The sequence below is a fragment of the Silene latifolia genome, chromosome 1, assembly GCF_048544455.1.
Source record: "Silene latifolia isolate original U9 population chromosome 1, ASM4854445v1, whole genome shotgun sequence".
In the NCBI taxonomy this organism is placed as follows: Eukaryota; Viridiplantae; Streptophyta; class Magnoliopsida; order Caryophyllales; family Caryophyllaceae; genus Silene; species Silene latifolia.
Window position 1 is genome coordinate 39,043,924 of NC_133526.1, and position 72,089 is coordinate 39,116,012.

General features: G+C 40.2%; 3 protein-coding genes and 1 non-coding gene across 4 annotated transcripts in view; all 4 read left to right on the forward strand.

Moving 5' to 3' along the window:
* The first annotated feature begins 11,961 nt into the window (after positions 1 to 11,961).
* Positions 11,962 to 12,068, forward strand: LOC141620601 (small nucleolar RNA R71). Its single transcript, XR_012532002.1, has one exon. It is a non-coding gene; the product is annotated as a small nucleolar RNA R71 (small nucleolar RNA).
* Positions 12,069 to 19,304: 7,236 nt separating this feature from the next.
* On the forward strand, positions 19,305 to 23,010 carry LOC141644287 (protein FAR1-RELATED SEQUENCE 5-like). The gene is made up of 4 exons (XM_074453785.1): positions 19,305 to 19,467; positions 21,251 to 21,450; positions 21,539 to 22,177; positions 22,546 to 23,010. The coding sequence occupies exons 1-4, from the start codon at positions 19,305 to 19,307 to the stop codon at positions 23,008 to 23,010; spliced, it is 1,467 nt and encodes a 488-aa protein (XP_074309886.1).
* Positions 23,011 to 33,291: 10,281 nt separating this feature from the next.
* On the forward strand, positions 33,292 to 38,354 carry LOC141604066 (BRCA1-associated RING domain protein 1). The gene is made up of 13 exons (XM_074422944.1): positions 33,292 to 33,482; positions 33,584 to 33,637; positions 33,774 to 33,844; positions 34,376 to 34,462; positions 34,580 to 34,974; positions 35,286 to 35,546; positions 35,646 to 35,746; positions 36,142 to 36,331; positions 36,438 to 36,535; positions 36,900 to 37,026; positions 37,242 to 37,407; positions 37,489 to 37,607; positions 37,882 to 38,354. Exons 1-13 carry the CDS (start codon positions 33,382 to 33,384, stop codon positions 38,206 to 38,208), a joined length of 2,097 nt encoding a protein of 698 aa, XP_074279045.1. The 5' UTR covers positions 33,292 to 33,381; the 3' UTR covers positions 38,209 to 38,354.
* Positions 38,355 to 70,835: 32,481 nt separating this feature from the next.
* Positions 70,836 to 72,089, forward strand: part of LOC141604082 (photosystem II reaction center Psb28 protein) — a 2,508-nt gene continuing 1,254 nt past the window's right edge. Inside the window, exon 1 of the mRNA XM_074422945.1 lies at positions 70,836 to 71,062. Within this exon, the coding sequence (XP_074279046.1) occupies positions 70,993 to 71,062 (70 nt within the window). The 5' untranslated portion in view covers positions 70,836 to 70,992. The remainder of the gene's footprint in view (positions 71,063 to 72,089) is intronic.

Sequence of the window (72,089 nt, forward strand, 5' to 3'; positions counted from 1 at the left end):
TACAATGTAATTTGCAAGATCCGCAAACCAAGGGGTCTTGACGGTAACTTCCATGAGTCCATCATCCCGCAACCACTCATTGATGGGTCCACTCTTGTCTTGTATCCCATGATCTTCAACGGTCAATCTTGATAGGTGGTCGGCTACAACATTTTCCGACCCGGCCTTATCCTTGATCTCTAAATCAAACTCTTGGAGAAGTAGGACCCATCTCAAGAGTCGTGGCTTTGCATCTTTCTTCACCATTAATTGTCTCAAGGCGGTGTGATCGGAGTAAACCACCACCTTAGACCCAACAAGGTATTGTCGGAATTTCTCCACGGCATGAACAATTGCCAACATTTCCTTTTCGGTTGTAGCATATCCACATTGTGTTTGGTCAAGAGTCTTGCTTGTGTAATAAATCACATGATGCTTCTTATCCACAACTTGCCCAAGAACCGCACCAACCGCGAAGTCCGAAGCATCACACATTATCTCAAAAGGAAGGTTCCAATCCGAAGACCGGATTATTGGTGCCGTGACCAATGCTCTCTTCAACCTATTAAAAGCTTCAAGACAAGAATCATCAAACACAAAGGGGGAATCCTTAAGGAGTAATGAGGTTAGGGGCTTTGCTATTTTTGAAAAATCCTTGATAAAACGTCGATAAAACCCGGCATGGCCTAGAAAACTTCTCACTCCCTTAACATTGGAAGGGGGTGACAAGTTCTCTATGACCGCAACTTTGGCCCCATCGACCTCAATATCCCTACTTGAAACGATATGACCGAGGACAACCCCTTCCTCCACCATGAAATGGCACTTTTCCCAATTAAGGACGAGGTTATGCTCCTCACACCGTTTCAACACACAAGCCAAGTTCTCAAGACCAAGCTCAAACGAGTCTCCATGGACACTAAAGTCGTCCATGAAGACTTCCATGCTTTTTTCAAGGAAATCAGAAAATATTGCCATCATGCACCTTTGAAAGGTGCCGGGCGCATTACAAAGCCCGAATGGCATCCTACGGTAGGCATAGACCCCTATTGGACAAGTGAAGGTGGTTTTCTCTTGGTCATCCGGGTGGATGGGAATTTGGAAAAACCCGGAATAACCGTCTAAGAAGCAATAGTATGCATGGCCCGCGAGCCTTTCTAGCATTTGGTCAATGAAGGGAATTGGGAAGTGGTCTTTGAGGGTGGCGGCATTGAGCTTGCGGTAGTCAATACACATTCGCCACCCGGTCACGGGTCTAGTAGGTAGGGTGGTGCCATCCTCTTGTTCAACCATTTGCACCCCCCCTTTCTTTGGTACAACGTGTACCGGACTAACCCATTTACTATCGGTTATTTGGTATATAATACCGACTTCTAGAAGTTTCAACACTTCACCTTTTACCACTTCGGCCATCTTTGGGTTAATCCGCCTAAGACCGTCAACCTTGGGTTTACTCCCCTCCTCCAAAACTATTCTATGCATGCACAAACTCGGGCTTAAGCCCTTGATGTCGTCAATGCTATACCCAAGTGCTCCTCTATGAGTTTTCAAGATTTCCAAAAGCTTCTTTTCTTGGGACTCACTTAGGTTAGCATTAACGATCACCGGGTAAGCTTCTCCCTCATCAAGAAAAGAATACTTGAGGGAGGGAGGAAGAGTTTTGAGTTGTACCTTTGGAGGGAGAAATCCCTCCACCTTCTTCAAAAGTTCCTCATCAACTTCATGGTCTTCCTTCATAGCTTCATCATGTAAGGAGATTTGAAAAACCTCCTCCATTTCCATTTCCTCTCGGGATACTTCATGCACTACTTCATCAATTACCTCAATTGTGCTCAACCTTTCTACTCTTGGACCTTTCATCAAATTTGGGAGGTTAAACTCGACATTGTTGCCCTCAATTTGGAAGGTTAGCCGTCCATTCTTCACATCTATGAGAACTCCTCAGGTAGCCAAAAATGGCCTACCTAGGATAATGGGGGTGTGGCTATCCTCCGGAATATCGAGGACAACAAAATCGGTGGGAATCAAAAGCTTTCCAACTTTGACGGGTATGTCTTCAAGCACCCTCATAGGGCGCTTGACGGACCTATCCGCCAATTGGAGAGTCATTGAAGTGGGAGCAAGGTTTTGAATGCCGATTCTCTTGGCAACCTTTAAAGGAATGACACTTACACTTGCTCCCAAGTCACAAAGAGCTCTAGATATGGGCACACCACCAACTACACAAGGGATCGAAAAGCTCCCCGGGTCACCAAGTTTAGGAGGCATTTTATTAAGGATATGAGCACTACATGCCTCTTCCGTAGCCACTATTTCTTGGTCACCCAAGACTCTTTTCTTTGTCAAAATATCTTTCAAAATTTTTGAGTAGGTTGGCATGTTCATAATCACCTCCGTAAAGGGTAAGGTAACCTCAAGTTTCTCAAGCATGTCACAAAACTTGGCATACTTAAGGTTTTCCCTACTCTTTATGGCTCTTGAAGGGTAAGGGATTTTAAGAACAAGTTGAGAATTGGAAGATACCTTTGGAGGAGCCGAATTCTTTGTTACCTTTTTAGAGCGTTGTAAAGGTACTTCTTCAATAACTTCCTCCTCATAAGGGAGGTCTTCCACATATCCATCAACATCCTTGTCCACTTGAATTCCCTTTCTTGGCAAATCTTCACAAGCCTTCTTTCCTTTCTTGGCTTCACTAGCTTTACCCGATGCTTCAATGGGTGAGCTTTCCTCTTCACCATCCATTTCCAACTCATCTCCCTTGGGATCTTCTTCAACTTCATGCTCAAAGTCTTTGTAAGGGTCCTCAAGTTCGACACCGCTCCTCAACACCACCGCATGAGCATGGTGGCTATTTGAGGCATCCTTGGAGCTTTGTCCTTGGGCCAATAAACCACCGGGCGGGCGTTGAGGGTTAGCCATAGCATGAGAGGCCATCCGAGATTCCATTTCTCTCATATCCTTAAGAAAGGTAGCCCTCAAGTTTGCTTGTTCTTGTTGAGTTGCTTTAGCAAAATTAGTCATTTCTTGACTATGTTGAAGTTGCATGTTCTTGATCATCTTCAAAAGCTCAACTTGAGAGAGCTCACCTTGGGGTTCTTGATAAGGTTGGTTGGCTATGGGTAAAGGAAACCCATAGTCATACCGAGCATTGGAACCTTGGTTGTTGTTGCCTTGTCCCCCTTGAAAGTTAGCTCTAGGACCATTATTGTTGAAGTTTGATCCTTGACCTTGTTCTTGAAACCCTTGAGCATACCCTTGCCCAAATCCTTGATTTGCTTGATTCACTTGATTCCCTTGGTAAAACCCTTGGTTGCTTTGATTTCCACCAAAATCTTGGTATCCTTGTTGTTGGTTGCCATAATTTTGGGTTTGATTGTTGCTTGACCATTGGTTTTGATTTCCGGGATTGGTTCTTGGGTTTGGAAAAATTCCCCTTGGTTGAGCAAAACCGGGTGGATTGTTTTGGGCTTGTGATTGGAGATGTTGGGGGTTTTGAACATTGGTACTTTTATAGCTAAAGTTGGGATGGTTCTTTAACCCGGGGTGGTAGAAATTGGTATTAGGATTGTAGACGTTCGGGTTGTTGTAGGGTGGCCTTGGTGGTCTAGGATTGTTGTTAAAACTTTGAAAAGCGTTAACCTCTTGAGTATCCTCTTCATAGACTCCATTGTAATTGTTGGCACATAAGTCATAAGTATGACCACTTCCTCCACAAAGTTCGCAACTCGAACCTTGAACCACTTCTGATGCGGTCGTTTCTACACCAAAAATAAAATACCTAAGTACAACTAACAGAAGTCAGCGGTAAGTAGGGTCGATCTCCACAGGGAGGCGGTGTACTATCTATTTGTCGATCCTATCCGTCTAAATGTCACAATTGGGGGTTTGATTGATTTAACTATACTAATGATTGAGGCAAGAGAAATGAGTAAACAGTAAGAGGAAGAAGTATGCTAAGAGTCGGTCCACCGTGGCAGCTGTCAAATCTATTATATCAGGAATATTAAGGCGATTAGACTATTGATAGGAAGAGCTATGGTCGTCACCTTTCGGTCCTTAAACCGCCCTAGAGTGTAAACAGCTCAACTTTCGCCCTCACTGCAATACCCTATTGTAATTAAGCAAGCCTTCCCTTCCAATCTTTCGATCTAGGTCGGGGTCAACTAGAATTATGGTCTCCTGCATGCATACATTCGACCGGATAACAATTAAATTGCCTAATACAATTCTTATCGCAAGACTAATCTATTTAATACAATTAAAGCATCGCTACCACGGCTTCCCTAATCCTAACATACTAGGGGATTTAGCTATGCATGATAAAATAAACAAGAACAATAATAAAAGAAGAAATAAACATTAAAAAGTGAATAAGGGAAGAAGAATTACTGAAATTAAGCGATCCGGAAATAAGAGAACAAAGTAACAGTGTATAGAGAAAAGGGAGAAAAGCAACGTGATCCCCGGATTATTGGATGATTACAAATGACATCCCTAACTCCTATTTATAAGAAATTAGGAGTAGGATTAAACCTAATGACGGAAAATAGACTAAAAAGCCCAACCCGTGGCATAGTCCACTCGATCGAGTAAAGAAATCACTCGATCGAGCAAACTTGCCTCGAAACCATTTCGATCGACCAAGCATAGTGCTCGATCGAGTAAGGGCATATAGAGAACTGGTCGATCGACTATATAACAGTTCGATCGACTGATTATTGCACCTAAAACCACTCGATCGAGTAATAAATCACTCGATCAAGTGGTACTTGACTTCAGCAGCTTATAATTCTCGCTAGTTTGACTTTGGCTTGTCCTTTTAGTTCCCGAAACGCCTTCACGCATCCCAAGACAGCTATAATTCCCGCTCCAAATCTACTCTTTCTCCAAATGCATGCTAAACGGACGGTAATTGGCTTGATTTCCGCTACTTTCTGGTTCATTCCTGCAAATAAGACAAAATAACCCAAAGTAGCATATTCGGGGCATTTCGTAGCGTAAAACCACGATAAAAGCATAGAAATACGTGAATAAAATAGGCTAAAAAGACTATATAAAATGCACGTATCAAATCTCCCCAAACCAAACCTTTACTCGTCCTCGAGTAAACTCAAAACTATACGCTAATTGGCTTGATACGTGCAAAAACTATACGCTAATTGGCTTGATACGTGCAAAACTATACGCTAATTGGCTTACAAAGATATGGTAAAGTGAGGCACGTATCAAGCCAATTAGCGTATAGTTTTGCCTTTTTTTTTTTGAACATCCTCCTTTTTGCACGTATCAAGCCAATTAGCGTATAGTTTTGAGTTTACTCGGGGACGAGTAAAGGTTTGGTTTGGGGAGATTTGATACGTGCATTTTATATAGTCTTTTTAGCCTATTTTATGCACGTATTTCTATGCTTTTATCGTGGTTTTACGCTACGAAATGCCCCGAATATGCTACTTTGGGTTATTTTGTCTTATTTGCAGGAATGAACCAGAAAGTAGCGGAAATCAAGCCAATTACCGTCCGTTTAGCATGCATTTGGAGAAAGAGTAGATTTGGAGCGGGAATTATAGCTGTCTTGGGATGCGTGAAGGCGTTTCGGGAACTAAAAGGACAAGCCAAAGTCAAACTAGCGAGAATTATAAGCTGCTGAAGTCAAGTACCACTTGATCGAGTGATTTATTACTCGATCGAGTGGTTTTAGGTGCAATAATCAGTCGATCGAACTGTTATATAGTCGATCGACCAGTTCTCTATATGCCCTTACTCGATCGAGCACTATGCTTGGTCGATCGAGCTGGTTTCGAGGCAAGTTTGCTCGATCGAGTGATTTCTTTACTCGATCGAGTGGACTATGCCACGGGTTGGGCTTTTTAGTCTATTTTCCGTCATTAGGTTTAATCCTACTCCTAATTTCTTATAAATAGAAGTTAGGGATGTCATTTGTAATCATCCAATAATCCGGGGATCACGTTGCTTTTCTCCCTTTTCTCTATACACTGTTACTTTGTTCTCTTATTTCCGGATCGCTTAATTTCAGTAATTCTTCTTCCCTTATTCACTTTTTAATGTTTATTTCTTCTTTTATTATTGTTCTTGTTTATTTTATCATGCATAGCTAAATCCCCTAGTATGTTAGGATTAGGGAAGCCGTGGTAGCGATGCTTTAATTGTATTAAATAGATTAGTCTTGCGATAAGAATTGTATTAGGCAATTTAATTGTTATCCTATTTAATGTATGCATGCAGGAGACCATAATTCTAGTTGACCCCGACCTAGATCGAAAGATTGGAAGGGAAGGCTTGCTTAATTACAATAGGGTATTGCAAGTGAGGGCGAAAGTTAAGTCATTTACACTCTAGGGCGGTTTAAGGACCGAAAGGTGACGACCATAGCTCTTCCTATCAATAGTCTAATCGCCTTAATATTCCTAATATAATAGATTTGACAGCTGCCACGGTGGACCGACTCTTAGCATACTTCTTCCTCTTACTGTTTACTCATTTCTCTTGCCTCAATCATTAGTATAGTTAATTCAATCAAACCCCAGCATTGTGACATTTAGACAGATAAACGGACAAATAGATAGTACACCGCCTCCCTGTGGAGATCGACCCTACTTGCCGCTGACTTCGTTAGCAGTGATTTAGGTATTTTATTTTTGGTGTAGAAACGACCGCATCAAATTTTGGCGCCGTTGCCGGGGAGGCAATCTATTTATTTATTTGTTTAGTTTTATCTGTTTTTAGCTTCAAGGGATTTATCCCTTGAAGCCGTTTTAATCTTTTTCCTTGAGTGCTGTTTTGATAGGCCTTACAGGTACTACCTAGACAGTTCTAGGTGAAAGACAGTCAAAGGGAAGGCTTGAGTACCTTTGACCCATCACCGATGTTCCATTATATGGAACAGTAGGTGATCCGCTACGGGAGATGTGGTTCTGCTGAGCACAATGCAGCTGTAGTTGTGCCGCCACATCCACCCTATCAATGGCCGCCGCAACAAGATCCTCCTGATATACAAGAAGAAGAGATTGCGGAGCTGAAATCCTTTTTGCAGACACTTGCATCTCAATTGCAAGATCGTGACCGAGAGAGGCAAGATCATGATAGACGCACTTCTTCGCGACTTGAAAAGCTCGAAACTGACATTGCTCAGTTAGCAGCTGAGGTACAAGAAGAAGAGGTTGCAGAACTGAGGTCTTTAATGGAGATACTTGCATCTCAAGTGCAGAATTACGATCGAGTGAGGCAAGAGAGTGATAGACGTGCGGATGCTCAAATCCTTGAGCTCGAGTCTGTAGTTGCTCAGTTAGCAGCTGAGATGCAAGAAGAAGAGGTATACCTTGTTGAGAGCGGTTTCTCCCCTGAGAAAACCGTGTTGCCCAATGATGAGGATGACTTCTATGACTCAGACGACGAGTTCCTATCATATTTCACTGCCCCACGCGAAGATTTCAGCCCTATGCAGGAGAAATCACTCGATCGAGTGCCTAAAACTAGTCGATCGAGTGAAATCTCAGAAGGAAGCCCTCGAACGAGTAGTATTTTTACTCGATCGAGTGGAATGCAGGAGGATGATTCTCGATCGAGTGATGTTGTTACTCGATCGAGTGAGATGCGGGAGGAAGTTGGTCGATCGACTGAAATGGCCATTGGGAGCTTTGGTTCGTCATTTTGGTTTGATTTGGATGACGAGTCTGACGATGATGAAGGTTACGGTAAACCTCCCCTATTCACAGCCGAGTCGGATACACTTGAAGCTGCGATTTACGGGATGGATTCCACTGAGGAGGTTGATGAAGAAGCAGTTGAGACGGTAATTGCTCCTAGCACGGATGAGGTATTACATTCCCTTGTCAGTGATTCCGTCATTGAGAGCAACCAACCCGAGGTAGTAAATGGTAATTTTATTATTGTTTGTATACTGCCTCGTCTGATTCATGCTTTTCCTTTTTATGTTTTACCCCCTCCCATGTGGACGAATAAATTAGCAATTATTCACCATCCCTGTCGTCTCAGTTTTGTCAATCTGAAATGGAGCCCTACTTTATTGACAATCGCTCCCGCGCTCCTTTATTTTGTGGATAAATTTAGGAGCGTACATAGGAAATTTGTTAGACTTAAATGTTTACATATCTTTATTTCCTACTTTGCTATTCCACTATGATGCTACTTATGCTGTTGTGTAGCACATGCGCAGATGTATGATTTGATGCTGCGCGCTTTGAGCTGTTTTGATTGTGACTAATTAGAGAGGCTCGAAGAAAAAGAAGGTCGAGCTGGGACCTGACTGAAGCTAGCGCTACCCGGGAGGCAACCCGGCGATTTATTTCTGCATTTATATTTCCCTTAAGTTGTAATAAATGGTTTTATACCATAGACTATCTCAGTATGCTTGTCTTGTTAGTTTGCGGGCTGTTCTTATTGCGTTTTTGCAGGAAATACGATGAGAAGTACTCGATCGAGCACTTTCTGTACTCGATCGAGCACTTGTGCTGCCAAATCCTCTCGATCGAGTTAGTATCTACTCGATCGAGTACCTGCAAGGTAAGAAACCACTCGATCGACCTAGCTTCTTTTCGATCGAGCTGTTCTTAGACGCCCACTCACTCGATCGATCACTGTTGGACGGATATCGAGTGTAATTGACTTGGATTAGCTTCCTGAGACGGTTTTCCGGGCCCTTAGCAACCTCCCATTTCATGGTCGGTTTGGGGAGGTCCTCTTATTTCGCGCTATCTTGTAAGTTTTCCGCTTTTACTCTCTTTCTCCTTCAGTTTGCATTTCCTTTCCATGTTTTGGTACAATGGGGGCATTGTACGGTTTGGTTTGGGGAGGTTATGCATCCATATCTGTGTCTGCATCTTGTTTTTATTGCATTTCTGTTATCACGTTCAATTTCAGTATGCATTGTTGTTTATTTTCATAAAAATCAAAAATCTCATAAAAAAAAAAAAAAAAAAAAAAAATTGTTGAAAATTCAAAAAAATTTCACGTTTAATTTAGCATATAGGTTGAGTCGGAACGGTAGATTTCCATGATGATATTGCACTGCGATTGTCTTTTTGCTTAAGCCTTGCATTAAACTGTCATCTTTTAGCTTTGTCTTTTGCATAATCTACGAGTTAATGTTTAATTTAGCTGAACATATAGACTTGACCTGAAATTTTGGCAACCTACTTATAATTTCTAAGGAATTAGAGCCTTATAAACTGGTGACATTTATGACCAGTTTCATGTAGGATTGTGAGTAGTTACTCCTTGCATAACATGTTCATTAATTTGCACGTATATGAAATTCAATTGCTTTTTGCCTTCATACATTCGGGTTAGTGGTTGGTGTCACATGCAGGGAGGTGCTTACATTTCCCCTTTCTTTCATTTTTACCCATTTAACTCCACATTAGCCAAATTTGCCAATTGACCCTTTAGCTACATCCAAATTTAGCCTGCCTTGTCAAGCTAGTTTAGATTGTTGTTTTGCGGTTTATATTTCATTGTATCAAATTTTGGCGTCGTATTCTGTTGATTCGGAGTTGGTATTTATGAAGAAAAGGAGGATGTTCAAAAAAAAAAAAAAAAAAACGTGATGAAAAAAAAAAAGAAAAAAAAAAGAATCGAAAAAAAAAAAATGAAAAATGAAAAAAAAGGAATGAAAAAGAAGAAACCGAAAGAAATAGAAAAAGAAAAATTCGAAAAAAGATGTTGTTTGGTTGACGGTTTCTACTCCTATGCTTTATCATTATCATTTGAGGAGTATTATCAGTTTGGTTTGGTGAGATTTATGCCAAATGAAGGGCATGTGCTTAATTCATAATTGCTTAAGAATCGGATGTTGATATATGGCTTTGTTTAGGTACTAGCTTGATCACCTATACCTCCACACTCCCATAAATGTTTTGCCTTTTCTTACCCATTGCCTCACTTTACCATATCTTTGTAAGCCCTCGGCTGTGACAGGACCTTGTTTGGTTGGAATGTGTGTACGGTAGTCAGAATTGTCTATCATATTAGCTGCATGCATGTTTATGTGGGTCGTAGTTTAGGTGAGCGACTTTTTTTTCTTTCTCTCTTACATATATATGCTTACCCTTTGCTTCATGAGAGAAGAGTGACCCGTGAGAGTCCACTGTTAAAGGTCTTGCAAGGTCGACGGTTTAGCTTTATTTATAAACATCTTACAACTCGTTTGCATTTGACTGTTTAGTTATAAGTGTTAGTTTGCTTGCATTAAATTGGCTTAAGTGGGCATTTGTAGCTGGCTCTGAGTTATCTTTTTCCGTTCCTTTAGTTGCATTTTAGTTTACTCGGGGACGAGTAAAGGTTTGGTTTGGGGAGATTTGATACGTGCATTTTATATAGTCTTTTTAGCCTATTTTATGCACGTATTTCTATGCTTTTATCGTGGTTTTACGCTACGAAATGCCCCGAATATGCTACTTTGGGTTATTTTGTCTTATTTGCAGGAATGAACCAGAAAGTAGCGGAAATCAAGCCAATTACCGTCCGTTTAGCATGCATTTGGAGAAAGAGTAGATTTGGAGCGGGAATTATAGCTGTCTTGGGATGCGTGAAGGCGTTTCGGGAACTAAAAGGACAAGCCAAAGTCAAACTAGCGAGAATTATAAGCTGCTGAAGTCAAGTACCACTTGATCGAGTGATTTATTACTCGATCGAGTGGTTTTAGGTGCAATAATCAGTCGATCGAACTGTTATATAGTCGATCGACCAGTTCTCTATATGCCCTTACTCGATCGAGCACTATGCTTGGTCGATCGAGCTGGTTTCGAGGCAAGTTTGCTCGATCGAGTGATTTCTTTACTCGATCGAGTGGACTATGCCACGGGTTGGGCTTTTTAGTCTATTTTCCGTCATTAGGTTTAATCCTACTCCTAATTTCTTATAAATAGGAGTTAGGGATGTCATTTGTAATCATCCAATAATCCGGGATCACGTTGCTTTTCTCCCTTTTCTCTATACACTTTTTACTTTGTTCTCTTATTTCCGGATCGCTTAATTTCAGTAATTCTTCTTCCCTTATTCACTTTTTAATGTTTATTTCTTCTTTTATTATTGTTCTTGTTTATTTTATCATGCATAGCTAAATCCCCTAGTATGTTAGGATTAGGGAAGCCGTGGTAGCGATGCTTTAATTGTATTAAATAGATTAGTCTTGCGATAAGAATTGTATTAGGCAATTTAATTGTTATCCGGTCGAATGTATGCATGCAGGAGACCATAATTCTAGTTGACCCCGATCTAGATCGAAAGATTGGAAGGGAAGGCTTGCTTAATTACAATAGGGTATTGCAGTGAGGGCGAAAGTTAAGCTGTTTACACTCTAGGGCGGTTTAAGGACCGAAAGGTGACGACCATAGCTCTTCCTATCAATAGTCTAATCGCCTTAATATTCCTGATATAATAGATTTGACAGCTGCCACGGTGGACCGACTCTTAGCATACTTCTTCCTCTTACTGTTTACTCATTTCTCTTGCCTCAATCATTAGTATAGTTAATTCAATCAAACCCCAGCATTGTGACATTTAGACAGATAAACGGACAAATAGATAGTACACCGCCTCCCTGTGGAGATCGACCCTACTTGCCGCTGACTTCGTTAGCAGTGATTTAGGTATTTTATTTTTGGTGTAGAAACGACCGCATCAACTTCCTCCATGGGCGGCCCATGTGAGGTCGCGGCTTGGTTCACTTGATTTCTTTGAAACTTCTCAAATTGCTTTGTGAGCAAATCAAGCTTGGCATTTGTCTCGGAGTTGGAGTAGTTTTCCTTTGGGAACTTCCCATTTCTTCTCAACATGTTTCCTCTAGACCCATAGTTAGCTTCCGAATCCACCATTTTCTTAATCAAAGTCATCCCTTCTTCATCACTCAAATGATCAAACCCGCCTCCCGCGGAGGCATTTACCATTTCCTTAGTCCGTGGTAGCAAAGTTTGGAAGAATGTTTGAGTGATATACCATTCCGGTATTCCATGATGGGGGCAACTTGCTATCAAGTCTTGGTATCGGTCCCAAGCTTCACCCAAAGACTCCCCGTCTTCTTGTTGAAATGTGTGAATTTCGTTACGGAGCATGGCGGTCTTTGATGAGGGGTAGTACTTGGCCATGAATGCTTTAGCCAAGGCATCCCAAGTAGTGAAAGTATCCGGTGGGTGAATGTTCAACCATCGGTCCGCTTTGCCCGTCAACGAAAACGGGAACAACATCATTCTCAAGGTGTCTTCGGACACCCCATTCTTCTTCATCATTGAAACTTTCCTCTTAAACTTCCAGAGGTGAGCATGGGCATCTTCTTCAATATGCCCCCCGAACAAATCCTTCTCAACCAACCCGACTTGGGCGGGGTGCATTTCAAAGTTGTTTGGGGCCAAAGTGCCAAAATTGATGGGATTGCATGAATCATTATGGTTAGGCCGGTTATGATCTCTAAGAGCCATTTGTGGTGGTGGATTTGGTATTTGATGTGGTGGTGTTTGTGGTGGGCTATTATAATTAGGAAAATTATGAAAGGGGTTCTCTACTAAAGTCTCAATTGTGATATTTGGTTGAATCGTAGTTGTTGTATCAAAATTTTGTGGGATGTGTGAGTTGGGTTGGTCAATGTTTGCTTGTGTGGAATTATTCCTTACTCTATCAAGAGTCCTAGTCCTCAAGGTTCTAAAAAGCCTTTCGGGGTCGGAGTTGAATAGAAGAGCTTGGTGATTCCTTCTAGGCATACACTTGACAAATCGTAAGTCTCCTAGTGTTTTTACACACTAGGGAAAGGCAAAAATCACACACACTCTACAAACAATACTCAACTACTAGAGCAAAATAACAATCGAGATAAGACTAAAGCAAAGACTCCAAATAAAACTAAGCATAACCTAACGCCATCCCCGGCAACGGCGCCATTTGATAATAAGAGATTTGTCGTCTTTTACCTTTACCAAAACTATTTATGAAAACCCAATTAAATGTAGTATTTAGTCGGGGTCGAACACGAAGACGGCGGGGGTTTCTACTAGGTCCAACTTAGAGTCAAGTTTAATCAACAATAAAAGAAGGGGTTTTGGTTTTAACTACTAGAGCAATTAAACAAACAATCTAATGAAGATGAATACGATGATTAGGAAACTAGGGTCTTCGGGGTCACCTAAACGAATTAAGGGCGATGAGTCGATAAAACAATCTAAGGTGAGGGTTCGTCCTAGAGGCGGTTACCAACTTTCGTTGAGCAACAACTAATTCAAACATGCAACAAGACTACCCACAAATTTTCATTCAAAGGAAGAATTAAGCTATTAAGACAAAAAGACACAAGCTTTCACTCATACAATTCGTCAAACACCTTGTATGCATTGTTAAGAAAGACAAATTCCTACACCAAAGATTCAAAATTTATCAACTAATCATGCCCCCTAATCCTATTTAGGCTCCCCCTAAACCCTAGAAGGGTAACTACTCACTCATATTGGGGATAATCATGCTAATAAGAGAAGAAGAACAAATAACATAAAGAGAAGACATGATGATTATTATAACAATTATGAAAGACAAGAGAAATGTAAACAAATGATTAACAAGTAAATAAGAGAGGAAATATACCAACACAAGGAAAGGTGATTGCTTGATTGAATAATAAGAAGGAAAACCCTTCAAAATCCCCAATACAATCTTCAACAAACAAGTGTAAACAATTGACAATTACTTGAACTAACTAATTCTTACTAAATATTAATAATAATTATTGAAAGATTAGAACTTGATTAAGGAAGGATTACAATAAATATGGAATGTTTTTCAGATCTAGGGTTATGTGTCGAAAGGGTTTAAGGAGGGGGTATTTATAGGCTATCATTGGATTAAGGGAGGAAAAGAGAAAAAGCCCATTTGCGTGCTGCGTGTTCCTGTGCCGGCTGCCGGCCTCCTGTGCCGGCAGCGCGTTCTTCAAAAACTGAGGAAAATAGAGGTTGCGTAATTCCCTGCCGGTGGGCCGGCCTGCCGGCAGGGAATTCTTCTTCTTGAGATTTCCTTCCATTTCTTCATGCCAGCTACCCTCTGCCGGTTGCCCGGCTGCCGGCTGCCTGTGCCGGCAGCGCGTTCCTCAAACTTTTGGCCAAAAACTTCTTCAAAAATTTCCTAAGTGTTGGACTTGTGTTCCCTGCCGGTGGGCCGGCTGCCGGCCTGCCGGCAGAGAACACCTCTCAGCTGGTTTCCTCCTTTTTCTCCTCATAGCAATATCCCCTGCCGGCCTGCCGGCAGAGGATTGTCCTTAGCTCCTTCATCTCCCCTTTCTTCATGTAAAGGCATTAAAATGCCTTTCTTACCCCAGTTCCTCTATACTCGACTCGGTTCCTGCAAAAGGATACACAAAATAACAAGTACGGGGACTGGGCACAAAATGCAAGGAAAAGCACACGAAACCGGCTCGATATGAGTCGGAATGCATAAAAGAAAGAGGGAAATAAGGTGCAAATAAATCATATATCAGTGATCACCTGTTATTTAACCACTACCCAGTAATGATGTATGTCAAGAGCATAATTTGGGATTAGGAGACCATATATAAGAAGGCCACTAACATTGAGGGGAGGACAACAAACACAACCAAAACAATTGTTGTATTAACAAGGGTTTTTTTATAACTGTTATCACGAGTAATCCACTTTTTGAGAACTGCTATCAAGGTAAAAAAAAATTAAAACTGCTACCATATTCATTGGTTCGGTTAAAAGTCGGTACCAATTAACACCGAAAGCCAATTTTTGACTTGAAAAGACAAAACTACCTTTTCTTCAACCTTTCCCCTCTTTACCTAGTCATAAAACACAATTTAACCCTCATACTCTATCAAATTCACCTTCATCACTTAACTTTTCAAATTCATCATTCAAACTCTATCAAATTAACCTACTAATTTGAAGAATTTAACCTAATAAAATTCACCTTCATCACTTGACTTATTTACCTGGAAAAGCCCTTTGTCGGCATTTCGTACTCATTATAAGGTTTGTTGCCCATCCTTATTTACTCTTTATTCTTAATTTACCTTTAATTTAGTAGTACAAATTTCAGAATGTTCATTCATTTTCTGAGTTTATTGTTTATTAGATTACTTGATTGAATTGCTTATTAGATTTCATAAACCCTAATTTTCAAATTTTTAATTTATGCAGAAATTGTTCTCTTGTGTTCATGACTTCACCGGGGTCACTGGGATGTCACATCCACACTTTTCAGCCCTGTCACTACTAGGGGTGTTAACGAGCCGAGATGAGCCCGAGCTTGGCCTTGCTCGGCTTGTGCTCAAGAACCAAAACTCAAGCTCAAGCCGATCTCGAGCTTACCCGAGCTTGAAAAAAATGTGCTCGTTATAAAGTTTGCAAGCTTAACGCGAGCTCGAGCCAAACTCGAGCCCAAATCGAGCCTATATAAAACTGTTTATTTTTTATTTTTTTTCTTTCGATATTTTCAATAACAAGGCTCGAAAGTTATATGTAAAAATATTTGGCAAACCAGTGAGACATTTGATATGTGTGATAAAAAAATATAATCATGATAAAATATTTTTACAAAATATGAGCAATATCTTATGTAATCACACAAGTTCGAGCTGCTCGCGAGCTTTTCGAGCCGAGCCAGCCTTTACTCGGCTTAACTCGTTAAGCTCTCGAGCCGAGTCCGAGCCCGAGCCGAGCTTTGACCGAGCCGATCTCGAGTAGCTCGCGAGCTGTCTCGTCTTATTAACACCCCTTAGTCACTGCACCCAGAATAAGAAGCCCTCGACATTGCTCCAAGATTTAAACAAAAAAAACCATATTTCATATACACACACACACACACACACACACACACACACACACACACACACACACACACACACACACAGAGAGAGAGAGAGAGAGAGAGAGAGAGTTAATGAATAGATTCAATTGAACAGGGATTAATGTAGTAGAAGGAGAGAGAATAATTGAGTTGAATGGTAATGTTACCTGATAGAATAGAGAAAGAATAAATGAATAGATCCAATGAAATAAGAATTGGGGAAAAACAATGAAAAGATTAAAGAGGCATTAACGGAGTAGAAGGTAGTGTAATAAGGAAGAGGGAAATGTTATAATAGGAATGAGAAATATAACTTAAACTAAACATTTGAAATGAATGGCTGAAATTGATTCATTAGCCTCGTTTAATGAATTGGTACTGAATTTATAACGAACTAAAAATTATGGTAACATTTTTTAATCTTTTTTTTACCTTGGTAGCAGTTCTAAAAAAGTGGCTTACTTGTAATAGCACTTATCAAAAAATCATATTAACAATAACGTTGAGAGAGAAAGTTGAGAGAGAAACTCTTTCATTTTTTAAAAAAATTGGATGAGATTTTGGGAAAAATATTCCCCTTCATCTCCTCCCATAGTTCTTCATCTCTCTCCTTCAACCCATTTTCTTCATAATCATACTTCCTCATCTTGCCATGATTATGTAGAATGTTTTGTCTTTTTATACTCCTTTAATTGAAAATTTATCTTTTTTTTTTTTTAAAAAAATTTCTCAAACTAAACTTAAATTTACTCTCCATTTTAGCCTAGAACTCTAGAGGGGTTCTTTTTAGTCATATGTCTTAGTTAAAGAAGGTTTAAATCAAGAATTAAACAGCAATATTTCAAGAATTTATCTTCAAGTTGACTGATTGTGCATTTGCACCACATCATCGTTGATATATATTAGAGTGTAAGTATATGAAAATGTGTTTGGACCTTATATCCTTTTGGATCTCTGTTGAAATCTGTAACGATTTGTTTTTGAGATGAATATGGGGAGATGGCTTAACTGAGTGAGAGACCAGAGATATAGGGATAAGGGGTTGATGACTCGTGCAATGCACGATTTAAAATTGGCATGCTCACTTGCTTGTGAAAATGTGATTGTATTATTATTGATTCGGTGATGTATAATACAATTTTATTTGTAAAGCTTAAATTGAACTTAATTAAATATTGAAATTGAAGGTACTAATTGCTCATTTCCTTATTTTGTTCATGAAGAGTTGAAGGTACTAATTAGCTAATTGCTCCTCTATGGATCTCTTTGTTTCCAGTTAGATCTTTTTACGGTTACCCCGTTTGATTTTAAGAACACTATTTCTTGATTTTTTTATTTTTTTATTAATGTTTAATTCTTTTATTGGAATTTAAAGTGATATTCTTGCCTTATTCTATTGATGCCCTTTCATTTATGTTTGTTACCCGCTAATTTGAAAATCTTTGATTTTCTTTTACCCTTCTCATCAGCAAGGATGGTATAGGTTGATTTTCAATCAGTCTAATTTCTTTACCTTAAAAAAAATGATGTATAATAACTATATATGTTTAATGTTTATGTGTATAACTATTTAGTTATTTATTAGACGACCTTAGATCATAGCATATCTTAGTTAGCACGGTAAAACCTTTCATTTATGGAGGTAATTAGTTTGAAAAAATGCACTGTAATCCGTATTTTAAAAAGGAGTTGTTGATAAATTATTATTTTTAATGACTTTTAAAAGAAAGAGATGAATTAATCATTTCATTAACCAAAATACTTGTTTAAGGCGGTTTTACACAAATTTATCGAAAAACGAAATTCTTTATTAACTGTTTTTATCCATTAATAAGACTATGTTTGAATCTTCACAAATTGTTCTGTAAGACTACTCTTTAAATAAGATTAGGTCATTTATAAAAAAAAGCCGCCACTCACTATTGCGCCAATAATCATCTTCAACTTCAACCTAAACTAACGTGGTCGACGACCTCCAACAAGACCGCAAATGACGATTATAAGGTGCACATTTTCTCTCCTTATAAACGTTCATTTCAAGGTGATAAATATTGACGCGCTAAGTTTTCATACTAAAAATGGTAGTTATTAAACTAAAATCCATATTTTATAAAAGTATTGAACAATAAAAAGGTATTTTCAACCTAAAATTGTCGGTTTTCAAAATTAAACTCCCACAAGTTAAATAACAAAGTTGATGTAGAGTTATTTTAAACAATTTTTAATTTAAACATCAAAATTTTCAATATAAAAACATAAATATTCAAATTAAAACAGGTTTAGCATAATTGAATTTCATTCTTAAAATTTGGAAATTTCATAAACAAAATCCAAACCTATTTACTGAGTTATTGGACGACTTGGTGATAAATGGCTTCAATCTTGGTCGTCGAAGTGATTAATATCATTGTTGACAGAGTGAGTTGGAGATGGCGGTGGAGGACAACGTTGACTTGATAGATGTCGAGACGATGGGTTTCAGTAGCTTGCCTAAGAGGTTGAGACTTAGTAGAGAGATCCGTATTATTTTTATTTCCTTTTTGTTTTAATTGCTTAATATGGGATATTTTCTTCAATTGAGCCCGTCCTATGCTATAGGACCGTCTTATACGAGAATACCTGTTGAACCTTTTTACCAGATAGCGGGCTGAGCGAGCGAACTGAGCCTCTAAGCATATCAAATATCAAAACTAAGTCATATACATAATAATAATCTATTATTTCCATCAATAGAATTGTGATTGCGCAGTGGTGACCCCGAGTTTGAGCCTTGCCGTAATTAGTTTTATTTATTTGTTTGTTTTTTATGTCCTTTGATTGATATGATATCACTAGTAAATTTTTTAATTTGCATTTTCCTTTTCCTTTCTTTAGTATTCAACCCATGTTAATGAGTTTTCCTTTGAAAAATATATGTGAAGGCGTAAAGCATCTTAATAAATTGTCAGGGCCTACGTTTTCATTGTTGCACGACAGCATGGGGCCTCCGAATTATTCGAGATGCCCTGCATTTTACAATTGTGTTATTGTAAAATCGTCTTACATAAGACTTACTCTTTCACCAATATAATTGAAAAGGGTATAATAAATAATGCACAAATTCTTGTTTGTGACGGACGCTATCCGTCACAAATAAGAGACGGGGCGAATCGATACCACATTGTTGAAAATGGGCTGGGTAGTACATATGGGTGGGGCAACTTTATAATATATAAAATTAGTGTGGGGTTTGAGTGGGGAACATAAGGTACATTAGCATTTAATGCCAATTTGCATGAAATCCTCCACCACATCACCCTTTACGTCTAAGCTTTCTGAGAGAAATGACCTTCTTCCTCCTCCCATGCTTTCACTTTCCTCAACCCTAACACCCTAATCATCCATTCAAATTTTCATTTTTTCTCACATTGTTCATGCTTTTCTAAAGAAAATTCATAATTATCGTCAAATATTCATGCAAATTCTCACTTATAATCATCGCTTAAATTTTTTCTCACAACACCATGGCTATGGACGAGAACTCGGCAATGGACGATGATAATAATCAACAAATTGTTGATTTTGAGACCGCTCATCCTGCATCGGATTCTGGTAATGTTGAGACTGCTGATTGTGAATTATTTGATGGTAAAGATGATGATTTTGCGACGATGTTGATGAGCAAAGGTTTATTTTTTATTTTGTTTTGATTTTGGTGATGTTTTGAATGGACGATATGCAATAATCAACAAATTGTTTTATTTTTTTTGAAATTTCCTCGCATAAATATGCAATCTTTGTGTTCTTCATGATTTATTTGGACGATTTAGGTTAATTTTTCATATTTACTTGCATAAAGGATTGTATTTATTAAGTTTTTTTTTTCATCTGTGTGTTCATGAGATTTTAGGTCAATTTTTTATGTTTTTTTTAATGATATCTTTGACTATTTAGATCTGTGTGTTCATGAGGTGTTAGGTCAATTTTGTAGATGAATATTGGTAGCTGCATAAGGAAACAGCATGGGAGACAGAATATTAGCATATTTTTTCTTCATTTGATCGTTCAATTTCTTAAGCTTTTGTTCATTAGATACAGAATGAGCATTTTTTTTATGTGAAAGACAGGCTTTTGATGTTGTTGGAGTTGAAGATGAAGATTAACTGTGCATAAGCTAACATCAGCTATCCTGAAAGAAGCACAAAATTCGTTTTCAACAGATTATCATTTTACGATATAGTGTCACCATTTTAGGGTTCAGTGTTGCCCTTTTAAGCAAAACGCATTATTTTGTCAAAACGCATACTTTTGTTTTAGCTATTAATCTTTAAACTTAAAATAGTCACATTATGACTAAGGTTGGTTACATTTCGATCTATTGTTAAAATGTGATCCTGATATTATGATATGTAGATGTTTTAGTAAGAAACCTGACAGCAAGTAGTGTGTGTTTACAACTTATAATGGTGACATTCTGACTGAATATGGTTCCCTTCTGATGTACTTATAAAATGTGACCATTATAGTTCTGATTTGCAGTTGCATTAGTATGAAATGTGAGAACATTTTTAAACTTAAAATGGTGACACTATGACTAAAGTTGGTTACATTCCGAGTAATTGTTAAAATGTGCCCATGATAGTTATGGTATGTAGACGTTTTAGCTATAAATATTTAAACTTAAAATGGTGACAGTATGACTAAAGTTGTTTACATTCTGATATACTGTTAAAATATCACCATGATAGTCATGATATGTAGACGTTTTAGTAAGAAACGTGTCAGCAAGTTGTGTGTGTTAACAACTTATAATGGTTACATTCTGACTGAATATTGTTTCCTTCTGATGTACTATTAAATGTGACCATTATACTTGTGATATGTAGTTGTTTTAGTATGAAATTTGAGAGAATTTTTTAACTTAAAATGGTGACCTTTGACTAAAGTTGCTTACATTCTGATTTACTGGTAAAATGTGACCATGATAGTTATAATATGTAGACGTTTTAATAACAACGTGACAACATGACGTGTGTATTTACAATTTAAAATGGTGACATTCTCACTGAAAATGGTTATCTTCTGATGTTCTATTAAAATGTGACCATTATAGTCGTTATATGTTGTTAGTTTAGTATTAAATGTGACATCCTGTTTTGTGTTAAAAAACATAAAATGGTGACAGTATGACTAAAGTTGGTTACATTCTCATTTACTGTTACAGTGTGACCATGATAGTTTGATATGTAGACGTTTTAGTAAGAAAGGTGACAGCATGTTTTGTTTGTTTACAACTTAAAATAGTGACATTCTGACTTAATATGATAACCTTATTATGTACCATGAAAATGTGACCATTATAGTCGTTATATGTTGTTAGTTTAGTACTTAAAATAGTTACATTCTCAGTAAAGTTGTTTACCATTCAGTGTTCCCCTTGTTAACCAATGCTTAATATATCTTGTCATAGGTACGGATCTATCAGGTTGTTTACTTGGAATAAAAGCTAGAAAATGGGAGCACATCTTCAGCTTGTATAAGAAACATTCGCAACTCAAGGGATTTAGTATCAAGAAATCAACATCTCGTAGGGCTGACGTGAAAGACAGGCCGCTGATAGAGAGATACTTTAGATGCTCTTGTGAAGGTGTACATGCGAACGGGAATGAAGTCAGTAGTAGGAATGCAGCAATTAATTACTCGTTGTAAATGTGAAGCCTGTGTTAGGACAAAAGTAAATAATGATGGATTATGGGAGGTAGTGCAGCACGTGCTTGAACATAATCATCCTTTCACACCCGTCCAGTGGCAGCATCATCATAGGTTGAAGCGCAAAATCACAGAAGCGGAGGGTGAGTTAATAAAGGCAATGACTGAAGCGCATGTTCCTCCTTCAGTCCAATTCAGGGTTGCTGCGGCAGGGGCTGGTGGTGATGCGTTTGTCGGCCACACAAAGCGAGACCATATTAATTATGTTAACAGATTGAAGATGAAATCAATTGAAGGTGGTGATGCAGCCACTTTGATCAACCTCATGACTAGTAGGCAAGCGGAGGAGTCGGGGTTCTTTTTCCGTGTTCAGTTTGACGAAAAAGGCAGATTAAGTAACCTATTCTGGCGGGATGCGATGATGAGAGATGACTATTTGTTGTACGGAGATGTTAAAATATTTGATACAACCTATCGCACCAATAGGTACAATCTCATTTGTGGAGCCTTTGTTGGTATTAACAACCATTGGTCGAATGTCATGTTTGGTTGTGCTTTCCTGTCGAACGAAAGGGAAGAATCATTCGAGTGGTTGTTCAATGTTTTCAACGAATCCATGGGTGAGGATGTTCATCATGTCTCTATCTTCACTGACCAAGACCAAGCAATAGGAAATGCCATTGAAACGGTATGACGGTTTTTTTTACTAATATGGTTACACTGGGTCATATTGTCTTTTGTCACCATGTTTCACCGTAAATGTTACCATCTTGCTTAACACTAACATAAGTTAACATAGTAACATTGCGTCCTATTTTCTCATGTCACCACAATATGCCATAAATGTGACTATCTTTGTTTGTAGAAACATATCTTAATATGGTTACATTTTCCCATATTGTCTTTAGACCACTTTAGTATTGTTAAAATGGTCACATTTAGGGTTTACAGTGTTTATGTCACCATATATATTTTGTAGATCAGCATATGTGTCTAATTCTGTTAACGTTAAACTGGTGACAGGTTTATCCACAAACCAGACATCGTCTATGTTAGTGGCACATTCAACAAAACGCCATATCTCACTTCGGGAAACTAAAGGGTGATCGTCCGTTCCAGAACCTATTCAACAAATGTCTTCATGGTTGCTACAATGAGGCTGAATTTGAGGAGACTTGGCATAAAATGTTGACAGAATATGGGTTAGTCAACCATTCATGGTTTAAGAGATTGTACAAACATAGAGCGAAATGGAGCACTGCTTTCAACAATCAATTCTTTTCAGCCGGGATTTTATCGTCCCAAAGGAGTGAGAGCACAAACCATGCGATGGGCTTCCAAGCTTCTAAGACCACTTCCGTTACTGAATTCTTTGGGATATTTGAAAACACGGTGAAAAGATGGCGGGGTGAAGGAGAGCATAAAGAATTCAACGGCATAAGATCTACACCATCTTCTGTGTACCCTCTAGTGGATTTGTTACTACATGCATCTCAGGTTTACACATTGGAGCTGTTTTGAGTGTTTGAGAAAGAATTCGCGCTTGCCATGGGTACTCGTGCTGTCATCCTTCCGATTGATGACCCTGAGGTGTTGTTGTATCGTGTTTACCCTGCTGGCCACGAGGAGGACGACCATCACGTGACGTATGATTATAAGAACAACCTAACAGAATGTACGTACCGAAACTTCCAGGTTAAGGGTATGCTTTGCAGTCACATCATCCGTGTCCTCCACATGCATTCTGTTGTCGAGATACCGGACAGGTACATACTACGTAGATGAACCAAATTTTCAAAGACTATAGTGTGGGAGAGGTTCCTCCCAAGCGACATACGCAGAAGTGCCGTTCATGACGCCATCAATTGGCGTCGATCAATGTTGACGGCTATGAACTATCTCATCACCAAATGTCAGAGTGTTTCTAATGCAAGAGCTGTCGTGGATAAGCTGTTTATTAAAGCGAATGAGGAGGTCAAATTATTTCTTTCTAAGCTTAATATGGAGGAAGATGAACCAACCGTTGATGTGTCTGTGCCTCCTATTCTTGACCCCGTACGTTGTATGACAAAGGGTCGAAGTCAACGAAAAAAAAGGAACATGGGGACGAGGAAGAAGGCTAAGAAAGGGTCTGAAGTTGGGGCAGGGGAGAGTACTATGTACGTCGCTGTGCCGCGTCTAATATGATATACCATCTACGTGGGGCCAAAGAAGAAGGCTAAGAAAGCGACTGAACAAGGCAGTACCATGTACACACCTGTTCCGCGTCTGATTTGATCTACTTTGCCCCACATGACATAGCTCAAACATTTTCGGGAAATTTTTTGGGTACTATGAACTGTTTGTTAGACCAGTTTATTTTGTGTGAAGAGTCTACTCATATAAGCTGTAACATATATGAAATCAGATTGATATATCTGCGTTCATACATATTACCATATTATGATGCTAGAAACTGGTCACATTTATGGAACAAGGTGATGACATTATTAGTTATCTATTAATGTCACCATGTTTAGTCATAAACTAAGTATATTGACTTTAAGTTTCAGTGTAATGTTGTTTGTTTTCGCTATTTTGCGAGTTGTGGACATGTGTCTTTCTGTTGAAAATATGGGTTATTCCTCTTACCTGTTCATATATGTTTCCATATTAAGATGCTACTACGCGGTCACATTTGTAAATGAGAAGGTGACATTTTACTAACCTGAAAACTCTAATGTAATGCCCATTACACATAAATATAATTTCACATTTTAACAAACCTATATATCACCGCTATGATGCTCACTTTAAAAAATGTTACTACCTTAAGTCAGAATGTCACCATTTTTAAGTTGTCAACATACACCTACATATCATGCTTACATGGTCACATGTGAACAAACCATAAGAATGTAACCATCTTTAGGCAAATTGTGACCCTTCTTTTAGTTTTAAATACACATCACACAACATGCTCTCACATTTCAGACTAAATATTTGAGATATCACATTTTCACTATATATTTTTCATACTCAAATATTTATAGTCATTTTTTTTTGTTTCCTTTCCCACCTTTCAAAAGTGGCTTTTTGTTGATCTATGTTATGGCTATTTAGCGTTGGATGTTACCATTATTTAACATGGTGACTGAACTGTTAACATGGGAACATCAATGACTATAATTGCTGACATATGTCATTGTTTGAAATGTGACCATCCTATCGAGACATGTACCTATGTTTAACCGTTGAGAGTTGAACTTAACATGATAACAGCCGTTGTTTATAACTTGCTGACTTTTATGGTCAGCATCAAAATGTTACTACTTTACTACAACATTGTGACCATGTTTGTTCACATATGTCACAATGCGAAGGATAACTACAGTACTGGTAATACATACCCCAATAGTCTACACATATGTAGAACATAAGTGTTTAACAAAAGGACTATTTAACATTCCCTTCACTGCAGGGAAGGACCAAAAGTGGTGTCCCAAAATACTACAACATTATCAGTTAACGTAAGTTCTTTTAACGACCGCTGCAACTACTTCACTTCTTCTTACCGCCAGGCTTTTGATTAGGACGGTTCGGAGGACGGATGACATCCTTAGGGCAATTTGAAACGGGGCCTCCTGGTTGACGGTCTCTAGCCCAAGTGTATCTGAACTCGTATGAGTGGGCTGGTGTTCGTCCAATGTCATCTATCCCCAAGTCAAATGAGGGTGGGAGAACCACGTTCTCCGAAGCCGCGTCCACCTGGTCAAGCATGGCAATGAAGTCGGCATAGAAGACGGGGTCGCTATCCAATTTCTGCGTCAAGGTCTCTTCTTCTGCTTCACCCGCTTCTCCAACCACTGTGTCCTGCTGTTGCCGCACCTACTGAGACAGGGGAGAGGATCCGCCCTCATTTCTTCTGTCATTTGACGATGTAAGCGTGACACCAAATGCTGGTTCCTCTTTGACTGGTACCATTTAGTACACACGTCTATACATGGACAACTTTGGATTAGAAGGATATTTCACTAACCTGAAAACACTAATTTAATGCCCATTACATATACATATAATTTCACATTTTAACAGACCTACATATCACTGCTATGATGCTCACTTTCAAAAATGTTACTACCTTAATTTGTCAGAATGTCACCATTTTTAGTTGTCAACATACACCTACATATTGCGCTTACATGGTTACATGTGAACAGACCGTAAGAATGTAATCATCTTTAGTGAAATTGTGACCCTTGTTTTAGTTTTAAATACACATCACAAAACATGCTCTCACATTTCAGACTAACTAGTTGACATATCACAAAAGCCATGGTCACATTATAACATTCAATGACAATGTAACCATCTTAAGGCAGTTTGTCACCTTTTTAAGTGTCATACATAGACAACAGTTAAGTCATATTTCATTCTACAACACCTACAAATCACACTAAAGATGGTCACATTTTAACAGTCCATCAGATTGTTACCATTTTAAATGTCATACAGACGAAATAGTTAAGTCATATTTCATACTACAACACCTACATACATATTATTTCACATTTTAACAGACCTACATATCACACTTAGGATGCTTACATCTAAAAATGTTACTACGTTAAGCCAGAATGTCACCAGTTTAAGTTGTCAACAAAGCCCTACATTTCACAGCTTACATGGTTACATGTGAACAGACAATAAGAATGTAATTAACTTTAGTCTAAATGTGACTGTAATTTTGAAGGATAGACAAGTGCTGGTACTTACGTCGTTATATAGGCGCCTGAGATCCTCATCTGTAGGCAGGTCCTCTGGTAGTGGCAAAGTCACAGTCCTACATCCCTTATCAACTTCAATGGCACTGTCCTCGGTCGGACGACCTCCTTCCTCCACTGTTGCTCCCACTTCAGGATCATCCCTTTCAACCGTAACTTTGTAGAATGATTTCTCCAGATTAAGGGACACCGGATACGTCCTCAGATCCTACACCCCTTGTAATACCGCAAATATTTTCAACTTTATATTATATTAATCTTCCTTACTTTTTAATTTAAGAATATAATTCTTACCTCTTTAATTTTGCCGTATTATTTGTTTTATTTGAAGTCCAAGATGGACTAATAATTTTACTTATTCCTATTAAAACTCTCATGATATAACCTATTAGTATACTATGTTGGTATTTCTCTTTGTTTTTATTTGCTTCCTGCGCCGCTTTGCTTTCATCCTCACAAAAGACAAGAGTTTGCCTCTCATACAATTCTTATACATCAACCTGTTGTTATCCTCGTTCTTTCCTTTGATTTTTAGCCTAACTCATCATAACATAAAACTACCTTCGTTGATTTCATCTTCGTTTGTATTGGCTTCTCAAAACCAACGCTTTTCTCTTTGCGTTCTGTCATCATTAATCGCAATGGTCTCTGAACTATTATTTTGCAATTTCAAGGTAACACGATTCTACCGATCCTAATATATTTATTATTGTTCGAGGTTGTGTGAATTCCGTGCTAACTGTTATTAGTTTATTATTATTTTTCGTGTCTTGAATTTTATTTGGGTTGAATTACTAGTAATTGTTACTTTATTTTCATAGCTATTACTTTATTTCGATAAGTTAATCTTATTCTTAGTGAGATGGGTTCAATTCGAGGGGATATAAGAACTTAACTCGTATTAATGGAGATGAGATGGAATTATAGTTCGAAAGGTCTTAGTCGGATTATTAATAAATAGAGCTTAATATTAAATGGATTAGCCTTTCGTTATTGATTCTGCTGTGCATGGAGTATACCAGACCACTATGAATGGATGCAATGGTTTCTTTTATCAATAGTGCACAAGTTTATTGACATTATTATAAGGATATTCTTAATTTGGGAATTGTGGAACGGTGTATTGTTATATAGACAGTTCGAATTTTCGTATTGTGTTTAAGTTGTCGTTTCCTTTGACCTTGATTCATGGGTGAGTAGCTTGGAGTCTTGTACTCTAAGTGTTGATCACGGTTCATTATTGGACCTTTTGACGATATTGATATTGAAATTGAGATTGGTTATTAGTATTGAGTTATGAGATCGTTGTGCCATATTGTGTTTACGGTCCAACGTGACCATGGTTATTGAGTTATTTGAGTTTGAAATCGATAATGAGATGGAAATATTGTTTCGCGGTTTTATCCGCCAGTTCACTCACCCTTGTCATTGGCTTAGGTTCGACGATGAAAATATGATACTTGGTTACTTTGGAGTGCTATATTATGAGACAGAGTAATGAGCTGAGACTTGATTAATTATATAGGCGAGGAATGAGTACTTTTTCAAAGGAATTAGTTTGGAATTAGTTTGGGTTTGGTTATCGGGGAGTGTTTTTATTAATATTTATGTTTATTTTTATTTTACGTGTATGTGTTTCCACGCCATGACCAAAAACTATGCTGTTTATATTGAGGTATTATCTGTTACTCAGCTTTCTGGCTGACGTGTTTTCTCTCTTTTGGGCTACTCGTCATGGGGGTAGTCCTTTCTGTCTTCTGATTTTATTTTCAGGTGACTTCCGCTGCAGTTCAAAAGGATTTTATTTTAACTGAAGATTTTATTTAAAGTTTTGTAAAAGTTTGTTTACATTTTATTTTATATTTAAAAGAATTTGTAATTTGTAAGACAAACTTTGTATATTGATTATAATACCTCTCTATTTTGGCTCAGCACAATATATAATTATAAGTTTTTATTTAGCCGAAAATGAGGGGTGTTACACCCCTATACCAAAGCCCCTATGGACAGTGTAAGCTTTACATTCCTCTTTCACTCGCTGCTTCAGATCCTCATACGTCCAATGTCTTATCAATGGTAGTGTACACTTTGCAAGCTCACCCCTCCAAATCAGTCGATAAAAGTAGACTAATTGGAAGAACATTAGGCAGCCCCCAATGCTTTTTGAGTCATTCTCCTTCCATGATTCCACATAATGGTCGAAACGATCCAGGACGTAAGAGCACCAGTCCATTTTTGGAATGGACTCAACATCCTCCATAGCCCCCAACAACCTCGTGTTAACACGATTGTGAACAGTTGGGGCCAAGAACGACCCCAGTGCAAACAACACAAACATTTTCTTGAAATCTGATCCACCGTCTACCATCTGCAGCATCTCACCTCTAACCTTGTCCAATTGGATATCTTTCTTCGGCAAAGCACCGAATCTCTCTCTCCAAGAGTGCACTAGCTCTTTATTGCCTTTAACTAGTGGCACATCCTCCCCCCCCCCCCCCCACATGGTAACATAAACACATCGTAAACATCATGTTTACTGATTGAGAAATGGACCAACCTATTAAATAACATCAGCCTGGTATGCGTATCATAACACACCAACAACCAGTCAACCATCGTATGAATAAACTTAGAGGCCTTCAGTTCAAGAAGCCCCCCGAACCCTATATCTTCAACGGCCTTCCTCTGCCCTGTCGATAAATGCTCGATGACATAGTGTAGGGCAGCTGGTGATCCATGTCCCTCGACCCCCTTAAATTTCCTATATCCGGACACAATTAATTAGTCGTTAAAGAAAACAGTTTAAACATCGTTACATGAAGAGGAAGAGTTCATCAGTCTTAATAAAATGGTCACATAGTTTAAAAGGATGGTTAACATACGTTCCTTCCTTTCTCTGTCTTTTTCTTTTTACAACCACCCCCCCCGATAACTTTCTCTTTGAGCTTTGTCCAACCTCTATGTCCTTCGAATTTTCACCAATAGCTGCCATTTTCTGAGCCTCTGTTTGCACATGAAAATCTATAGTTTGTCAAACATTGTCCAACATACAAGGATTTCATAATAACTTATAATCAGACTGAGTCTATTATGTTCCCATCCTAAGATATTTATTCTACACTAAAGTGATCACATTTCAGAGTAAATACATACCACAACGATATGTTAGACTCTTAAGCTTTATTCATCACATGATATATGGTCCATCTACCACTCAAAGTGGTCACATTTTACATATAACAAATATGTGACCAAAGTTAAAACATAGCTGCTACCCTGCAAATGTTAGTTAAATTGGTCACATCACCCAAACAGGGTCACATATCTTAGTTAAATTGGTCACATTTTGCTCATAAAAATTTCACATATTATGTGGCCATCTTAAGCTATTGAGTTTACATTAAAGTGTTCACATATCATCTCAAATGCAACTAAGTCTACATGTTACCATAACAAACGGAACTAAGTGACCATTTTAAGAAACTAAATGTACGCTAAATTGGTCACATATCATCACAAATGCAACCAAATCTATTATGTTACCAAGTCTTTTATGTTAGCATGGTCACATGTCACCATGTTAACAAATTGAGTGTTCATTAAATTGGTGACAATATCATTGGTCTATTATGTTCACATCCTAAGATATTTATTCTACACTAAAGTGGTCACATTTCAAAGTAAATGCATACCACAAGGATATGTCAGACACTTAACCTTTATTCATCACATGATATATGGTACATCTACTACTCAAAGTGGTCACATTTTACATATTACAAATATGTGACCATAGTTAAAACATAGATGTTACCATGTAAATGATAGGTCACATCACCCAAATAGAACAACCTATCCATTAACAGGGTCACATTTTGCTCATAAAGATGTCACATTTCCATTAACAGGATCTTCAGTTTATTATGTGGCCATCTTAAGATATTGAGTTTACATTAAAGTGTTCACATATCATCTCAAATTCAACTAAGTCTACATGTTACCATAACCAATGCAACTAAGTGACCATTTTAGGAAACTAAATGTACAGTAAAGTGGTGACAATATCTTTATTCTATTATGTTACTGTTTCGTCCATATTTTACGCAAGGCTGGAAATATGAACATGGTAGAATAGTATGGGGGTTAACTAGTATTATCCTATTTTGATGTTATCATGATCGTATCTAGGCATGGTTGATTGTAATATAAGTGAAAACGAATGTAAATGTAATAAGCAATATTAGAAAACATGACACAATGATTTATACGTGGAAAACCCTTTAATGGGAAAAAACCACGGGCACCAAGCCAGAAGAGGATTTCACTATGTAATTGGGAGAATATAAGAGTGATGATGATAATGCTTGTAATGTAATCTCTAAGTGTTGTTCAGCTCGTAGTATGTATTCTTGTATAGGATGTGTTGTGTATGTTAGAGTATGCCCTTGTCTTTCCCAAATGATCTTCAAATGCTCCTTATATAGCCAAGCTGAATGGCTGCCAAATCTTTGTACTTAATGCTGAATATTCCTCCTTAATTGCTGTCTTTATTGCGTATTAATGCCTATTAATGCTCCTTCTTTATGACCAAATCTTCCTCTTAATGACCATATTTATGTTGTAGAAATCTTATATATAATTATCCTTGGCTTGGTCAAATGTTGACCTTACACTTGACTGTTGTCCTCTCCGGCCTGGTGCCTGTCTCCTGATAGCCTGACGCCCTGACACCCTGATGGCTTGACGTCCTGACACCCTGAAGATGACCCTGAAGATGATGTGGGAGTCTAGGCTCATCAACTGGTGCCAAACTCGGACTACCCTGACGGACCTACCCTGATCGTCAGGCCAGGGTAGAATTCTATCCTGTCAGTAGTGCGAAATTCCAGGCCCAGCAGTTACCATCCTAAAATAAAGATTATTCACTAAACTGGTCACATTTCATAGTAAATACATACCACAAGGGTATGTTAGACTCTTACGCTTTATTCATCACAAAATATATGGCCACATTTTAAAGATATGAAATATGTTATGTAAAATCAACCAAACAGAACCACTTTTCCATGCTAGGGTAACATTTATAAGTTAAATTGATCACATTTTGCAGATAACATTTTCACATATACATTAACAGGGTCACATTTCTCAAAATTTGCAAATGTCACTATGTCATAAATACATATGTTATAATGTTATCACAAATGCAAGTAAGTTTAATATGTTACCACCCACTACCCAAAGTGGTCACATTTTACAGATAACAAAAATGTCACCATGTGTTAAATATAGCTGTTACCCTGTTAATGTTAGTTCAAATCAGTTAAATTGGTCACTTTTTGCAGATAACAATTTCACATATACATTAACAGGGTCACATTTCTCCATAAATTGGTCACAATTTCCAAATGTCACTATGTCATTAATTGATATGTTATGATGTTATCACAAATGCAAGCAAGTTTACTAATTTACCATCTAATACTCAAATTTGTCATATTTTACAGATAACAAACATGACAGGGTCACATTTATCAGTTAAATTGGTCTCTTTATGCAGATAAAATGGTCACATATATAGCTTACCATCTGCCGTGCTCCTCTCTTCCTTGCTCATCTTCTTTGCACCAAGAGCTGCGGCCATTTTCACCACTTTATTCAGTACCTCTGTCAAACCACCATCACCACTGCCTTCCCTCTCCTCCTCACCACTGCTTCCCTCCTCACTACTGGCTTCCCTATCCTCCTTACCACTGTCTTCTGTATCCTCTGAGATGTCCTCTGACCCATCACTTTCTTGCCTTTCATCCGTTTCCACCGGCTCTCTAAATGAAACCCCTGATTTCACCTTCTCTTTTCCCTTCTGCATCGCCTGCTTTCCTCTGCCTTTCTTCTCATCTAATCAATGAAACGTCTAATTAATTCATTTTACCAACAAAAACAAATTCAATAACCCTAATCTCAACAAATCTGACAAAACAGCCTACCCTGATAATTTCTAAACAAAACCTGACTTCACCTGACATTATTGCATACTAAACAACACTAACAAAACCAGATTTGACCTTTTTTTGTCCCATTTTAATTACATTAATGATACCAACCTTTAGTAAATTAAAATCAACATGTTCAACAACTCCATTCATTAAATCTACTCATGCATGCACAGTTCATTAACAACATTTAACAATAAACACCATTTTTTTAGCTAATCTTATCTGACACAACATTCAACACCAAAAAACATTCAACAAATGCAATAATATCATACCTTCCATATTTTTCTTCGGGGGGTGTCCTCCTCGCCATTTGTTTCTTACCCATCGAATGTTCAACTATTGAAGAGATGAAGCTGATGACGGAGATTTCGAAGCTGAAAGACTGCTAAAATGGCGATTCAAATGGGAAAATGATTATTATTGTTGATGATACAATGAAAGTGATGAGAGAGAGTGATAAAAAATAGTGTTAACTGATGTGAGAGTGATGAGAGAAGGTGAGGTTGTATAATGACGCCTGACATGAGACGAAATATTGGGAGCTCCCCATTTCTTTATTATTTTTTTGTTTTGCTTTCCCAACATTCAATAAATTAAATAATAGTTACACATGCCCTACTAGTATCCACATTACTCAATATGGTATCGATTTGGCCCGTCTTCACTTTGTGACGGATATACTCCGTCACAAGAGACTAATTGTAAATAATGTTAGTTGCACATGTGTAAACTAATTTACCTCAGGAAAAATTGTCAAAAAAAATCTTTAAAAATGAGTAAATATCAAGTGCCCAATTATTTTCAAGTTCGGTGCGCTTCAAAAACATCTTCCCGGCAAAAAAATTGATATCCTTGAAATTATTGGCGCCAAACAAAAACACACCACCATACTTCAAATCCCATTTGCTCCACTACCTCTCCAAATGACCAAATTACCCCTATCGCCATTTAACCCCAAAACAACAACACTAGCAAACGGCTCTTTCCCAAGGGCACAAAAGTACTTTCACAATACACAATCTCACATTATAAAACTCTACTTAACCTACGCCTGTTACTGTCTCTCTCAGTCTCTCTCTAAACCTCTCTACATTACAATACTTTCTCTCTCTACAGTTTTGTCAACAACAATGGCGGAAAAACGGACCCAGACACAGACCCATGCCCGTTTACTAAACCCATGGGTCCTTCATCTTCAGAAACTTGGCCTTGAACTTAAATGCCCTCTTTGGTATCCTTTTTATTACTCCATAATTTATTTCCTTAATTTCTCGTTTCAATGTAAAGTTACGATCTTTCGAGTTTAATGTATTTTATTTTTCTTCTCTACAGCTTGAATTTGTACAATAAGCCCATGTTGTTACCTTGTAACCACATTTTCTGCAGGTATACATTTACGCTCTCCGTCTCTCGATTGTTTCTTTACCTTTGATTAAAATACCGTCACAAAGAATAAAGAAGTCAAAACAAATGAGAATACGATTTTACAGATCTAATGCGATTTTATGATTTTCCATTTCAGTCGTTGTGTACCTGAATCAAATTCATTTGGGTCGGAGTGTTCAATCTGCAAACAGCCGTATGTTGAACAAGGTATTTTCTTTTAGGGTTATTTATTTATTTATTCCATTATATTTACTGTAATTTATTAACTGTTTTAATTACTTTATGGTTGTTCCATGATTTTTGGAAAAATGGTTTATTTAAATTTTATGACACTAGTTTATACTTCATCCTATTTACTGATTTATATTGTTTTCATTTGACTTTGATTCTTAAAACATACAAGTATTCCGTAAAAGATAGCACCTTTTCTCCTTATCTGCAATGGTTATAGCTTGAGAACAATGTCACGGAATTAGTAATCAAATTAGAATAAAATTAGTCATTTTAATAGATCAAACATGACAAATTTCACAATACTAGACATTAGATTTAGAGACGGCAAGTATTTGTTTGTTTTGGAAATGGACTATCAATGTTAAAAGTCACGGCTTTTGAAGAATTAAAGGATTTGTATGATTATTGCGCTACGCAAATTGGTTTGATTGGAATTGAGTTGAACATTAGCTCTTTTTGTTTGGAATAATACGGGCTTAGTTAAATGCTGAATGTGAAATGCAGATTTGAGGGGAGCTCCTTATATTGGAAATTTGGTGAATATTTACACAAGCCTGGATGCTTCTTTCTCAATGCATATGCTTAACCCAGGTTCGATTCATTACCACCATTTTCATAATTTCGTAAATGTTTTCTATTATTTGAAATTGTAAATATGTATTTTTTTTTTGTAATAAAATTCATTTGTTTCGTAATTGATCACTTCAGATGTAAGAAGAGGCTTAGTACAATGCCCTATTCCTGCCCAAAGATGCTCCAAGGACCCAATTGATTCGACTTCTCTAGGGAATTTGGCTTGTGGAACCACTAGTGTTCCATTGAGGGTTAATGAGCAAGTCGTGGTACCGAATAGTACTCCAGTGATGACAATGCTAGAGAGGTGTACTAGCTTTGGAAATACTGGTTTGGGACCTGGGGTTTTGGAGCACAATTCTCCGACTAGTGTGACTTCATTTTCTCAAGGAAGAGCTTTGCAACAAAAGCAACATGTTGCTGTTGATGTAGATATGAACCGGGTGGAGTTGTCCCCAGATAGCCCTCCATCTTCTGGTGCCAGCAAGGGTGCTGAGATTGACAGCTGTGATCAAGAAAGGAACAATGATGTATGTTTATAACTTGGCATTCTTTGTTCTGTCTCTACTGTGTGGTAAATTTTTGTGCAGGGTTGTTTCGAAGGTATAAGCTTTGGCGTACATGATTGCATAAAATACGTAATGCTGTTTGCTGAAATCTTACTTGGCATATTTGGATTGATGGCGGTCTTAGACTGAGCATTGTAGTTGTATGTATATGTAATTTTATCTACAGCATAAGTGAAACTCTCGTAACAAATGGTAGATGTCAATTATCAATGTAGGAGAACCCTGCGTCAATTGAAATTACCGCGTCTGTTTCTTACATATTGTTCATATAGACCGCAGGAAAATGTCAATCTAAGAAATCTTTAAAAAGAGAAGTTGATGACTTAGGAACACCAGGAACAGGTGACCTTTCTGATTCATATTGCAAGAAGCAAAAGCAGACAAACTTGAGCCAAGTAGAACTATCTCAGAGTCCTTCCCCATCAACGGGTTTGAATCAGCAAACATCTGTATCAACCGGCTCTGCCACTGCTAAGACTGAATGTGCACCTAACTTCAAATGTGCATTCTGCCAGACAGGGAAGATTACACAGGTGCCGCTCATCTCTCTGAACGTTTTTCTTTCGAAACTTGTTTAAATTGTCATTTTGTGCACATTTGATGTAATCATTCCTCTATATTTTCACTTGCAGGGTAGCGGCCAACTGCATCATTTTGCTAATGGTAAACAAGTTTTCGGGAAAGAGGCAGGTCGTTCTAATGTCACACATCTGCATCAAAGCTGCATAGAATGGTTTGTGACCCTTTTAAGCTACGTAGTACTCCGTATATTGTTATTATTACATCTTGTAAACATTTTTATAAGCAGTTAAAGCTGGTTTATACTCCATATGTGACTAATATGACGTTGTATAGCAAAGGATGTATTTTAAGCCCTTGCCAAAAATGTGCCAGTGCCAGAGTTACTGCCGTTGTAGCCGCACCCTGATACAAAGTTTTATGGTCCTATAAAACTGTCTCCTTTACATATGAAACACACATAAGGATGTTTTTATAAAGAATTAAAGAATACTGTTTTTAAGTTGGCTTGAATCAGATTTAGTATGCTTCTTCATTCAGAAATTCAGTTAAATCGATTCAAATAGCCTTCTGTTGATTAAGCATATGGTCATGGTATATGAACTGCAGGACTCCGCAAATCTATTACGAGAATGACACTACCATAAGGAACGTAGATAAAGAGCTAGCAAGGGCCGAAAAGCTCAAGTGCACCAGTTGTGGCCTTAAGGGAGCTGCACTTGGTTGTTTTGCAAAATCTTGTCGTAGAACGTATCATGCTCCATGTGCATATGAGATTCCAGAGTGTAGATGGGATGATGTAAGTTACTTAATGATAACTTTAATATCTGCAACAGAAATAATTAAAAATTTTTGTTCTAGAAATAAAGTTGGAGCAAGTTACTTAAACAACTTTGATTTTGCAGGAGGATTTCCTGATGCTTTGTCCTGTTCATTCTTCAATAAAGTTTCCAAGTGAGAAATCCAAAAAGTCTGCAGCCAAAAAGGCCTCAACAGTTAAAATGTACTCCCATCTATCTCACATATTCTTTTGTGTTACATTTTTACATTCAAGGCTGACACCTTATGTCCCTCAAGACTTCTGTATTTGTTTCCATAATAACCGTTCCAAAAACAAAGGTAGATGTAAGAATGTTAAGTTATTGTAGATAGCATTTGAGCTCAAATCTACATATGGAATAAGCCGAGTGCATCTGGATTTAGTTTTGTGATCGCCATATCGGCCCTTATGAGTGGACACTTCTTTTTTATTTCAAACTATCATTTATCTTATCATCTGAAATGCTTTCTGGACGCTCCTAAGGCATTTTTGTTACACTGTGACCTAGCAAGGACCTTATCTAACCATTCTGACACTGATTTTCCAGCCATGATGAGCTGAAAAACAAGGATTTAAGTTCATCAACTCTCCCAGCTGTTGAATTTAGTTCTTGGATGTTGTCTTCTACTCAAAATTGGGTTCTTTGTGCATCATCTCTCTCAGCTGATGAAAAGGTTTGTTTCTCCAAACTTGTATTCTCTACCCGTCTATGCATTATGTTTCATATGATTTTTCGTTGCACAGTAACAGTACAATTAGAATTATATTTCGCAGTTTTGCAGTTAGTATTCCTGTTTCTTTTTAAGGGCAACAAAATTACACGGTTCCCCAACATTTTTTTTTGGAGATTTTGCATAATAATTTGAATGTTGAAACTTGTTACAAGCAGACAATGCTGGTCAAGTTTGCAAACTTGTGCGGCGCAACTGTGACAAGGAACTGGACTCCAGAGGTCACTCATGTGATTGCAGGAACAGATGCAAATGGGGCCTGCAGTAGGACATTGAAAGTTCTTATGGCCATTCTTAAGGGAAGATGGATACTTAAAACCGACTGTAAGCTCCTATTTTCCCTATTCAACTAATAATCTGATTTGCCCTTGATTTTCCTAACTGTGCATGGTTTGCGTCTGCTAGGGATTCGAGCATGCATGGAACTAAAACGTCCAGTTGAAGAAGAGCCTTATGAGATTAATCTTGATAACCACGGCTGTTGTGATGGCCCCAGAACTGGCAGACTGAGAGCTTTGAATAATGTGAGTTCTCTTCTCACGGACACTTTTGTCATTGTGCCAACAAATGATAATGTTACCACAATGCCACAATGACTCTTGCCTACTACGGAGTACGGAGTATGTTACTCAAAGTCCAGTACATATACAAGTTGACTTTGTCCGACAATATAGAGATGTTTGAGATATAAGAGGCTTAAAGTCAGTAGGGTTGAATATGCTGCTTTACTCCTTTAACAGAATACGCCACCCCTGAACCTGATTTAATGCTATCTGTTTCCATAATATATCATTGCAGGTACAAAATCTTTTAAATGGCATGAAATTTTATTTCAGTGGTGACTTTTTAGCTAAATACCAATGGGATCTCCAAGATCTGATTATAGCTGGTGGAGGAGCCATCCTTGAAAACAAAGAACAACTACTACATTGTAGCAGTAACGGACTTGGAACCACAGTAGTTGTTTACAATGCCGATGCAGTGACAGGTACCGGAGATGTCTCTACTGTCTTAGAGCGACAGCTAGAAGCTGAGATGGTGGCTGCTGAAAGCGATTGCCATGTAGTACCACATACTTGGCTTTTGGGCTCCATTGCCTCAAATAAGCTGCACCCTTTTGTCTGACAATTGAACTTGGACATGTATCTGAAATGTATCATATAAGTTAGCGTCATTTATCGTTTTGAGCGTTTAGACGAATGACTTGAATAGAGGGACTGAGGAAGTCTTTGCCACAGTTAATAGATACTGGATCTTTGATGGTGAGCAACAATACCATTTACTCGTATTTTTGTAACACCCCCTCATACCAAGGTACCTTATCAAAGACTATCCTAGTATGAAAGGCTGTTACCATCTCGGTTGCCCGAGGTTAGTATATCAAAAGCAACAATCCAAAACAACTTTAATAAAGTATAAAGAGTAACGATTACATAATCTCAGACCAACTCAAAATAAAAGCGTAAGGAACTCAATACAACTGAAATCAAAGACAGCTAAACTCGTAACAGCGGAAGCTAGACTTGAAGTGATGACTCCCCATGACTGTCCCATAGTTAAACATCTGCATTAACTGTCATAATCTGCTCACCATTCCCGAATGGATCACCGTAGGTTTTACAAAACAACACGGGATCAGTACTACTCAATCAATATAAGACAACAGACAATGCATCCAGCTGATCATCCTCCACTCCCGGTCTCCCGATCTCATACAGTAACCGACTACACACCGAAGTGTGTAGCCCTGCCAGATTACCCATCGCAATAGGTAATTCTCGCCGCCAGTGGGTGACCGCACCCGTCCCCACCTAGTCCAGCTCATCAACGAGCGACTAACAATCCCTGTCCCTTAATGTGCACATCCCCTCCCGTGACGGGTTCCACGGAGGGCGAACTAGGGTGTGAAGCCACTCCCGCAAGTGACTCCACCACAATCACACACACAGCATCACCGCTGTCACAACACCACAACCGTCACAACACAACCACATCACCACCGCCATCACAACACCCATACTCCGATGATCAGCAGATAACAACAATTACAACACAAGCACGCCTTAAATCAATTAACGAATCGAGTAGGGAAACCCTACCTTTTCGCAATCCGCTTACGCTGCAATCAACCATACAAATGCATAACAAATATCACATCGTCACCTACACCAACAATCACATAATAGAATCATTAACTGCAAAACCCCCCATTTCCCCCCAATTCATAATCAAGAACAAACCCTAAAATATAAATCAGTGGATATGAAGATGGGGACTTACCGACGATGAATCAAAAGGAATGAATGCAATTGCTATGATCACCCACACACAAGGAGAGATTCAGAGATGATTAGGGCGTCGTAGAATGTTTTTAGGTTTGTAAAGCGTAATTAGGAACTGTCTAGCGTAATATATATAATGCCCTAATCATTTCCAAATCAAACCGCAGAAAAACAATCGACAGACTGGATACTCGGTCGAGTATAGAGTATACTCGGCCGAGTACCCTCTAGTCGGTCGAGTATTCCACATACTCGGCCGAGTATTCCTAGGCAGTAGCCAAACAGGGACCACGACACACTTTACTCGACCGAGTAGGCCATACTCGGTCGAGTACCAGCCTATAAAATCCGTAGTATTACAGTCTTCCCCCCTTAAAAAGAATTTCGTCCCCGAAGTTCCAACCCAACCTATAAAACATGGACACCTAACACTAACTCCACCAACCACGCTTACTAGATAACATATCCTCTCGATATTGACTCCATAATATTATCGAATAACCACAATACAATGTTGCCAACCTTGTCTCACTTCCGTAACACTCACTAGCAACTCAATACCAGGACAATCCACAAAATAAGATCAACCATCAAAACGGAATGTTACATTCTACCATCCTTAAAACGAACTTCGTCCTCGAAGTTTACTCACACACATAAACATCCTCACACAAACCGTTACTCTCACTCATAAACATTATACTACTACGAGCACTGCCATTACCTGTAATAAAATCGGCAATCACACAAATCCATCCTTATTCTGCACCAACACTCAAACTTCCAATTGCAACCTGTATGACCATCAAACTCTCTTGTCGCATCCTACTCCTCTTAAGATAAATGTTACGTCCTCGTAACTCACTAATACTAGGTCCTTTGCTATACCTCCCATAATCCTCATTACTACTGCATGACAACGATAACCTACTATAACCTCAACACCTACAACCATTCCTATATCCAGGACTCTCTTTCTTTAACAGTTCTCGTGCCTCCAATTATTCTGCACTCCCATAACATATATCATAAAATCCTCAGTATAACCACTACTCCATCTCTTCTACTTTACCACAACACGACATACTTCTATATACATATACACTCATCTCCACAATCTTATCTCACAATCCTCAAGTGTTACACATACTTACATTAGCTTTTCAAGTTCATATTCTTTATTACCACTACTCCCTTAACTTGACACGATACTAAGTCCTAAAACTTCGTACTCCCTGTCCCAAGGAAAGGTGCTAAACCACTTGTAGTTTCAAGTTCAATACCACACATGTTCCACAATTTCTTTTCACAACTATGTCCACCAATGCCTCATCTAACACAAGATCAAAAGCACTCCAACAACCTCTCACAACGGTGTCCCATTAACAGAATATTACTATGCCATGACATCAACAGCACCATACCCAACTCTCTCCCATACCATACTCTATTTTCACTCCTAAGCTGACACTGGTAAGAAATATCGGGAAACAACACAATGGTCTATATGCCTCGACCGACACTGACAAGAAATAGCAGTAAACAAACAGCGACCTATGACAACACGAAAATACTCGTATCACAACACAAATTACCGTGCACAGTGCACAAAACCACATTGATAGCCATCACAACTTTTACAATCTCATTACACTGACTCAGCACAACTTCCTTGACCATAAGACTTTCTTAAAACTGCTCTACCAGATCACGACGCAAAGATATTAGACGGGATCACAAATACCAACCTTATGAATATTATCCATACCATGACTCTTGAGGCCGGAACCTCACACCATCACTTACAGATATCATACATACACATATAAGTATAACATATGACGCGGAACACACACATAACGACTCGTAACTATCACGCCACACCATTACTCGTGAGGCCAGGACCTCACACAAAGTTTTACACACCTCATGGACCCATAATCGAATCTAACTAGCCAATCCTGACCACGTAAGTTACCACTTGACAATGAATACCTCTCATCCTAGACTTAACTCGGGTGCCTTTCATAACATATCCTCTCCTACACACAATTATCACCCCTCCGGCAAATGTAGCCATAACATTATTGCTCAACTTCCAGCGAGCACCTCATATATCTACATCTTATACTCCCTCATAACCAAACATACTAATCACCTCCACAAGATCAACCTCATTAGGACAACTAACTTCCCTAAAGTAACATCATCCTCAACCACTAGTGACAATACTATGACGCCAACATCCTTCATGTGATTACTCTCTTACTATCACTTCTTAATATAACAATCCGTTTCCTCTCTTTGGTTATCATCCCAAATAACGAACATTCAATCCATCAACAAAATCTACCTCAACATTATTCCCAATTATATCCTTTATCATATCGTTACCTAACTCTCCACCAAAATCTCAGATCGTGCAAACACTCTACAAGCTTCTTATTCTCCTAATACCTCGAAACTCACGGCTAACATGTCGTCCTGCTCTCCTATATAACCATTAACTCACACCCTCTAGTGAGGCTATCGTACATTTCCATAATTTCCTACCTTCATGCTCCTTATCTCCTTCAAGGTTCTCTCAACTTACTTCCATCCCTCTTTCCCCCTTTTTACTCAATAATACCAATTAATAAATCATCTCCTTTCTCTTTCTACCTAACTCTTTAGTAATCCGATTACCTTCTTGTTACTCCACAACTCAAATTCCAGTAATTCATATCGATATCTTCTCTTTATTTCTTATCACTTATCTTCTCCCATCATACTATTCACTCGCACTTGTTACCATCAAGTCTACACACTAACGGTTACTCTTCAATAAGCCGTATCTCCCTGCCGTATCTCTAGGAAACCAAAAATTCATCTCATACCGTTAATTGCCCAAAGAATTACACACTAAGCTCACCTCGTGATATTCCAAATTGCCGAATCAACTACTAACTACTCATCGCGGCATAACTTGACCTCACTATACACTATTCGTTTCCATCTCTCTATCGCGACCTTTTATCACATATATCCTTAAGCAACTCAATCCTAACTGTCTCCCTCCATAAATCCTTACACATCCCAATATGCCACTATTCGTATCCCTCATCCCAATCTTTCATTCACACGTTTCTTTACACTTACATCACCCTTGCCCATATACACTTACTTTATACTACTCAACACACGATTATGTTACTCATCATATCTCACAAAACACGCTCTTTACCTCAATTAGCCCATCAATCTACTCTTTTCTTGTTCCACTAACGCTCACAACCACATATAACTCATGTCCTTTATATCCAACACCTATCCCTCATAAGCCGGCATTCTCCCTATCATAGCAATTGGTAACTTACGTATAAAGACCGTCACATATTGTGGACAGCGGGCCGCCCACGGGGGCGCTTGGTGAGAAACGAGGGAACAAGCGTTTGCATTTTGTATGAAGTCGCCACCAATTTTTATGGGAAATTGGAACCGTTCGAATACCTCGTGTCATGTCAAGACACAAAGTAATGACATGAACACTAAGCAATCGTTACCCTTAGCATTCTATGTCTAGAATGACTCTCGTGGATGCCAATGAACACGGGTGCTCACGGAGATCTGGAGTAAGGGGTGAGGGTACGTATTAGGAAGCTCTTTTGATCGAACACCTAATCCCGCCCGCCTCGATAGCGGCCTCTACTAATGATTAGGGAAGTTATCCGTACTCGATATATCGTCGGCTATATGCATGAAATGCAACATCCATAGATTAATCCTAACATGTGAGAATTAACTAAGTCGGTGGACAATTAATTAGCAAACAATTATGTCGAAGTTGGAATTTAATGTTGATTTACATGTGAAAGCATACAAATAATAAAAGAAATAAAAGAAATACAATAATGAAAATACATTAATTACATTGGGATGAGCGATTTATGTCGAAAATACCTTTAAAACGGATGATTTGAGAAAAAGGAATAAAAGAATAAAAGAAATAAAATTAAACAAGTTAACGAACAGGAATTAGCGTGATATTACGGATATTAGTTAGTTAATATGTAAACTAAATAACTAAGTCAAGGCAGAAACGGAGTTCAGGGACGAAAATCATCTCGAACAGCGCAGCAAGAGATCTGCGCCCTGCGGAAGAGGCGCATCGATTCTTTGCGTGTCTGTTCAAGTGGTGAGTTCTGGCCGTGGCTTTAATCGCAAATCGTTAATGTGAATTGGTGAATTTAATGATTGATTGGTAATATTTACTCGGATGAAAGTGATTAACAGGTTAATTACATGTGAATGATGGTCATAAAAGCGATAAACATGGACGGGATGAACCGGAAACGGATTATTTCAAGAAATTATGATGAATTAGTGAATTTAAACAAACTAACTAAACAAATTATTAGATTAAACATGAGGATTAATGACGAATATGCGATGAACATGCGAATAAACAGATGAAAACTATATCAATGGCGAATTCCGAAAACCCAATATGAACAAATTGAATCTCTAAACTCCTAATTGAATTTAATGACGAAAACCCGCAAATATGAGATTACTTGGGATTTAAGTCGGATTAAAACATATTAATGAATGATGAATTATGTGATACAATATACATGTGAATATTAGTGACGATTATATCAAGGAATTAACAGACGAACAAATAACAAATAAAAAGAAAGCGAATTACAGAGGACGAGGAAGAAGAAAAAGAAGCGAGAATCAGCGGCCTCACGAAGAGGCGCGGCGGAATCGCGCTCCTTCAAGAGGCGCGGCGATTCTTTGCGTCTTTTATCGATTGTCGATCTCCACGGAAATCCGTAAAAAGAGGTTTTAGAGACGGTTTTAGAAATCGGTTTTAATGGTGTTTTCGACATAAATCTTACAACGGTGATACGATAAATAAAAGTACAATAAATAAAAGAGAGATTTACACCCTCAGACTTACATGTTGGCGGAACGAGATGAACTAAGATATCGACTAGTGAATGCTCGACGCGAATGCAAAGAGAGTGCCCTCGCAAGAGGAAAACGATTGATTAATTAAGTTGATTGAGTGTAGTTGGTCAAATTGGTCGGTCATGCAACGGAGAGGTGGTACCGGAAAAGATCCGAGCTTACGTGGTCGGAAGTCCAAGCACGTAGGCGCCAATTAGTAAGAACGAAGTCTAGAATGCAAAGGGAGAAGAGAAGGGCGGACACTCGCGTGAGAAATATGAGGAACGAAGGCTCCTATTTATACTAATCACGTGAAGGAATAGGGTTTCGGAGACTCTTTGGAAGTGAATCTCGGAAAGATATAAAAAAGATACGTAAATCATGCAAAGAAGGGCCTGGGAAGAGGCGCAGCAGCCACTGCGTCCCTTGGAAGAGGCGCGGCGCTGCTTGCGTCTTCCCGGAGGTTTCCTCCTGTTGAAGAAAGATTTCCGTGTTTGAGTTATGGTAGGACGGAAATAATTCGATTATCTTATGAATATTGCGGGATATTATTTGCCAAAAGATAGAATTTATGAAATATGGAATAAAAATATCCTAACATTCCGAACATTCGACTCGGGATTTAACATTATCGAAAAATGGAGACGGTTTTTGACCCGGACTCCGAATGTACTCTAATTACTGCCAAAACGACCGTATCAGGACGTAGATGACAACTAAGAGGTCGACATTAATATTTGAGCAAACACTTGACGATAATCTTACGAACTGTCACAAATCATTCCGCGAATCAAACATGCGGCCCAATCATCACCGGGTGGTTTGCGGGAGGTGCAGAAACGAGGTGTCTCTGAGCCCCCACTTTGACCGAGGCTTGGACAAGGCGAAAGTCAAAGTATAGCCATCAGGTCAATCGAAGATTACAACCTGACGACTATGGCGACGCGAGGCGGCTCAAGGGGTCTGAACCAAGGACCTGTCGTCGGGAACATTTTAGAGTCTGTCGACTTCCGGGGAGGGTCGTTTTAAAGTCCATTAGACTACGTAAGGAGGCTCGCCAGCCATAAGAAGAGACCATACCTGAGACTTCTTCTCGAGATGCTTTCGGAGTTGCGTAGGAGCTAAGGTTTGAGCATGGGAGCTAAGGGTAAGACCTAAAAGATATGTATGGATTGTGCTAGGGTATGGGGCCCTAAAGGAAAGCATTGACGGGAAGGAGGTCAAATACAAGTTCAACTTAGAGGTGGCTAAGTTTTGGGTATAGGAACTTCTGGAGAACGACACCCTGTCGGACTCCGCGGGGAAACAAGAAATATTTGAAAGCAGCAGGACGTCGGTAGAAACTGCTGGGGGAATCCGCTTGCGTTGGTCTCAAGCGAACTCTAGCGAAAACTTGAGGTTGAATCTGCTTGCGTCGGTCTCAAACAAACTCTTGCTGGGGAAATATTGACGACTAGGAACATCTTGATCGTCGTGGGAGAAATCTTGAGTGAGCAGTATTGCAAAATACTACTGCGCTGGATAAAATGAAATGAGCAATACAGCAAAATACTACTGCGCTGGATAAAATGCGGGCCGGAACGAAAGAAAACCATCGAAACGGACCAAAAGAATATAATAGCGTTGAAGAAGAGGCGCACCAAAGATGGGCCCACTAATAACGAACTCATAACGAATTTTTGAAAATTCGTATGGAGGGAACACAAGGAAGAGGCGCAGCAAGAGCTGCGTCTCTTGGAAGAGGCGCAGCGCCTGCTGCGTCTTTTCCCCAAATTGGCTATTTCCGCGTAAAAACGCGAAATCAGAAGGATTAAAATTCATTATTTCGAAACACATTTCCTTCAATTTCTCTCTCAAATCTTCACCATTTCCGTCGAGGTTTGATCCAAAAGCTTGCTTTAAACATGACTAATCGAGGTATGTGTCTTAATCTTGCATTAATCATCTACATTTGTCGAATTTTGAGCCGCGAGAATTAGGGTTTTCGACCCTTTTGATCGAAAATTTGGGGCTTTTCCCCCAAATGGATTTGCTTTGCCAAATTGATGCTAGAAATGGATAGTAGGCAATGTTAGGAACATAACCATGTATTTGCTTTGAATTTCCATCGAGTTTTGAGCCCTTGAGCGAATTTTGAGACGGTTTTACAGCTGAACCGTAAATTGCTTCGAAAATAGCCGTAGGATTGTCCATTGGCGATGAAATTTGATATTTGGGATCCTTGGATGATGGGTAAACTTCCTGTCATCTCGAAATTTTGGTTTATGACAACTTTTTCAGGGCACCTTTCTAGGGCATAATCGCCGTTATAACGAAGTGCTGCCGAATTTTCGACTTGAACCCGGAACTAGGTTTGGACTTGGACTTGACTTGACCCAATTTATCACATGAGTGATTGGGTTGGCGGGAATATGGCCAAAGATGGCCAGAAAGGACAGTTTTCAGGGCCCTGGAGGCTCGAAAACTTCTTAACAAAGGCTTGTCGTCATGTGACGCGGCCTGAACTTACTTTAATGTTGCAGGTGATGAGGCTTCTACTTCTGGGAGGACTCCCATGGAGATAGACGTTGTCACGGTTGAGGAGGCTTTGGAGCAGGCCCTCACCGCTGCGGTGATGGTTACTGGAGACGAGGCTCACGAGGAGGAGGAGGAGGAGGAGGCCCCGAGACGGGCCAACGTCAGGCGAGGAGGTCGTCAGCTGAGGGGAGCTCCCGCGTGGGCTGAGACCTGGGAGAGTAGGCACCTCGTGTGGGCTGCAGAGGGTCACCTGTCCTACAGGACGGTGAAGAGCTTGGTAAATAAGAATTCACTACACATCACCTATTCTCTTTCATTCTTTTTTTTTCAAACTTCTTGCAAATTTCATTCAAAACTAAAGATAGCTTTGTTTCAAATCATAATAGGAGGCCGAGAACATCAGGTCGTTCTCGGGTTACACGACAGCGATGGAGCACTACGAGCAGCTGTCGGCGGAGGAGAGGGCCATGATCGAGCGTGGAGCGTTTGGTCCTCTGGTTCAGGTCTGGAGGGATATCGTGAAGAGGAAGTTGCGGGCTAACCTTAGCCTGGTCCGCGCTTTCTTGGATCGATTCTGGGATACGACTTCCACGTTTCACCTGCCTTTTGGTGAGGTGGGAGTTACTCTGGAGGACTACGGCATGATTTCTGGTCTGCCGTGCGGGACCGAGGAGATGGTGTGGCCGGAGGCTGCTATGAGAGCGGATTCGGCCGAGGCGAGGAGATTGATCGGCTGGAACTTATCGCCGAAGGCTGTTGCAGTGCCGGGTTTGGTACCCAGTACCTACGTTCGAGACTATTTCGCGGGGAAGACCCCGGCGCTAGTGACGATCGATGGGAGGGAGACTGCTCCTCCTCCCTGTACAGCTGAGCAGAGGGCTCGTCTGTGGCTTTGGTGGTTCTTGTCTTCGATTTACCTCGGAGACAAGGGCGAGAGGCTATCGACGAAGCTTCTTCCCTTTCTTTCTGACCTGAGTTCCCTAGGACGTTGGGACTGGGTCACTGCTGGGTTTTGCGGCCTCATCCCGCTTCATGAGGGCCATGGTTCGTCCGGAGTTGATGGAGAAGGGGACTTCTCCTGGCGCTGTCGGACCTGGACTACTGTTGGAGGTATGAACCTTCCCTTAGACCAAAGTAAATTCCTTTCTTTATTGAAACACGAAAGATCGTCATTGATTATTTTGTTTTACAGGCATGGGTGTACTCTTACTTCCCGAGTCTCGCGCCCAAGAGGACAGAGCCGCTGGAGAAGGCCTATCCCGTGGTGAGGGATTGGGTGATGTGCCGGACGAAGAGCAAACGCTCTTCTCACAATGTCTACCGGCGGGATGTGAACGCCCTTCAGCTGAGCAGCGTGAGTATCCCACTCGTATTTACATCTCTTGTACTTTGCTTTCACTTGATCATAGGAATGATCTTTGCTTCACTTGTCGCAGTGGGTGCCCAGACCTTGGGCGGAGTACGCTGGAGCGCCTCCTTTTGTCGCTGAGGTCCTTCGACCTAGGAGTCCGAGTCGGCTGCTGTTGTGGACGTCGATGGGTCTGTGTGGTATCCGGGCGAGCGTTTGGCTCGTCGGTGCTCTCGGGCGCGTTGACGGTTCCCACCGACCCTCCGAGGACGATGTTCGGGGAGCCTGCGAGGCCGAGAGGAGGCGGACTGGCTGGTGCCAGTGGCGACGACCTTCTTCTGCCTGGCGAGGACTACTCGGCGTTCCTTTACGGGAGGTTGGCGTACTGGCCAGTAGTGGTGAGTATCTTTTATTTTTCTTTGATTTGATTTTGAGAATTATGACGAAAGATCATCGATTAATGGGAGCTATTTGTCCTTGCAGGAGGTTGAGGCGGCGGGCATCGAGCCCCCAGTGTACCCCGAGACTCTTGAGTACACTGACGCGACTGGGAGGACGACGATCTCCGAGTTGCGTGACTTTGACGTAGGCGTGACGGATCTTTGGCCTAGACGATCGGCAAAGATCGATTCGGAGGGTGAGCCTCCAACTTATATACCTTTCGTGTAAGAACACATTTGATTGAACTTGTTCACTTTACTGAGAATTCTTTTGAAATGCAGGTCGCGCCATCTCGGTTCGTGGCACTATGGAGGGTGGCCAACCGGCTACGAGCTACCGCCATCGAGGCACTCGTCGGTGGTCGAGGTCGTCAGGTATGAACCTCGTTTGATTTCTTTTGATTTTTTGATTTTCAGTTTTGTTTGAGTTGATTGACATGAGCCAATTTGTTGTTTACGGGGTGACCGCGAGCCGGAGCGAGAGTTGGCCCGATCTCGGGAGGAGACGACTCGCTTGTCGAGGAGCTCGAGTTTCGGGACGCCGAGATTGCTTTGCTCTTACGGCGAGGGTTCTTGAGTTGGAGGGTGTCCATCGAGTAGTTTGGCGTAGTTTTGTAGACTTGTGCATCGATTTTGAACATTTTTGGACTTGTTTGGGCGCAAGCCCCCAGTTGCTTGGACTTTGGACTTGGTTCGGGCGCAAGCCCCGGTTGCTTGTACATTTGTATATATGATGGCCTGAGTGCCTTTGCTGCTGGGTTGCGTTGTTTGTACCTGCAGGTTAGTTCTTGAACAGGTTTGGTAGACAACGGTTTACGCCGTCATGCTGCCGAAATTTACATGGAAATCACACCAAAACATACATTTTATACACATATGGTCTTAATTAGCGCAAAAAAAAAGAGACTCAAAAGGATACAAAAAATGCAAAAATGCAAAAATTTTGTCGGAAATGACCGGACAGTAGGGAGGGTTACCCCCTAAAAAAAAGAAAAAATAGAAATCTGTAAGTGTAGAAATGAAAATGTTGAAATGAAAACAAAAGAGAATTATTTCTTAAAAATGAAATTAAAATGAAATTTAATTAAAATGAAATTTTATTTCCTAAATGAATTAAAATAATAAAAAAAAGAAATAAGTGCGATGGAAATGGCGAAGGTGTCGACGTCGCCTCGAAATGCGTGCCCGCGAATTTAGGAAGTTTGAAACATGGTAAACTGCTCGTATTTACCAAAATAAAATCCCATAGGAATAGGAAATTATTCGTTATAGAATTAGGAAAGATCCAAACGCGGAAATCACAGAGAGTGAGCCTGGGGAAGAGGCGCAGCATGAGCTGCGTCGCTTTGAATAGGCGCAGCAGGAGCTGCGCCTGTTCCCAAGTTTGTCTCTCCTGGCGGATTTTGGAAACAGCAATTAGTATAAATAGAAGCGTCGACGAAGCTTTAAATCATATAATTCTTCCGTCTTTTCTCCGTTAATCTCATAAAAACTCCCAAAAAAAAATTTTCAAGAGAAAATTTGTCATCATGAATACTTTGGAGATCCGCTTGAAGGAATGGACTAATGAATTCTCGAATATTGAGAAGCACGACATGGGTGCTCATAACCTTGGGTCTCTATTGAGTTTGGAACTCATTAAGGTGGTAAAACCGTTCTTGGATGCTTGCCTTGACTACTGGGACCCAAATTGTCATGTTTTCGCGTTCCCAGGTGGTGATATTTGTCCTTTTCCGGAAGAAATTGCTGCTATTGGTGGGTGGGACCCCGAGCATTTACCTGCCATTCCTTCCACTTCACAAGGGTATAAGACCAAATTCAGAGACTTGCTTGGATTGACTAGACTCGAGGTGGATCGTTTAGTTACCCCGAAAGGCGTGAGAATGCTGGACTTTGTAGACCGATTTATCAATAGGGCTGACCCCACCGTCTCTTATGTTGCCAGGAGGAGAGCCTTTGGCTTTTGTTTGCTGCATGTGTACGTCTTCCATGGACACGTTGATGAAGATTTGCGAGGTGATCCCCGTCTTTTGGGTCTTATCGAGCAAATGGAGCTGCGCAGGAGCCCAGCTTGCTTGTGCTTAGGGGAGATTATCTTGGGTTTGGATGCTAGGAAATCCAACCGCGATCTTCTATTTTTGGGGAGTCTCGTCATCCTACAGGTAAAAGACACCCTTTATTTATTTATTTATTTATTTTTTTTTTTTTTTCGCTTTTTTTTTTCTCTTTTTTTTTTCGCTTTTTTTTTTTTTGAGTGTCTAATACCTGCTTTTGGTAGGTTTGGCTTATGGAACGGCTCCGACTGCTCGAGCCCCCAGTTCATGCACTTTCCTATCATTCCCGTATGATTGCGATGAGGACGCGGTTGTACATGGTGGACTTCACCCGGGTCTGTGACTATTGGAAGAACAAGCTGAAGAATGATGATGGCCTGTTGATTAGGTGGGTTGTACCGTGGTGGCATCTCAAGTCTGTCACTGGAGTGTCTTCTTTGGATCCCACTAGGTCCGTGCGCATTCCGGGATTGGAGTTCATGGTATGCATCTTTCCGGAAAGATTGATGAGGCAAGTCGGGCTGAAGCAGACTATCCCGAGGCTTGATACCGTTCCGCAGACTGCTGTAGCGCTTACCACCGAGAGCCGAAGAGAGTGGGCTATCAAATGGGCCCAAAGGAACATGTGGTTCTTGAGCTTCTCCGCCAATGCTTTGTGGGTGTCGGATTCCTATCTGAGGTGGAGGAAGGCTGCAACTTCGGAAGAACGCGAAAGACTGAGGAAACGCGAGCCTGTCGACTACAAAGTGCGTGAGGGAGAGAAAGAGAAGGAGAAGCATCTGACAGAAGGAGAAGAAGAAGCTGGATTTCAGGTCATTCATCCTTCGAAGAAATCAAAGACTACTCCTGTTGCGGAAATGGTGGTTGGCAAGAATGGAAGAGTCAGGCCTCGAGAAAGACCGTTGGTGATTAGGTCTGAAGTGGTGCAAGAGCGCCCGGCTCGAGGTCGTGACAAGAAGTATGACAAGACTGACAAGGGCAAGGGAAAGATGGAGGAATAGCCCGAGTCCTTTATTATTATTTGATTATTATTATTATTATTTGTAATAAAAAGGAGGGGTTTTTAGAATCCTAGCCTATTCTATTTTTATTATGTATCGTATTATTATTATTAGAAAATGAAAGGAATAAAAAAGGTTGAATGGTTAAGAAACTGCCGTGATTTTCTTTTATTATTCTTGTCGAATTTCAAATGCAATGCAAATGTCCTTCTATTTACATTTTAGGTATAGCGGGTTGAATCCTGTGAAGGATTGCCTACGTATTCACTTAAAAAGCGAAATAAAACCCTTGCGCGTAGTTCGAGTAAATGTAAAAGAATAATTGTTCGAAGCAAGAGCTTGTAATGAACATAGAAAATAAGCATGAGCTTTTGCTTGTTCTCAAGGTGCGAATTTAGTTTATTTGATGATATGAGGATGACAGTCTTGTCAAGATGCAAGAGCATAGTGACACTTAGCTTATTTCAGCTTGGCCAGGGGCCGTTTATTTAGTGCCACAAGAGCGACACATGGGTTTACGCGAAGCGCGTTTTTTGTCCTAATCTAGGCATAGTATCGTTTCAGTTGGTCAAGGTTTGTGGGGTTCAAAAACTCATTCCCATCTAGGTCTGTGATTCTAACCGCACCCCCTGGAAGTATGGATTTGACTAGGTATGGTCCGGCCCAATTAGGTTTGAATTTTCCCCTTGGGTCGACGGGTAAAAGAGCTCTAACCGATTTGAGTACTAAGTCTCCTTCTTTGATGTTTCTTGGCCTAACTCTTTTGTTGAAAGCTCGTTTGATACGTGCCTGATATGTTTGGACATTATGTAAGGCGCGTAGCCTACGTTCATCCAGGAGGATGAGTTCTTCATATCTATCTCTCTTCCAATCGGCTTCAGGGATTTGGCTTTCGAGTAGAATACGCAAGGATGGTATTTCTAGCTCGACTGGTTGTACGGCCTCCATGCCGTAGGTCAAATAGAAAGGAGTAGCCCCAGTGGGCGTCCTAACTGATGTACGATATCCCCATAAAGCAAATGGTATCTTGCTTGGCCAATCTCTATAGTTGTCAGTCATTTTCTTGAGAATTGTGACAACGTTCTTGTTTGCCGCCTCTACCGCGCCGTTAGTCTGTGGTCTATAGGGCGAAGAGTGGTGATGCTTAATCTTGTATTTGGCTAGCAATTGCTTGGTTTCGGCTTGGAAGTGTGACCCGTTATCGCTGATGATCTCATGTGGGCAACCATATCGACAGATGATGTTGTTTTGTATGAACTTTGCCACATTTTTAGCCGTAAGAGCAGTGTAGGAAGCCGCTTCTACCCACTTGGTGAAGTAGTCAATTGCTACTAGAATGAAACAGTGACCTCCTGTTCCGGCTGGGGTTATCTTCCCGATTATGTCAATTCCCCATGCAGAGAATGGCCAAGGAGATGTCATCGTGTATAGCAACGAAGGAGGGACGTGTTGTACATTCCCGAAGATTTGGCAGTTGTGGCAATGTCTCACGTATTTGATGCAATCGGATTCCATGGTAGTCCAATAATACCCTAAGCGTGTGATTTTCTTTGCCATCATGGGCCCGCTCATGTGAGGACCGCATTCTCCGTCGTGGACTTCTTTCATCACCTTTCGTGCCTGTGAATGATCAAGGCAACGTAGGACTACACCAAGAGGTGTTCTTTTGTATAATTCTCCTTGCATCAGGATGTATTGGGAAGCTAATAGGCGTATAGCACGTTGTCCCCTTTTGTCCATATCCGGTGGATAGGTACCATTGAGCTTGAAATTCAGGATCGCTTGGAACCAGGGTTCCTGTGCGATTTCTTCTTCATCGGTGATTTGATGGACATAAGCCGGTTCTGATCGTCGTTCAATACACAGAGGCATTTCTACCATGTGGTCTGGCATATTTATCAAAGATGCAAGTTTCGCAAGAGCGTCTGCAAATTGATTTTCCTCCCGAGGTAGGTGTAGGTAGGTTACGTGGTCAAAGAATTGAGCCACTTGGTCTATCCTAGCTTGATAGGGTGCGAGGCTTTCGCTTCGGATTTTCCAAGATCCTGTAACTTGATTGATGATCAGTGATGAATCCCCATGTACTCGGAGGTTTTTGATGCCTAAACTTACCGCCGCTTGCAGTCCAATGAGGCAAGCTTCATACTCTGCAGCGTTGTTTGTCACCTCGAAGTCGAGTTTGACAGCAATCGGTGTATGCTCACCTTCAGGAGAAATGAGCAACACTCCTATTCCGAATCCTCTTAAATTTGATGCTCCATCAAAGTATAGGTCCCAAGAGTCTACGTCTGTTTGAAGTATATCCTCGTCGGGAAATGACCAAGTGTCTATGGTTTGTGCGTCGTTGATAGGATTTTCTGCGAAGAATTCGGCAACGGCGCGACCTTTTATGACTTTTAGTGGAACACATTTGAGGTCGAATTCTGAGAGCATCAGGGTCCATCTTGCCAGACGTCCGTTGAGGACGGGTTTCTCGAAGAGGTATTTGACTGGATCCATTTTGGAATATATCTTGACGGAGTAGCTAAGCATGTAGTGACGTAGCTTCTTCGTTTCCCACACAAGAGCGAGGCATGTCTTTTCGAGTTGCGAGTATTTGCACTCATATTCCAAGAATTTCTTACTTAGATAGTAAATAGCTCTTTCTTCACTTCCTACGATTTGAGCCAAAGATAGCACCCATGGCGGTTTCGATTCTACGTGAGATATAAACCAAGAGGTTGATCTCGTTGTGGCGGCATGAGCACCGGTGGTTTAGCCAATATCTCCTTGATTCGGTCAAACGCCTTTTGACAATCATCATCCCACATGGTGTGGTCTGTTTTCTTGAGTTTCTTGAAGATAGGCTCGCAAATCATGGTAAGTTTCGATATGAATCGACTTATATATTGTACCTTTCCCAGGAATCCTCTGACTTCTTTTTCTGTTTGAGGTTGTGGCATTTCGATCAGAGCTTTGATTTTTGAGGGATCTATTTCTATACCGCGTTGGCTGACGACATATCCCAGGAGTTTTCCGGATGTTACCCCAAATGTGCATTTCTGAGGATTGAGTCTCATGTTGTACTTTCGTAGCCTTGCGAAGAACTTGCGAAGGTTTGCAATGTGTCCCTCTCTTTCCTTGGATTTGACGATCATGTCATCTACATATACCTCAACTTCTTTGTGCATCATGTCATGTAGGAGTGTAGTTGCGGTGCGTTGGTATGTAGCTCCGGCGTTGATCAATCCGAATGGCATTACTGTATAGCAATATGTTCCCCATTGGGTGACGAAGGCGGTCTTGTGCATATCTTCCATGGCCATCTTGATTTGGTTATAACCCGCATATCCATCCATGAAGGATAGTAACGCGTGGTCTGCAGTATTGTCTACCAATATGTCAATGTGAGGTAGAGGGAAGTCGTCTTTTGGACTCGCTTTGTTTAAATCCCTGAAGTCAACACAAACACGGATTCTCCCATCCTTTTTGGGCACAGGTACTATGTTGGCTACCCAGTCAGAGTACTCGGAAACTTTGATGAACCCGGCTTTGAATTGCTTATCAACTTCTTCCTTAATCTTTAGAGCCCATTCTGTTCTCATTCGTCAAGCTTCATTTCACGGTTTGAAACCCGCTTAATCGGAATCCTATGTTCGGCGATATCCCTGTCGATCCCTGGCATGTCTTTGTAGGACCAAGCGAAAACGTCTTTGAATTCATTTAGGAGGTCTATGAAATCGGCCCTTTCGGTAGAGCTCAAGGTAGTCCCTATCCTAAGTTCTTTGGGTTCTAATTCGGTTCCTACGTTGATGGGTTCGGTATCCTCTATTACTTGGTCCCCCTTCCCCTTCCCCTTCTCGTAATATTTCTTTGGCTACGTAGGGAGGTATTTCGGTCAAGTCTGGGTCTTCGTCATCCTCGGTATCATCGTAAACAGAATTGCACTCGAAAGAACACAGAGAGTAAGCGAACCGATTTATTCATATTGAGATTTGAGTAAAGTTGAAACAAAGAAGCCAACTGATCCATGGTCGGTGGCGGCAAAGGAACGATTGGGGCATTCCCGAACTACCGTGACTACTCGATGCTAGGCTAGGAGAAACGAAGGGAGTGGGGATGACAACGGAGTAGACTCTCTAATGACTTCTCTGACTCCGACTCGACTCCGACTCCGACTCCGACTCGAACTCGTCGTCTTCTGGTTCTCCTTTGAACATCTCTCCTTCTCCAGTAGTGAGCTTGAAGAGCCTTCCTTGGTTGTTGGTCCATTTGATAGATTTTCTCCATCCTTTCTGCTGCTTTGTGTCGATTTCTGTGATCAACGCGGTGGGGTTGAAGCGATCGTCCTGAAGTATCATAGTAATGATCTCATCTGCGCGGCCCTAATGAATCGGTCTTCTCCAAACAATAGGCTAACAACTTGTTCGTCGAAGCAAGGTGCTTGACGGGTTTTGACGGTAGGAACCGTTTCGGGAGGAATGAAGTAGCAATCATGAAAGATCTCGATTCCGGCTAACTTCCTCTCAAGATAATGCCAAGGTTCGGGAAATCCATGAAAGAGTTCTGAACTTCCTTCTTGAACGAAGTATCCATTTAAAGTGGGGAGATATGGCCTAATTTGGACTCCCACGTACTTGCGATTTTGGACTTGAGCGAGCATTTCGAGAACTTCTTCTGTTGTGGGTTTGTACCCTAGTCCAAGTGGTATCCTTGTCGAGTTGCCTTTCTTGTATGGTGCGAAGGTGTTCTTCCGAATTGGGTTCAAAGGCATTCCAGGGAAGTATCCCTGAGACTTGAGTATGTGGTTGACCACCAAGTTGGAGTAGGGATTATAGTATAAGGGTGCCAACTCACTTTCTATGACATTCACACTTTGGAAGCCCCCAAGTTCGTATATGGGATCCGCAAGGACTTGATTGTTTGATTGCTTCTCGATTATTGCTTTGATGGGTGACGAGGTGATCGTCACAACTTTGCCATTTAGTGGGATCTTGATCTTTTGATGAAGGGTGGATGTTACCGCTTTGGAAGCATGAATCCAAGGCCTTCCCAGAAGTATATTGAATGAAGCTTCGATATCCACTATTTGGAAGTTAACTTTTCGTTCGATTGGTCCCGTGGCTATGGTTAGGTTAGCAAGTCCAACCACTTTCCGTCGTGTACCGTCATATGCACGTACACCTTGATTGGTGGGAGTCCAATCCGACTCCTTCATGCCTAGTTTGTATGCCGTTTTGAGGGGTATGACGTTGACCGCGGAGCCATCATCTACCAAAGTCATTGGCACATTCTTCTTTAGACAAATGACAGTGATGTATAGAGCTAGGTTGTGACTAGCGCCAAAAGGTGGCAAGTCTTCATCTGAGAAAGTAATAGGAGTACTTAGCCTCGGTGATTCTTGGAAGACCAAGTTGACTACATCTTCAGGAGTAGAGTTATGCGCTACATTCAATTTGGCCAAAGCTTGCAGTAAAGCTTGGCGATGCGGAAATGAGCTTGCCACTAGTTGCCAGACTGAAAGATCAGCCTTGGTTTTCTGTAATTGCTTGAGCAAATGATCGGTGGGGTCGTCTTCGTTGTCATTTGGTGTGATGACGTTGGTTGGACCGTTTTGAGTAGTGCTTTGATATGGGCGACCCGAACGAGTTAGGTGATCCACATCTTGGTCTTCACCATTTTGGACTATTTCCTTGACTAAGGAGTTTTCAATGAGGTATTCGTCTTCATCGTCATCGGCCCAAACCCCATTGATTGCAGCTAGTTCCTTCATTCTCATGATATCACTTTCTAGTTGTATGATTTGGTCGACTAGTTTATCAACCACGGCGACTACTTCTTGCATAGTGGCATTTTGAGAGAAGATCAATGGTACGCGCTCTTTAGGCATTGCATTGGGGTTGCGTAAGGCCGTTACCATGTTTTCTAGCTCCCACACTTGTCTATCTACACTCCTTGCCCATGCGATGAAGTCGGAAATGGTAGGGGAGATGGTAGAGTAGAGTCTTTCTTTATCAATTGCATGAATTTCATTTTCGGTGGGAAAAATGAGATGTGAGCAATCTAAGGTAGATTCGTCACTTGTAATCACTAGAACTCCAAGAGGATTCTGAGTGTTGTTGGGCTTACCTCCTGGTGGAATTGGAAGTCGACCATCTTCGATCATATCTTGAAGCACGTGTTTCAACTTGTAGCATTTTTCTGTGTCGTGCCCTTTGCCCCTATGGTATTCACAGTAGGAGTTTTCATCCCAGAATTTGGACTTCTTTTCAGGTTCGGGAGTAGGCCCAATGGGTTGGAGTTTACCTTGCTTCATTAGCCTTTTTAGAGCGTTGGAGTACGTATCCCCAAGGTTTGTGAACTTCCTTGGTGGGCTAGTTTTCTTGGATGGCTCGAGAAGGTTAACTTCGTCGGTCTTGTTAGTAGAGCCGTATGAACGACTTGTGGACCCTTGATATCCTCGACCTACCGTTTTGGACAAGAGTCCTTTACGGATGTCATCTTCAATTCGTGTCCCTAGTACGGTTAAGTCCTTGAAGGTCTTGATGTTTTGATATCTCAAATGGTTGGCATATATGGGTTTGAGATTATCCACGAACTTTTCCACGAGGGTGGCCTCATCCGGGCGTTCAACTAGTTGAGTACTAGTCTTCCTCCACCTACTTAGGAAGTCGGTGAATCCTTCTTTGTCATTTTGGGTAAGAACCTCTAGAGTACGCATGTTGACTTGGATCTCGGCATTATCAGCGTATTGTTTCGAGAACTCGATCGCGGCGTCTTCCCAAGTAGCGACCTTTTTGTGATCTAAAGTGTAGAACCATTGCTTTGGGATGGTGTCAAGAGATGAAGGAAAGATCCTTAAGAACATCTCGGGTTTGATGCCTTTGATAGACATGTAGTCCTTGAAGGCGCGGATGTGGTTCAAAGGGTTCTCATGTCTTTTAAACTTAGGGATATCCGTCATGCTAAAGTTAGTGGGAAATTTGGAATTGACGGCTTCATATTTGCGATTGTTTTCCCTATAAATGTCATCCCCCTTAAGGTACATCAATTGCTCCTCTAGGTATTGGAGTCTTTTCTCAGCTGCGGTTGTTCCTAGGACAGGATTCTCATCTTTAGACTCGTCATCGGAAAATTGTAGTACTCCACCTTTAGGGGGAGGCAACTTCCCCTCTACATCAAAGATACGGCCTTCGATAAGTTCAAGGCGGTCATAGGTTTGTTCTTGAGTGATTTGCATTTGGGTTATCGCGGCTAGGATTCGATCATTACTTTCTTGAATTTGCTGGAGGTTCGTTTCACCACTTGATCCGGGCATCTTGGAAACTGGATAAGAGATCGGCGACGAATCAAAACACGATCGACTATTCTATCACACTTACTAAAAGAGGAAAAGCTTTGACTCGTGAAGTGGGTGTGTGCCACTTGTGTTGAGTGAGTTTTGAAGAAAGACAAGGTCTTTGAAAATGTGTGTCCTAGTCAACCGTAGTGTAGTTGTAGGAGTGGACTCGAAGTGAGTTTTTGAAATGGGCTTGTGGCCCGAATTTTGACGCGACAAACGGACAGAGTTTTGACCGGATTTTGCGCTAATTAAAGGCCTATTTCGAAATTCTTGTTTGAAAATGAAGATTTTGAATTTTTGAAAATTCGTCATGGTTTTGTTTAGAAGTGGTGATCACGTAAGGTTTACACATTTATACAAGCATTATAACGGGATGCTGAGTGCATTTAAAAGGGTTTTGGTTTAAAGGGTGGGTTGCCATACCGAACCATCAAACCCGAAGTCTGTGGAGAGGCTCGTGCCAAACAAGAGTAAGGCCGATTCCTAGTCCATTTCCTCAAGTAGTGAAGGCCCTTGATACAAACAAGAGTAAGCATCATGGTATGGATGACGTCAATCGCTATCCATCCTTAGGCCCAAATAAGAATTAGGACCGTTTAGACGGGACGATTGGTCGAATGGGTTGGGTTGGGCCTAGGAAGGCCGAATTAAACGGTCTAGGAAGACCGAGTTATGAAAACCGACAATTGTCTTGTACAAACTTATTCCCTAACCTTGTTCGAGTTTCACCCTAGCTACACGTAAGTGTATTATCCCCAGCGGAGTCGCCAAACTGTGGACAGCGGGCCGCCCACGGGGGCGCTTGGTGAGAAACGAGGGAACAAGCGTTTGCATTTTGTATGAAGTCGCCACCAATTTTTATGGGAAATTGGAACCGTTCGAATACCTCGTGTCATGTCAAGACACAAAGTAATGACATGAACACTAAGCAATCGTTACCCTTAGCATTCTATGTCTAGAATGACTCTCGTGGATGCCAATGAACACGGGTGCTCACGGAGATCTGGAGTAAGGGGTGAGGGTACGTATTAGGAAGCTCTTTTGATCGAACACCTAATCCCGCCCGCCTCGATAGCGGCCTCTACTAATGATTAGGGAAGTTATCCGTACTCGATATATCGTCGGCTATATGCATGCAATGCAACATCCATAGATTAATCCTAACATGTGAGAATTAACTAAGTCGGTGGACAATTAATTAGCAAACAATTATGTCGAAGTTGGAATTTAATGTTGATTTACATGTGAAAGCATACAAATAATAAAAGAAATAAAAGAAATACAATAATGAAAATACATTAATTACATTGGGATGGGCGATTTATGTCGAAAATACCTTTAAAACGGATGATTTGAGAAAAAGGAATAAAAGAATAAAAGAAATAAAATTAAACAAGTTAACGAACAGGAATTAGCGTGATATTACGGATATTAGTTAGTTAATATGTAAACTAAATAACTAAGTCAAGGCAGAAACGGAGTTCAGGGACAGAAATCATCCTGAACAGCGCAGAGATCGCGCCCTGCGGAAGAGGCGCGGCGATTCTTTGCGTCTGTTCCAAGGGTGAGTTCTGGCTGTGAAGCCGGAACTGCAAATCGTTAATGTGAATTGGTGAATTTAATGATTGATTGGTAATATTTACTCGGATGAAAGTGATTAACAGGTTAATTACATGTGAATGATGGTCATAAAAGCGATAAACATGGACGGGATGAACCGGAAACGGATTATTTACATGAAATTATGATGAATTAGTGAATTTAAACAAACTAACTAAACAAATTATTAGATTAAACATGAGGATTAATGACGAATATGCGATGAACATGCGAATAAACAGATGAAAACTATATCAATGGCGAATTCCAGAAACCCAATATGAACAAATTGAATCTCTAAACTCCGGAATTGAATTTAATGACGAAAACCCGCAAATATGAGATTACTTGGGATTTAAGTCGGATTAAAACATATTAATGAATGATGAATTATGTGATACAATATACATGTGAATATTAGTGACGATTATATCAAGGAATTAACAGACGAACAAATAACAAATAAAAAGAAAGCGAATTACGAGAGGAGGAAGAAGAAAAAGAAGCGAGAATCTGCGGGCCTCACGAAGAGGCGCAACAGGAACTGCGCTCCTTCGAAGAGGCGCAGCAGTTGCTGCGTCTTTTCTCGACTGTCAGTCTACTGGAAATCCGTAAAAAGAGGTTTTAGAGACGGTTTTAGAAATCGGTTTTAATGGTGTTTTCGATATAAATCTTACAACGGTGATACGATAAATAAAAGTACAATAAATAAAAGAGAGATTTACACCCTCAGACTTACATGTTGGCGGAACGAGATGAACTAAGATATCGACTAGTGAATGCTCGACGCGAATGCAAAGAGAGTGCCCTCGTAAGAGGAAAACGATTGATTAATTAAGTTGATTGAGTGTAGTTGGTCAAATTGGTCGGTCATGCAACGGAGAGGCTGGTACCCGGAAAGATCCGAGCTTACGTGGTCGGAAGTCCAAGCACGTAGGCGCCAATTAGTAAGAACGAAGTCTAGAATGCAAAGGGAGAAGAGAAGGGCGGACACTCGCGTGAGAAATATGAGGAACGAAGGCTCCTATTTATACTAATCACGTGAAGGAATAGGGTTTCGGAGACTCTTTGGATGTGAATCTCGGAAAGATATAAAAAAGATACGTAAATCATGCAAAGAAGGGCACGGGAAGAGGCGCGGCAGCCACGCGTCCCTTGGAAGAGGCGCAGGCGCTGCTGTCGCGTCGCCCCGGAGGTTTCCTCTGTCGAAGAAAGATTTCCGTGTTTGAGTTATGGTAGGACGGAAATAATTCGATTATCTTATGAATATTGCGGGATATTATTTGCCAAAAGATAGAATTTATGAAATATGGAATAGAAATATCCGGAACATTCCAGAACATTCTGACTCGGGATTTAACAGTTATCAGAAAATGGAGACGGTTTTTGACCCGGACTCCGAATGTACTCTAATTACTGCCAAAACGACCGTATCAGGACGTAGATGACAACTAAGAGGTCGACATTAATATTTGAGCAAACACTTGACGATAATCTTACGAACTGTCACAAATCATTCCGCGAATCAAACATGCGGCCCAATCATCACCGGGTGGTTTGCGGGAGGTGCAGAAACGAGGTGTCTACACATATATAAAAGAATGCTTTAAGACCCAAAACATACATGTGTACATAGCCCACGACTCACAACAAATGTAAGAACATAGCCACCGATTAAAATTAAGGTAAAAGCATAGCCGCCGACTCAAAATGGCCGCCCACTGAGGTACTCGGTCGAGTACATAGCATACTAGGTCGAGTACAGGATACTCGGTCGAGTAACTATATTACTCGGCCGAGTTTTCGACTCCAGAAGCGAACGCAATTATCACAGAGGATTACTCGGTTGAGTATTGGGAATACTCGGCCGAGTAGCCCTTACTCGGTCGAGTATTACTTTACTCGGTCGAGTACCAACACAATTCTCAGCATCGTCCAGTTTTCGTAAAACAGTCATATCTCACTCGTTTCTTGGTCGTTTTGGGCGTGTGACCTATCGTTAGAATCGTAAGAAAACAAGCTATCACCTCAACTTGGAATCACAGCCATATGATTTTTAGAACTCGACTTATGAGAGTTTTAAGACAACCCTTCCATAATCGATTTTCATACAAATCAAATTTTATAAACCCAAACAATTTGAACATGCATAAGGCAACAACAACAACTCAATACTTCAAGAAAGCAATACATAGGTGCACTTTTATCATACCCACATGAAAATTAAACACGACATAAACTTACGATAACATACTTAAGCATGCAATTCTATATACTATGCATCGCTAACCAAAGTTAAGCATATTACGTCATAAATATGAAAGCCACATAGTAAACACGTAACATGCCAATACTTTTCATGCTAAAACCGTTTCAACTGATTTCACACATCAGTTCCATCATGCCTTTCTACCACTTTCACAATGTCCTTCACAGATTTTCACACATTACACCTTCTACCACATGTTCCAAGCATTCAATTTCGACACACCACACACATGAATCAAATAAACACACAAAATAGTCCCCCCGTGACCGGCTTGAGTTTGTGAGGGCCATAGTGCGACTCCGGGACGTCTCCCAAGTCTTTGCGGTAGATCCAAACAACTCTCCCCGGGTTCATTTTATTTAGACTCCCTAAGTTCATTATGTTCATTTGTTTTAGGTGCCGGAATCTTCGGCTCTGATACCACTTTGTAACACCCCCTCATACCAAGGTACCTTACCAAGGACTACCCTAGTACGAAAGGCTGTTACCATCTCGGTTGCCCGAGGTTAGTATATCAAAAGCAACAATCCAAAACAACTTTAATAAAGTATAAAGAGTAACGATTACATAATCTCAGACCAACTCAAAATAAAAGCGTAAGGAACTCAATACAACTGAAATCAAAGACAGCTAAACTCGTAACAGCGGAAGCTAGACTTGAAGTGATGACTCCCCATGACTGTCCCATAGCTAAACATCTGCATTACCTGACATAATCTGCTCACCATCCCCGAATGGATCACCGCAGGTTTTACAAAACAATAACACGGGGTCAGTACTACTCAATCAATATAAGACAACAGACAATGCATCCAGCTGATCATCCTCCACTCCCGGTCTCCCGATCTCACACAGTAACCGACTACACACCGAAGTGTGTAGCCCTGCCAGGTTACCCATCGCAACAGGTAATCCTCGCCGCCAGTGGGTGACCGTAGCCCATCCCCACCTAGTCCAGCTCATCAACGAGCTACTAACAATCCCTGTCCCTTAATGTGCACATCCCCTCCCGTGACGGGTTCCACGGAGGGCGAATTAGGGTGTGAAGCCACTCCCGCAAGTGACTCTACCACAATCACACACACAGCATCACAGCTGTCACAACACCACAACCGTCACAACACAACCACATCACCACCGCCATCACAACACCCATACTCCGATGATCAGCAGATAACAACAATTACAACACAAGCACAGTCTTAAATCAATTAACAGTAACTGAGTAGGGAAACCCTACCTTTTCGCAATCCGCTTACGCTGCAATCAACCATACAAATGCATAACAAATACCACATCGTCACCTACACCAACAATCACATAATACAATCACTAACTGCAAAACCCCCATTTCCCCCCAATTCATAATCAAGAACAAACCCTAAAATATAAATCAGTGAATATGAAGATGGGGACTTACCGACGATGAATCAAAAGGAATGAATGCAATTGCTATGATCACCCACACACAAGGAGAGATTCGGAGATGATTAGGGCGTCGTAGAATGTTTTTAGGTTTGTAAAGCGTAATTAGGAACTGTCTAGCGTAATATATATAATGCCCTAATCATTTCCAAATCAAACCGAGAAAAAAACACTCGACAGATCGGATACTCGGTCGAGTATAGAGTATACTCGGCCGAGTACCCTCTAGTCGGTCGAGTATTCCACATACTCGGCCGAGTATTCCTAGGCGAGAGCCAAACAGGGACCACGACACACTTTACTCGACCGAGTAGGCCATACTCGGTCGAGTACCAGCCTATAAAATCCGTAGTATTACAGTCTTCCCCCCTTAAAAAGAACTTCGTCCCCGAAGTTCCAACCCAACCTATAAAACATGGACACCTAACACTAACTCCACCAACCACGCTTACTAGATAACATATCCTCTCGATATTGACTCCATAATATTATCGAATAACCACAATACAATGTTGCCAACCTTGTCTCACTTCCGTAACACTCACTAGCAACTCAATACCCAGACAATCCACAAAATAAGATCAACCATCAAAACGGAATGTTACATTCTACCATCCTTAAAACGAACTTCGTCCTCGAAGTTTACTCACACACATAAACATCCTCACACAAACCGTTACTCTCACTCTCATAAACATTATACTACTACGAGCACCGCCATTACCTGTAATAAAATCGGCAATCACACAAATCCATCCTTATTCTGCACCAACACTCAAACTTCCAATTGCAACCTGTATGACCATCAAACTCTCTTGTCGCATCCTACTCCTCTTAAGATAAATGTTACGTCCTCGTAACTCACTAATACTAGGTCCTTTGCTATACCTCCCATAATCCTCATTACTACTGCATGACAACGATAACCTACTATAACCTCAACACCTACAACCATTCCTATATCCAGGACTCTCTTTCTTTAACAGTTCTCGTGCCTCCAATTATTCTGCACTCCCATAACATATATCATAAAATCCTCAGTATAACCACTACTCCATCTCTTCTACTTTACCACAACACGACATACTTCTATATACATATACACTCATCTCCACAATCTTATCTCACAATCCTCAAGTGTTACACATACTTACATTAGCTTTTCAAGTTCATATTCTTTATTACCACTACTCCCTTAACTTGACACGATACTAAGTCCTAAAACTTCGTACTCCCTGTCCCAAGGAAAGGTGCTAAACCACTTGTAGTTTCAAGTTCAATACCACACATGTTCCACAATTTCTTTTCACAACTATGTCCACCAATGCCTCATCTAACACAAGATCAAAAGCACTCCAACAACCTCTCACAACGGTGTCCCATTAACAGAATATTACTATGCCATGACATCAACAGCACCATACCCAACTCTCTCCCATACCATACTCTATTTTCACTCCTAAGCTGACACTGGTAAGAAATATCGGGAAACAACACAATGGTCTATATGCCTCGACCGACACTGACAAGAAATAGCAGTAAACAAACAGCGACCTATGACAACACGAAAATACTCGTATCACAACACAAATTACCGTGCACAGTGCACAAAACCACATTGATAGCCATCACAACTTTTACAATCTCATTACACTGACTCAGCACAACTTCCTTGACCATAAGACTTTCTTAAAACTGCTCTACCAGATCACGACGCAGCATATTAGACGGGATCACAAATACCAACCTTATGAATATTATCCATACCATGACTCTTGAGGCCGGAACCTCACACCATCACTTACAGATATCATACATACACATATAAGTATAACATATGACGCGGAACACACACATAACGACTCGTAACTATCACGCCACACCATTACTCGTGAGGCCAGGACCTCACACAAAGTTTTACACACCTCATGGACCCATAATCGAATCTAACTAGCCAATCCTGACCACGTAAGTTACCACTTGACAATGAATACCTCTCATCCGGACTTAACTCAGGTGCCTTTCATAACATATCCTCTCCTACACACAATTATCACCCCTCCGGCAAATGTAGCCATAACATTATTGCTCAACTTCCAGCGAGCACCTCATATATCTACATCTTATACTCCCTCATAACCAAACATACTAATCACCTCCACAAGATCAACCTCATTAGGACAACTAACTTCCCTAAAGTAACATCATCCTCAACCACTAGTGACAATACTATGACGCCAACATTCTTCATGTGATTACTCTCTTACTATCACTTCTTAATATAACAATCCGTTTCCTCTCTTTGGTTATCATCCCAAATAACGAACATTCAATCCATCAACAAAATCTACCTCAACATTATTCCCAATTATATCCTTTATCATATCGTTACCTAACTCTCCACCAAAATCTCAGATCGTGCAAACACTCTACAAGCTTCTTATTCTCCTAATACCTCGAAACTCACGGCTAACATGTCGTCTTGCTCTCCTATATAACCATTAACTCACACCCTCTAGTGAGGCTATCGTACATTTCCATAATTTCCTACCTTCATGCTCCTTATCTCCGGTCAAGGTTCTCTCAACTTACTTCCATCCCTCTTTCCCCCTTTTTACTCAATAATACCAATTAATAAATCATCTCCTTTCTCTTTCTACCTAACTCTTTAGTAATCCGATTACCTTCTTGTTACTCCACAACTCAAATTCCAGTAATTCATATCGATATCTTCTCTTTATTTCTTATCACTTATCTTCTCCCATCATACTATTCACTCGCACTTGTTACCATCAAGTCTACACACTAACGGTTACTCTTCAATAAGCCGTATCTCCCTGCCGTATCTCTAGGAAACCAAAAATTCATCTCATACCGTTAATTGCCCAAAGAATTACACACTAAGCTCACCTCGTGATATTCCAAATTGCCGAATCAACTACTAACTACTCATCGCGGCATAACTTGACCTCACTATACACTATTCGTTTCCATCTCTCTATCGCGACCTTTTATCACATATATCCTTAAGCAACTCAATCCTAACTGTCTCCCTCCATAAATCCTTACACATCCCAATATGCCACTATTCGTATCCCTCATCCCAATCTTTCATTCACACGTTTCTTTACACTTACATCACCCTTGCCCATATACACTTACTTTATACTACTCAACACACGATTATGTTACTCATCATATCTCACAAAACACGCTCTTTACCTCAATTAGCCCATCAATCTACTCTTTTCTTGTTCCACTAACGCTCACAACCACATATAACTCATGTCCTTTATATCCAACACCTATCCCTCATAAGCCGGCATTCTCCCTATCATAGCAATTGGTAACTTACGTATAAAGACCGTCACATATATAAAAGAATGCTTTAAGACCCAAAACATACATGTGTACATAGCCCACGACTCACAACAAATGTAAGAACATAGACACCGATTAAAATTAAGGTAAAAGCATAGCCACCGACTCAAAATGGCCGCCCACTGAGGTACTCGGTCGAGTACATAGCATACTAGGTCGAGTACAGGATACTCGGTCGAGTAACTATATTACTCGGCCGAGTTTTCGACTCCAGAAGCGAACGCAATTATCACAGAGGATTACTCGGTTGAGTATTGGGAATACTCGGCCGAGTAGCCCTTACTCGGTCGAGTATTACTTTACTCGGTCGAGTACCAACACAATTCTCAGCATCGTCCAGTTTTCGTAAAACAGTCATATCTCACTCGTTTCTTGGTCGTTTTGGGCGTGTGACCTATCGTTAGAATCGTAAGAAAACAAGCTATCACCTCAACTTGGAATCACAGCCATATGATTTTTAGAACTCGACTTATGACAGTTTTAAGACAACCCTTCCATAATCGATTTTCATACAAATCAAATTTTATAAACCCAAACAATTTGAACATGCATAAGGCAACAACAACAACTCAATACTTCAAGAAAGCAGTACATAGGTGCACTTTTATCATACCCACATGAAAATTAAATACGACATAAACTTACGATAACATACTTAAGCATGCAATTCTATATACTATGCATCGCTACCCAAAGTTAAGCATATTACGTCATAAATATGAAAGCCACATAGTAAACACGTAACATGCCAATACTTTTCATGCTAAAACCGTTTCAACTGATTTCACACATCAGTTCCATCATGCCTTTCTACCACTTTCACAATGTCCTTCACAGATTTTCACACATTACACCTTCTACCACATGTTCCAAGCATTCAATTTCGACACACCACACACATGAATCAAATAAACACACAAAACAGTCCCCCCGTGACCGGCTTGAGTTTGTGAGGGCCATAGTGCGACTCCGGGACGTCTCCCAAGTCTTTGCGGTAGCTCCAAACAACTCTCCCCGGGTTCATTTTATTTAGACTCCCTAAGTTCATTATGTTCATTTGTTTTAGGTGCCGGAATCTTCGGCTCTGATACCACTTTGTAACACCCCCTCATACCAAGGTACCTTACCAAGGACTACCCTAGTACGAAAGGCTGTTACCATCTCGGTTGCCCGAGGTTAGTATATCAAAAGCAACAATCCAAAACAACTTTAATAAAGTATAAAGAGTAACGATTACATAATCTCAGACCAACTCAAAATAAAAGCGTAAGGAACTCAATACAACTGAAATCAAAGACAGCTAAACTCGTAACAGCGGAAGCTAGACTTGAAGTGATGACTCCCCATGACTGTCCCATAGCTAAACATCTGCATTACCTGACATAATCTGCTCACCATCCCCGAATGGATCACCGCAGGTTTTACAAAACAACAACACGGGGTCAGTACTACTCAATCAATATAAGACAACAGACAATGCATCCAGCTGATCATCCTCCACTCCCGGTCTCCCGATCTCACACAGTAACCGACTACACACCGAAGTGTGTAGCCCTGCCAGGTTACCCATCGCAACAGGTAATCCTCGCCGCCAGTGGGTGACCGTAGCCCATCCCCACCTAGTCCAGCTCATCAACGAGCTACTAACAATCCCTGTCCCTTAATGTGCACATCCCCTCCCGTGACGGGTTCCACGGAGGGCGAATTAGGGTGTGAAGCCACTCCCGCAAGTGACTCTACCACAATCACACACACAGCATCACAGCTGTCACAACACCACAACCGTCACAATACAACCACATCACCACCGCCATCACAACACCCATACTCCGATGATCAGCAGATAACAACAATTACAACACAAGCACAGTCTTAAATCAATTAACAGTAACTGAGTAGGGAAACCCTACCTTTTCGCAATCCGCTTACGCTGCAATCAACCATACAAATGCATAACAAATACCACATCGTCACCTACACCAACAATCACATAATACAATCACTAACTGCAAAACCCCCATTTCCCCCCAATTCATAATCAAGAACAAACCCTAAAATATAAATCAGTGAATATGAAGATGGGGACTTACCGACGATGAATCAAAAGGAATGAATGCAATTGCTATGATCACCCACACACAAGGAGAGATTCGGAGATGATTAGGGCGTCGTAGAATGTTTTTAGGTTTGTAAAGCATAATTAGGAACTGTCTAGCGTAATATATATAATGCCCTAATCATTTCCAAATCAAACCGCAGAAAAACACTCGACAGACTGGATACTCGGTCGAGTATAGAGTATACTCGGCCGAGTACCCTCTACTCGGTCGAGTATTCCACATACTCGGCCGAGTATTCCTAGGCAGTAGCCAAACAGGGACCACGACACACTTTACTCGATCGAGTAGGCCATACTCGGTCGAGTACCAGCTTATAAAATCCGTAGTATTACAATTTTGCATTGCGAGTTGTGACAAAACTATTTCCTGAATTAACAGTAGTTAATTAAAATCTAAGAATAATGGACTCCGAGCAGCCATTATTGCACTTTCCTCCATAAATCTGGTTTCACTAATCTAAGAAGTTTTTGCTTAAATGGGTTCAAACTCAAACTATTTAATAAAATAGTGCCGGTTTTAAGCTATTTATCAAAAATGGGTTCATGTCATTATCTCGGAATATTTTTTTTTTTTTTTTGAGATTTAAAAATCGGAATTGACTAATTTTTTTTGTTCAAATTGATTTAACTCTTCGAGATCTATAAATTGATAAAACGAAATGGGCATTCGGAAATTTAAGATCAAAGATATGTTTGATTTGAGATTTTCGTTAAAAAACCCCTATAAAATGTCAGTCGGCAATTTTTTTTTCCTCAAAATCGTAGATTATGACGAGATAATCATTTAACGAAAAAAATTAGCCAATTCTGAATTCCGATCTAGGAATTATGCGCAATTGAGCTTTTTTACAGCGACAAAAAGGATATGTTGTATATGAAAATCAAACATGGAGGCTATGATGTACACAAACTTAAAAAGTTGGATACCATGTACAAAATGACAAAGTTCGAAAGTACCGTGAATTTTTCGTTTTTTTTAATAAAAATTCTTATGGATAAAGGAAAATGTTGGAGTCAAGGCAAAGTGACAAAATTGCCCAAGTAAAAGACAGAGTTTAAGTGATGTAATTCCTGAAGGATTTAGTTTGGGGGTGAAGTGAATGGCTGAAATTTGAGCACACATCTATGAGGATGACCACAATTTAAAATGCTCATTTCTTGCTCACTTCACTCTTTCTCCACCTTCAACTTGAGTACACCCAGGTAATAATTACAAGCATGGCTTCAGCAGCTCTTCAGCCATCTCCTCTTTCCTATTGTCTCCCTCCTCTCTCTTCTTCACGCCCAGGTATTCTTCCCCCCCTTTTTTTTATTATCTGTTTGGCATACATGCATAATGCATTCATATTGTTATGGAAAAACACCTTATCTTCTTTTTATTATTCTCTTTCCGTCTCGGTTATTTATGAGGGACATTTTATTCAAAGGTAAACAAATGATTGAGATGGAGGGAGTTGAAGTTTTACACTAATACTAGGAAATTGTAAATTTTATGTTTTATAATGTACACTATTAACACTAATACACAAGAAATTCAGTGTAGCTGCTTACTTAAACTGTATAGACTTGGTAAATATATTTCTGGAACAGCTGACTGGTGTACTGAATTTTCAGTCCAAGGATGAAATGTTCCTGTTGTTACTTGTAAATGTATACTCCCTCAGTCCCGCTCATTTGTTTACATTTTATTTTGGCACAAAAACCAATGAAAGAGGAGGGAGCCAATTATTGGATGACAAGTAGACCAAATTGGGTGTGGACTGTGGAGGATCAAATTGCCCATCAAAAGCATTCCCAAAATTGAAAGCTAAACAATTGACTAAGACACCCAAAAATGGAAAAGGTAAAGGATGCAGGGAGTATCTGGCATTGAAGCATATTGTGTGACTATAAATGTATATCTGGCATGCAAAACCGCATTTTGGATGAAATTTGTTCGAAAATTGAGAAGGATTGTAAATGAATCTATTGGGTAGCAGTTTCACCCTATATTGCTTTAAACACCTTTGTAAGAGTAACTGAGTGATCATGAGAGTGACCGAAGCCTAAAATATCCTTTTCAGGTCGTTTTTCTCGTAATAAGGCGCAATCGGTCAAGCATATAATTCAATGGAAGAAAATACGGAGTATATGATTATGGAGAATGAGCATGAATGCATGATAGACAATTAGACATAAACAACAGCAGACAATGCATAAAGTGATACTCCAGTATTAGCATATAATAAGAAATAACTGACCCCCATCCTCTGTTGGTTTAACCCTTGGATATAACCCCGCGACTCGTGGGGTAAATCTAGCAACGAAAACAAGAA

What these genes read in the sequence shown, in the direction of transcription:
- LOC141604066 (XM_074422944.1), top strand. Translation starts at nt 33,382, where the DNA reads ATGGCGGAAAAACGGACCCAGACACAGACCCATGCCCGTTTACTAAAC. An exon ending in CATCAAAGCTGCATAGAATG is followed by an intron (nt 35,747 to 36,141) that starts GTTTGTGACCCT and finishes TATGAACTGCAG; the next exon opens with GACTCCGCAAATCTATTACG. An exon ending in CTCTCTCAGCTGATGAAAAG is followed by an intron (nt 37,027 to 37,241) that starts GTTTGTTTCTCC and finishes TGTTACAAGCAG; the next exon opens with ACAATGCTGGTCAAGTTTGC.
- LOC141644287 (XM_074453785.1), top strand. Translation starts at nt 19,305, where the DNA reads ATGGCTATGGACGAGAACTCGGCAATGGACGATGATAATAATCAACAA. An exon ending in GACGATGTTGATGAGCAAAG is followed by an intron (nt 19,468 to 21,250) that starts GTTTATTTTTTA and finishes ATCTTGTCATAG; the next exon opens with GTACGGATCTATCAGGTTGT. An exon ending in TACATGCGAACGGGAATGAA is followed by an intron (nt 21,451 to 21,538) that starts GTCAGTAGTAGG and finishes GGATTATGGGAG; the next exon opens with GTAGTGCAGCACGTGCTTGA.